Here is a 68,522-nt window from a genome sequence, read left to right on the forward strand (position 1 = left end):
GGCACACCTGTAATTCCCAGCACCTCAGGAGGCTGAGGCAGGAGGATTGTGAGTTCAAGGCCAGCCTCAGCAACTTAGTGAGGCCCTAAGCAACTCATTGAGACCCTGTTGCCAAATAAAATATGAAAAAGGGCTGGGGATGTGGTTCTGTGTTTGACGTTCAACTGACGATACCAAAGAGAGAGAGAAAAAATTATAGGTAAAGGTATAAAGGCTGGGGGGGCTGGGGTTGTGGCTCAGCAGTAGGGTGCTTGCCTAGCATATGTGAGGCGCTGGGTTCAATCCTCAGCACCACATAAAAATAAAAAAATGAAATAAAGGTATACACACATATATCAGAGCACTAATCTCAGGATATATAAAGAACTCAAAAAACTTAATACCAAAAAAACAAACAACCCAATCAATAAATGGGCTAAGGAACTAAACAGTCACTTCTCAGAAGAGGATATACAAGTGATCAACAAATGTATAAAAAAGTGTTCAACATCTTTAGTATTTAGAGAAATGCAAATCAAAACTACACTAAGATTTCATCTCACCCCAGTCAAGAATAGAAGCAATAATAGGTGTTGGAGAGGATGTGGAGAAAAAGGTACACTCATACATTGCTGGTAGGACTGCAAATTGGTGCAATCACTTTGGAAAGCAGTGTGGAGATTCTTCACAAAACTTGGAATAGAACCACCATTTGACCCAGCTATCCCGTCTATATCCAAAGGACTTAAAATTAGCATACTAGAGTGACACAATGTTTATAGCAGCTGAATTCACAATAGCTAAACTGTGGAACCAATCAAGATGCCCATAAACAGATGAATGGATAAAGAAACTGTGGTATATATACACAATGGAATATTATTCAGCATTAAAAGAGAATAAAATTATGGCATTCGCAGGTAAATGGATGGAGCTGGAGAATATTGTGCTAAACAAAGTAAGCCAATCTCCAAAAACTAAAGGCCAAATGTTTTCTCTGATTAGTGGGTGCTGATCTCTGATGGTGGGGGGCATGGGAAGAATGGATGAACTTTGGACTGGGAAAAGGGAGGCTGGGAGGGGCTATGGGGATAGGAAAGATGGTGGAATGAGATGGACATCGTTACCCTAGGTATAGGTATGATTGAGTGAATGATGAGTCTCTCTACCGTGTACAACCAGAGAATTGAAATGTTGTGCTCTATTTGTGTACAATGAATTGAAATGCATTCTGCTGTCATGTACAACTAAGTAGAACAAATAAATAAAGATATTAAAAAAAAATCCCCAAAGCTTAAAACAAAAAAAGACATAAGTGCTATGAGAATAAAAATAAAAAGCAGGACAATGCTTTATCGGTGAGTAATTTACACTTTTCTAGTCTTTACAGTTTGGGGTCCACAAAACAACCTTGTGGTTTGGAAGTTGTTTCCCTACTTTACAGGCAAAGCTGACTTTCTCCAAACCAAACAGTAAGTAACAGGCGGAGCTCAGAATGGACCAGGCAGCCTGGTTCAAGTCCAGGATGCGCTGCACTATCTTCTGCCACTTTGGCTGGACGCGTGGGAGGTGAGCCCTCGCCCGAGGCCGGGAGGAAGTCTGTGCAGAGGTGCCAAAGTGGAAAAGTGCTAAGAGTACAGTCTGACCTGGAGGAGAGCAGGCAGCCTCCAGAGGTGAGGCTGGAAAGTGTGGGCAGAGATAGGAGGGGAGAAGTGGGCGGCGGAGGTAGAGACCTGGTGCTGGCATGGTGTCTGAACAGAGGATTCTAGCTACTTGATAGAGATTCAGGGAAAAGGGAAGCATGAAGACCAGTGGAAACAGAGATGCACTGCCAGCAGGAATGCCACTTGCCTGGGTCCCAGCTACTCAGGAGGCTGAATCAGCAGGATTGCTTTAGAGTCAGGAAATTCTAGGCCAGCCTGGTAACACAGCAAGGCCACATCCAGCCTGCTATCCCAGCCTGTTATCCCAGGCTGAGGCAGGAGGATCCCAAGTTCGAAGCCCACCTGGGCAACTTAGTGAGATCCTCTCTCAAATAAAAAAAGGTTTTTGGAGCTGTAACTCAGTGGTACATCACCCTGGCTTCAACACTCAGTATCACAAAACAAACCCTCAGCCCAGCATGGTGGATCCTGCCTCTAATCCCAGCAATTTAGGAAGCTGAGAGAGGAGGATCACAAGTTCGAGGCCAGCCTCAGCAACCTTGCTGGCTCTGAGCAGCTTGGCCCTGACCCATTCATTGAGGCCCTGTCTCAAAATACAAAAAATAAAAAGGGCTGGGGAGGTAGCTCAGTGGTAAAGTGCCTCTGGGTTCAATCCCTATACCAAAGGCACTGACCTTGTCAAGAGACAAGCCAAACTGGGGTGAGGTGGGTTCAGCAGAAGAATGCAACCAGGAGGGAGGTATTCCAGAGGCACAGTAATAATGATTAATGTAGGAAATATTTATGGGATATGTACTATTATGAGGCACTAAGCATATGTATTATCTCTTTGAAGACATAAGATAGGTCTACAAGGTAGACACTATTATTAGCCCTATTTTACAGATGCAGAAACTGAAGCCCAGGGATGTTAATTTCTTCATGTGAGGCTGAGTTTCCTTGGCATTACAGACATTTCAGGACCAACAGTTCTTTGTTGGGGGAGAGTTTGTGTATAATACTAGATATTTTGTAGCCTTCCTGACTTCTACCCTCTAAATGCCATTAGCACCTCTGTCCCCAGTTACGACCATCAAAAACATCTTCAGATATTGCCAGATGTCCTCAGGGAATGTCAAAGTCACCCCTAGCTGAGAGAACCACTTATCTAAGGTCATAGATTATTAACAGAACTAGAATTTCAATACAGTTAGCCGGACCCCAAGGGCCCAGAGGTCACCATCAGGCTATGATACTGGACAGGTGGGTGTCAGAGTGAGGAGTCATCACATAGGATCCTAGCCATTGGGGAGGCAGATCTGTTTCCCTGGGGGGTGGGAAGGGGTGATTCTTTGCAGGAGGGTCTAAGGAGGTTGGGGTGATTTGGAGATACAAAGTCATGGCTAGGGAATCCCTTGACAAGTAAGTTATTTTTCTTTTTACTTATTTTTGGTTCTGAGGATTGAACCTAGGGATTTTTAAAATTTAGAATTCTTTAAATTTTTTTTTAATTTATATATGACAGCAGAATGCATTACAATTCATATTATACATATAGAGCACAATTTTTTTCATATCTCTGGTTGTATACAAAGTACATTCACACTAAATCACATCTTCATACATGTACTTTGTTCTTTTTGTTGTTTTTTTATTTATTTTTAAAGAGAGAGGGGAGAGAGAGAGAGAGAGAGAGAGAGAGAGAGAGAGAGAGAGAATTTTTAATATTTATTTTTTAGTTCTTGGCGGACACAACATCTTTGTTGGTATGTGGTGCTGAGGATCGAACCCGGGCCGCACGCATGCCAGGCGAGTGTGCTACCGCTTGAGCCACATCCCCAGCCCCATACATGTACTTTGAATCTAGGGGTATTTTACTACTGAGCTGCTTCCCACATCCCTAGTCCCTTTTTTTTTTTTTTTTTTTTTTTTTGAGACAGGGTCTCCCTAAGTTGCTTAGTTATGATCTCACTAAGTCACTGAGGTGGGCCTCAAACTTGTGATCTTCCTGCTTCAGCCTCCTGAGTCACTGGGGTTACAGGTGTGGTCACCAGGCCTGGCACAAGTGAGTTAGTTCTTGATGGACAGTGGTGCTTGACCTAGTCCTCTTTTGATCACAGGGTCTGGTATTAAACAATGTTGAAGTGCTGAGTCATTTGCGCACAGGTAATAGTTATAACTTTGATAGTGGAAGGCCTCACCCATTCTTTTAAGTGGCTGTCCATGTGCCAGGCAGTGAGGAGGTAGGTCCCATTTAATCTTCACATCCACCTAATAGGTAGGTATTATTATCTGTTCTTTATATGCCAGGAACCCAAAACTTTGAGAGGCTGAGTAATTAGACTGAAGTCACATAGCCTTCTTCCCACTCATACGCAGCAAAGAGGAAAGATACAGGCTCTTGCTGATTGGGGTTCTTGGAGGCCATTAGAAGGAGAAAGTGATTGAAAACTGTTTGTAAAGCCAGAGAACCCCTCATTCAAATGAAATTTCACCAAAACCAAAAACAGTAGCCTAAATGACAGGGGCGGAGTTTCCAACTGGAAGGTTGAGGGCCTCTCTCCCCCAGGAGGCCCCCAGGGATCTGAGAAATTAGTCCTTCTCTTTTTAGCGTCCTTCTAAGGCCAGAGGAGGGAAATTCGTCCAAGGTCACACAGCCAGGCAGGGCCAGATCCTCTAGGGCTCTGACCTGGTGCCCCGCTACTAAAGGGGACAGGGCAGCAGGGTGGACAATTTTTTTTTTTTTTTTTTTTTTTTTTGGTTACTGGGGCTTGAACCCTGGGTCCTTAACCACTGGACCACATTCTATTCCCAGTCCTTTTTTTATATTTTATTTTTAAATTTCTTTTTCGTTGTAGTGAAGCCAGATTTAAAGATAGGTAGTTAGTGTAGTTATGCAAATCAGGCCATGTTGAGAATAGAGTACCCGAAGGCAGAGCAGCACTTGGGGAAATTGAAATGTTAATGTCCCCAAAGCCCAGAGCCCATTCTAAAGAAATATAAACGGAGCAGCTCCCAGCCCACAGGGAGGGCTAATCAAAAGTCGCCCCAGGCCCTTCCTGCCCAGATTACTCCTCAGGCCCATCTGCCCCTCACCTTTTGGATCTCCCCACCTGCATTCTATCACTGCAAGATGACAGAACCAAGGACCTGAGCGCTGATAGGAATGTGGGAAAGCTGAAAGAAGACCTTAGCCAAAAAAGGGGAAGACATTGCCCTTCCACGGATTCCACCTCTTGGGTCCCCTTCTTCCTCCTGGGAGAAGTCTTTTCTGCTGTCCTATAATAAAGCTTCTACTTTCCACTCTACACTGACCTCGGCGTTATACTTCAGCATTGGCAAAGCAAGGACTCATCACCGGTAAACAACGGGGTAACAGTAGGTGGACACAATATTTTGTTTTACTTATTTATTTTATGTGGTGCTGAGGATGGAACCCAGTGCCTCCCTCACGCATGGGAGGCAAGCGCTCAACCACTAAGCTACAACCCCAGCCCCTTGTTTTTTTACTTTGAGACAGGATCTTGTTGAGTTGCTTAAGGCCTTGTTAGCTGGACAGATTTTAAGGAGCCAATCCACCCCAAGGCATGGGCATTGCTGCTCCTGTGATGTGGGAGGCGTCTGATGAGCTCACTGCTCCAGCCAGGCCGGAAGGGCCAGCTGGATGAAGAGCAGAGAACCAATCCCTCACACCTCTCACCTGTGCAGGTGTCTCCCAGGTGACAACTCTTTCACAAAGATTGCTACCTTTGCCTTTTCAAATCTCTTTAAGGAGCACTAGCAAATACCATTATCCCCATATTACAGATAAAGAGACCGAGACCTTGGACAAGTTAACTGATTTGCTCAAGGCCACATACCTGACAGGTGACAGAAGTAGGCCCCAGACCCCAGGTTTCTCTCTCTAGCCTAAACCGCAAGGAACCCAGTCTAATAGTAAGTCCCAGGGCCTGTCCAGGAACTCTGTTCCCAACTTCCAAATCACCTTCCCCACACTACTGGGCGGAGATGGCCACCCTACCCGCGCGCCTCCAGCTCCCTAAACTGGCACAACACTCACAATACACAAAACTGCCACAATGCACATCAGACTAGAGCAAACAGAGATCCGACCGCGGGCTGCCCGCCATCCAGCAGTGCCACCTTTTCCCGCATCCCGGCTTCGGCCCCTCACCACCTGCCCCGATTCGATTCGGGGTGGAAATGGGCGGGGCGACCGCGGCGTGGGCGGGGCCAGGTGGCCGATCCCTGCAGCTGGCTGTCTGGCTCCGCTCTGGCTCGGCTCCCAGCGGGTTCCACACCCCGGAGGCGGCGCTGAAGGCCGATGCTGACGCAGGCGGCTGCGTGTGGGCGGCCGCATGTGAGTCTGTGTGTATTTGTGTGTGTGGTTGCTGGGGCCTCCCCGGCCTCCTAAATGGGGGTTTCCTCTCCCTGTTGCCAAGGAAACAAACAGAAGCTCCACAACTCTAGGACTGGAGTTGGAGAAAAGAGTCCCCCTCCCCGCCGCCGTCCCCACGTTTGCAGTAAGGGAGACAGAAAAGGAATCCTTTTCTCGCTCTTTCCTGTCCAGGTGTGGACCAGATGTTTTGAGGGCATGAAAGTAGGATGGACATTTGTTTGGTCTGCTCAGGATAGGGACTTCCTAGGACATGGGACGTTTAATGCTAAAATCGGGATAACTGCTCATCCTACCTAAAGCACATACAGTTTTGAGGGGAGGCCCTCGAAGAATACAACCAAGGACCCGGCATGGTGGTGGTGGTGTACACCTGTAATCCCAGAAAATCGAGAGGCTGAGGCAGGGGAATCTCAAGTTTGAGGCCAGCCTAGGCAACTCAGCGACTCTGTCTCAAAATAAGGACTGGCCAGGTAGCTCAGCGGTAGAGTCCTCACCTAACTTTCAAGAGGACCTGGGTTCGATCCCCATGAACCAGGGAAGGATCTTCTGCGGATTTCGACATATGGCTCTAGAGAGTAGCCATATGGTCTTGGTGGCTCAGCAGCCCTGAAGCTTCACCTTCCTTAGCTCAGTGGCAAATCTACCCCTGTCTCCAGCTCCAGTAGCCCACAAGTTCCTGAGTCCGGGTAGAAACCTCTCTACCAGCAACTGGGAGTGCAAAGTTTCAGCAAGGAGGGATTGGAGGTTTCCTGATGGGTGGGATGGGATGGAGCAAGGGGCACTTTGTGGAGAAGCTGGGAAGAGGGGCTGCCAAAAGCAAAGGGATGAGCAGGTTCTCTGCGCCATCAGGAGCCCCCATGGGATGGGGAAGGGCCTGCTGAGTTTGGGCCAGCATTTCAACAGTCACTGCCTTGAAGACAGAACTTTAGCTGGGAGGAGTCAGAGCATTGCACAGCCCAACCCCCTTGGGTCTAGACCAGAATTAGTCTAACTCCCCAGATTCCCCTTCTGCTATTCCTAAGCCAGCCCACAGGCCCGCCCAAAGGGGCACCCCCTTAGCCCTTTTTGTCCATTGGGCAGTCAGAGTGTGCACCTCACTTTGGCCCTGACCCCTAAAGGGGCTCTTCATCGCAATGACAGGTAATGAGAAAACCACTAAAAGAAGAGAGGGGTGGCAGGGACCTGGTTACAAGGGGCAGGATGCAGGGCTGAAGCTGGCAGGCTCTCCAACCCTGTCCTGTCAGTGCCCAGGAAGGGGTAAGGGGGTATCTGTTTCCCTCTGGCCTTGGTCCCCTCAATCCTACCCCAGAGAAGGTAAAAATGGCGCTGACTTCCTGATGGGGAGGTTTCTGGCCTGAGGATGGAGAATGGCTTCCAGCAAAACATTACTCCCTTCCTCCCCCAGGCTTCATGGAGTAAAGCTAAGGTTTGGAGGTGGGAGGCATATTTCCTGTTGAAGGAAAGGGGTGAGGTCCTGGAGCTCAGTGAGCACCAACAGTGTACTAGGAGCCATAGCCAGGCTGGGCTCCCAGAGGGCTACGGTGGGGCAGAGGCAGAGGATCTGTCTGGCTTAGGGGTGGCCCTTGCTCAAGTTCCTAATGGGTCCAGAGAGGGTGGATGGTCCACAGTGAGTTGAGCACCCAGTGAGTGGGAATGAAGGGGAGGTGAGAGTGGGGAAAGGGGGGAGGCTGGGGAGGAAGCCTTCTGTGAGGGAGGGGCTGGAACCATATCTGGAGTCCAGACTGCGGGTCCCTGAAGTGGGGAGATGGGCAGAGAGAGGTCGAGGAATTGAGGAGAGGGGCAGCTACCCTGGCTGATGTCCCTGCTCCAGTGCCAGATCCTGATGGGGCAAATATTTACCCGGTGACAACGGTTGCTAAGCAAGGAGGAAGGAGGAGCAAGGCCGGTAGCTGGAGGCCCTTCCAGGCTCCTCCCATCCCTCACAAAAGACCTAGAGAGGGTGAGCCCTGGCACTGGCTCGGCCCTGCAACCCCGCCCTGCTAGCCCAGCCATACCCGTTCATGCACGCACATCTCGGGGTCTTCTCCCCTCCCAAGCCCGAGCTGGCAAGAGGCCAGAAGGCTGGGCTAGGGGCAATTTAGTCCCGTGCTGCCAGGCCTTCCCCCTACCCTGGGACAGCTCTAGAGACTTGGGCCTTGCAAAATGCCACCTTCCCAATCCACAGTTCAGAGGGGGATGGAAAGGGGTGGGGCCAAGAAGTCAGGATATGATGAGGGAGGGGGCAGTGAAGGACCCGGCCAAGATGTCCCAGGCATGGAGGCTGAGCAGGAGGAAGGGAAGGGGAGGCGAACAGGGCTGGTGGAGCCAGAGAGGGGTCCTGAGAGGCGCTCCCCATTCTGGCCCCTGGGCAGAGGAGGGGGAAGCACAAGGGAGGGGAGGGTGGGGTGTGCTCAAATGGAGCCAGATGTGGCCCATGTGATGTGGGTTGTCTCTGGCATGGGCACAGCAGGGCAGGATATGCCACTGCAGCTGGAAAGGATTAGTCAGAAACTGGGGGGGCATCCCCCCAGAGGGAGCAGGATAGAGGGACAGCTAGCCCAGGACCCCTTTACCCCGCCCAAAGGAAGCAGATGAAGGGATAATCCAAGGGCTCAGGGCCTGCGAGGAGGGGCTGGCTAGGGCCATGATCTGCCTTCCCATGCGTTTCTCAAGGGGACCACTATCTGCTCATCATCCTCAGGGCTCCCACTCATTTCTCTGGCTGATCCTGGGTTTCTATATGCAAAATGGGGATCCTGACGCCTCTTCCCAGGGCTGCAGGAGGTTGTACCTGACAGCAGATGTGCTAAGGGTGTGGCCCAGGGCCCAGAACACAAGAGGGACGGGCCATGCCATCATGCTCTTTTTCCTCTCCATGTGTTTTCTGCCTTGCCATCTCCTCGGGGTGAGGCCTCTCCTCTTAGAGCTTCTCCCTGGGCGTCCACAAGTTCCACCCTCAGCCATGGGCCCTCTGCAAATTGGAATGCAAAGACAAGAAGGACGTGGGGGCAGAGAAGAGGTTCCTAGAGCCCAGGGCTTCCTGGCACCATTGGAAGTTCTCAAGTGTTGGAGGCTTGGCCAGAATGACCACAGAGATAAAGTCCCCAGTCCTGCTGCAGTCCCCATGGGTCCACCTAGAAGCAGGGGTAGATGAAAAGAGAAGAGACTAAAGCTCTACCCCAGGAAGGTCCTCCCAGTAACCCTACAATAGCACAAGCCCAGAGGGAGAAGCGAGCTGAGGGGGAAACAGAACACAGGACTCTGTGCTGGGGAAGCAGGTCCAAGCTGGCAACCAAAGGACTGTTGTTTTCCAAACTTCCATTGGAAAGTTTGAAAAATACACATGGAAACGTGACTCACTGCCCCCTCCCCAAGGCCCCCCTTTCCTGGTTTCTGTGATTTTTCTCCCAAGAGTTAATTCAAGTCACATTTTCACAGAGAGGGAGGGCAAGGAAATGGCTGAAGGAGGCTGAAGCACTTGGGGAGGAGCTGGAAATGGAGATGTGTGCTGGGGCCGGTGGACAAGGGCACCATGACTTTCCCACTGCAGAACCGGTGGGGGAGAATTCTGCCTTCAAACACATTGACACTCAAGGGTGGAGGTATGAGACAGTCATGTGACCACCATCCAAACGGAACCATCTTTTTTTTTTTTTTTAATATTTATTTTTTATTTTTCAGCGGACACAACATCTTTGTTTGTATGTGGTGCTGAGGATCAAACCCGGACCGCACGCATGCCAGGCGAGCGCGCTACCGCTTGAGCCACATCCCCAGCCCAAACGGAACCATCTTGGAACCATCTTGAAGGTGCAGTGGTAAGACAAGATGAACCCTGTGGTGCTCATAGTCTCCCATCCAGAGGGGCTAAGATCAGGACTGAAAGGTGGGTGCTCTGCTTGCCTTGTCTACAGCTTGTCCATGGCACCCTGCTGTCCTGTGTGCTCCAGGCCCGGGGAGTTACTTCCTGATCCAAGTTACAACTAAGGCCAGAGACCTCAGAAGTTGGGAGTGGGAAACTCCCCTGAACTCACTCACCTCCAGTGCTCCTCCCAACATGTGTCACCAAGGAGCAGGCACACAGGTATGTGCCTCCCTGTGAGCTGGGGAAGATCCAGGAAAGCCTGCCCCAACAGGGTGACTCTGGGCCAGGAATTTTCAGTCTGTTCCAGAGAGACTGGGGAGAGGGAGGGCCTGGTACTGGGCTAAGGGTGAGCAGCCTTCCACTCTCGACAATTCTTTTTTATTTAAATTTTTTAATTTTTTAATATTTTATGTTGTAATTGTAGTTGGACACAATACCTATATTTTATTTATTTATTTTTATGTGGTGCTGAGGATTGAACCCAGGGCCTTGCACATGCTAGATGAGCGCTCTACCGCTGAGCCCCAGCCCCAGCCCTCTTGACAATTCTTAGAGGAGGACTCAGGCATTCCAAGTGGGTGTCAAGCTCTACCACTTGCCATCCCTTTTTGATGTCCCAGATGATATTTTTCCTTTTTTGGAGTGCCTCAGATTGCACATGCTAGGCAAGTGCTCCACCACTGAGCCCCAGCCCCAGCCCCAGATGGAATTCTTCATTCTTCCCAACACCATCCTGGCCCCATTCAGCTTCCTCAGACTTATCCACTCCGTCTCCCGCAGCCAAGGACCCCCAAGTTCTGTAGCTCTTCCTACAAAGTCTCTCTCCCTCTGAGCTCGCCTCCAGCTCCCTGTTCTGAGCACCTAGCCTCACCTGGGTGCCTGCAGGCACCTCCCACCTGGCAAGGGCCCCCACCCTTGCCTGGGTCTCATCCTACCCCCAGAGATGATCTTTCCAAAAGAAAAACCATGTCATGTTTCCACAAGACTTCAAATCAAAGTGGATCTCCGTTGTATCTGGGATACACTCCAAATCCTATGACCTGGCTTGTAAAGCCTGCAGTGCCAGCCCCATCCCTTGCTCTCTAAATGCCAGTAATTCTGACTTTTGCTTCTTCTAAGCCAACCTTCCTGGACTTAGCATATACCTTGCCCTTTGGCCAACTCCTATCCATTCTCCAGGGTCATTTAAAAGTGCCTGGATCAGGTGTCCCCACTGAGCCTCCAACATCCCTTGTCCCACAGTAGTGATGCTATGTATATATATGTCTTCTCCCATGAGGGGACCTCCTTGAGGGTTAATGTTTTGTGAATCTGGTGATCTTCTCTATTTCCAGCACCGACCACAGGCCCTGGTGCATATTGTTTTTTGGTACTGGCGATTGAACCCAGGGACACTTAACCACTGAACCATATCCCTAGCCCTTTTTTTATATTTTATTTAGAGACACGGTCTTGCTAAGTTGCTGAGGCTGGCTTTGAACTCTTGATCCTTCTGTCTCAGCCTCCCAAGCCGCTAGGATTACAGGCATGCACCACCGCGCCTGGCCCTATCAAAACACATTTAGCCCTGTGAATATATATCTTCCTTGTAGCTCCCTCATGAATTGGCCCCTTCAAGGGTCGCAATTTCTCCCTCTACTTCTCCTACACAATCCATTCTTCATCACCTACTTCTCCCCTCACTGCCTTCATTCACTTGAGCTCCATGTGTGCACTGCATCTAGGCCTCTCTGGGCTCGAAGCCTGGGGCATAGTCATAATAACAATAGTAATGAAGCTACCTATGTGTCAGGGCTTGTTCTAGGCTCTTCCCATCCATTTGATTCCAAGCAGGAGCTAAAAGAAAAAAAGAGATTGGCCCCAAAACTTGACTTATCTGATGGTTTGGGATGGATCTTTCCAGGAGCTGGTACTCTGTAGACAACTCTGGCTAAAGGAAATAGGTATATGCTAGGCCTTCAATAAATGTTTATCAAAGGAAGGAACAATATAATTGCTTACCTTTATAGCAGGTCCTATACCTAGTAAAACATAATCTCCAGGAAGCCCTGGGAGGTGAGCATGGCAAGGTCATTATTTTCATTTTATTGAGGATTCCAAATGGGTGAGAAGGAACTGCTTCCAGCTGCACAGGTGGTAATGGCCTCTGGTCCAAACTGCCACTCCTCTGAAGGATAGGCAGAGGGGTCTGGTGTGGCACAGGGCAGAGAAGAGCTGTGCCAGGCTGGGGGAATCTTTTGAGACCATCCATTCGGTGATTTCAAACCTCATTGGGCATCACAATTTCTTGAGAGAGAGGGCCTTCAAAACTGCCAATGTAAACTGGGCAAGGTGGCACATGCCCATAATCCCAGAGACTTGGGAGGCTGAGGCAGAAAGATCGCAAGTTCAAGGTCAGCCTCAGCAATTTAGTGAGACCCTGTCTCAAAATAAAGAACTGGGGCCGGGTGCAGTGATGGACGCTGGTAATTTCAGCAGCTCTAGAGGCTGAGGCAGGAGGATCAGGAGTTCAAAGCCAGCCTCAGCAACACCGAGGTACTAAGCAACTCAGTTAGACCCTGTCTATAAATAAAATACAAAAAAAAAAAAAAAAAATAGGGCTGGGGATGTAGCTCAGTGGTTGAGTGCCCCTGAGTTCAATCCCTATTACCCACCCTCCCCGCCCCCCCCCAAAAAAAAAAAACTGGAAATGTAGCTCAGAGGTAAAGTGCCCCTGGGTTGAATTTCCAGTACCAAACAAAACAAAGCCAAAAATAAAAATAAAAAAACTACCAAAGGAGGTGCTGCCTTCAGGGCAGAGGTGGCTCAGAGGTAAGCAAGGATGTGTGTCTCTTGGTACTGAGAATTGAATCCGCGGGTGCTTTTACCGCTGAGCCACAGCTCCAGTCATTTTACTTTTTTATTTTGAGACAGAGCCTCTCTTAATTGACCAGGCTGGACTCAAAGTTGAGATTATTCTGCCTCAGCCTCCTGAGTTGCTGGGATTATGGATGTGTGCCACTGTGTCCAACTTAGAGCGCATATTTAACATGCTCTGGGTCCTAGGTTCCATCCCCAGCACCACACATACTTTCACATACACAAAACCTGTCAATGACCAAAGTCTTGGATATTTTGATTCAGTGATTGTTCTGGGCTGAGATGGGAATTTCTCAATAAAAAACACTTTTAGGGCTGGGGTTGTGGCTCAGAGGTAGAACACTCGCCTAGCATGGGTGAGGCACATGCTAGATTCTCAGCACCACATAAAGTTGAAGACATGTGTCCACCTATAACTAAAAAATAAACTTAATAAAAACACTTTGACCTGTCACTTTATAAATGAAGACGCTGAGTTTGGAGAGGGAATTCTAAACCAGCTAATAGTTATTGAGTGTTTACAAAGCCAGCCACTGTTGTGAATAGCCAGCACAACGGGGACCATCATCAGTTCTTTGGCTCAGGTGAGAAAACAAAGCACTCCAGCATCTCACAACCAAGAATCGGAGGGCCTGGGATTCAAACTCTAGAGACCTGGCTTCAAAGCCTACATTCCCCACCTTGACCCCATGGCCGTCCACGCCAAAGTCACAAGGAAGCTAGTGGTGGAGCCAGACCCAGATCCCAGGTCTCACCTGGGCAGAAAAGTCAGAGAGCTTGTCAAAGGGGGTGAACTGAAGTCAGAGAAGCTGCAGTGCAGGAGAAGGCTGTGATGCTCCCCCATCACAGGGTGGAAGGGCCGTCCTGCTAGGAGGCCATCTTCCTCCACTTCCTCCCCCTCCCAAGGGGAGCCCTGACCAGTCCCAGCTGAGTTGTCACCCTCCCTGTGCTAATTGAAGCAACCTCTTAATTGCTGATCACTTGGAAGCAATTAAGCCCAATTAGGGAGCCAGCAGCTAATTAGTGCTCAGCTTCCCACAGCCTCTGGGCACCCCTGGGGTCTGCAGGAACCTGCTGCCCACCTCCCCACCCCCATCCCCAAGAAGGAGGATTACGAAAGTGTGGGGCAGGTTGAAAGTTCATGCTCTTCTTTGACTCTCCCAAAGATCAAAGGTTGAGCATCTCGGTTTACCCCCCACCTGTAGACCATATGGCAGCTCTCTCAGGTCCCACCAGACACGACTGGCCTTCCGTGACAACCGACAACATTCATATCACTCCATAGTTCACAAGTATTTGCCTCAGCCTCCCAAGTTGCTGGGATTACAGGCGTGTGCCACCGCACCTGGCTCACCTCCATGATTCCTGATGGAACATGGTTGACAGGTGGGACATGAACTGGGCACCTTCTTTTCACATGCTACACTGTGCCAGCTTGTTCCATTTAATCTGCTTTTTCTCTCTGTGCTCACCTGCCTGTTTCTGTTCCAGAGAACCCAGCACCAAATTCAAGAAGTTCCTTCTGGGATCAGAGCACTTGGAATCTGCAGGCAGGGAATCTAGTTCACTCTTCCATCACTTGCTCTGTGACTTCAAAAAAAAAAAAAGACTGCCTTTTTCGGGCCTCAGTTTCCACATCCACAGAGCAACAGGACCAGACTGAAAGGTCTCTCTACTCTTTTTAGTTCTTGTTTTCCTTCCAGTGCTGGGGATTGAACCCAGGGCCTTGCCCATGCCAGGCAAGCACTCTGTCACTGAGCCACATTCCCAATCCTTAGATTTCTAAGGCCCTTCCAACCTCCATCCATTTTGCTACAGGAGAAGAAAGAACAAGGGGTTGGGTTTCCCTCTTGCATGTCATGGAGGCCTAGGGTGTGATGGGGATACCCCGTTGGTACTGAAATTGTGGGGGCCCCACAGCTGAACAAGAATGAGATTATTCTGATAGGGACCAGAAGAAGCTGGGAACCCCCAGGTTCCATTAGGGGTTGGAGTTTGGGGGTAAGCAGATAGGACGATTACGAGAATATCACTCACTCACACACGCACACAGATTGACACGTACTCCTACACTCAGGACCAGGACAGAGAAAGTGAAAAGGGATGGATGTTCGGGCCTATTCTCTTGGTCTTGAAGGCAAATAGAAAGTAGGCTGGATACAGTTTCTTGCCTACATCAGAAAGGCCGTTTGCCAGCCTCCCTCCCTCTCAGTGTTGGGCTCACGCAGGACAGGCAGGCAAGCGAGGCTGGGGGAGATGGAAGGATCCTTTCTCCGTGTCCTCTGAGGCCTGAGCTATACCCTATGTTCCTCTTCGTCCTTTTCTGCTTTCTGGGTCTTCCCAAGAGTGCTGAGTCGGACTATCCTGTGTGCTAATCCTGGTTCTGCCATTCATATACTTACCTATGTCACCAAGACAATTTTCTTTAAAATAGGGGATGACAGTATTTCCACAAGCATGTTGTGAGCAATGAGAGAGACGTGCGTATGTGTGGAACACAGGGTGGACCCCGTGGGGGCTCAGTTCCTCCATCCTTCAGGTCCCCTCCCAGGCACAGCAGAAGCCCAGGGGCCAGGGTTGAGAGACTGCAGGAGCCACAGGGCATCCGGTCCCCAGCACCAGGGTCCCTCTGCAGCCTTCCCTTTCCTGTGATGAATCACTGCTCATGGGCCCTGGGGACCCAGGAGTCCCCAGCTTGCCACAAACACTATCGTTGTCATGGAAACCAGGCCTCCCCTTCCTCTTTGGCTGATTGATTTCACCGCATGGCCTCCCACACTGTGGTTCCTAGATCTCAGCTTTTGACTCTCGATTGACTTCACTGTCTCTCATTTCAGGTCCCCAGGAGAACACCAGTCTCACCGTCACTCTCATGGTCTGCACTCACAGTCCCTCTGGCGGGCCTCTTTCCTCCACGGTGGCCCCACTCCCTTTCCTTCCAAGTTCCTCTGGGAAACTCATAGGCAAACATCTTTCCAGAGGGGTGAGGAGGTGCCTGCCTGTCATCCCAGCGACTGGGGATTCTTAAACAGGAGGATTGCAAGGCCATCCTAGGCAATTCAGCCAGACCCTATCTCGAATTAAAAAAATTAAAACGGGCTGCAGGAGTAGCTCAGTGGTCGCGCACTCCTGGGTGCAATCCCCAGCACTGTAAAAGAAGACAGAAAGAAAACATCTCTCCGAGAGGGATGAGGGAGTCACCCCAGCTGCCTGGGGCCTGGACCCTTGCTCGGGCGTCAGGACCCCATCTGTCCAGCATCAGCTGGACCTCTCAACGTCGGTGGATGAGATCAGCCAGGGCAAGGGAGGTGGCCCCGGGAAGAGACCGACAGGCGCTGGCGCCACCTGCTGGAGGGGGCCCGCGGACAGCCCCACCTTCTTCCCGATGGGCGTGTCTAGCCCTGAGTAGCAGAAGGCCCTGGCCACGTGTCCTTTCAGGAGAGAAAGTAATCCATATCTTTTGCTCACTCATTCATTCACAAGTATTTACTCAGGGCCGTCTGTGTATCCTCGTGGAACAAGTGATGAAAGTTGCCAGGTGTGATGCACACACCTGTAATCCCAGCAACTAGGGAGGCTGAGTTCAAGGCCAGCTTCAGCAATTTAGTGAGGCCCTAAGCAGTTTAGTGAGACCCTGTCCCAAAAGAAAACATTAAAAAATAAAAACGAAATGGCTGGAGATGTGGCTCAGCATCCCTTGGATCCATTCCCACACTAAAAATAAATAACTAAAAATAAAATAGGGCTGGGGCTGTTTAGCTGGCAGTAGAGCCACGTTGTTTCAATCCCTAATTCCTGAAAACACACACACACACACACACACACACACACACAGAAACGTTTTAAAGTGGTGGAAGTTCTCAAAAGGGGAGGCTCAGGGTCAGGGACTGGATGCACCTGACCCAGCTTGCTGTTATGGAAGGGATGATTAAGCTGAATCCTGAATAATAACAACCAACATTTATTAAGCACTTTCTGTGTACTAGATGCTGCTATGTCAGTACTTTAAATGCTTTTCCCCACTAATTGTACAACAATCCCATGAGGTAATTGCTACCATTATCTTCATTTTATAGGTAGGGAAAACAGGTTCAGAGGTGCTAAGGAATCTGCAGGCGGTCACAGGTAGTAGGCAGGCTCCTTGTCCAACTACAGGCTCCTGCTTGAAAAGTCAGGTGAAGAAAGTTGTAGCCAGGGCTGGAATCGTTGGCTGTGTGGACAAAGGAGGAGAAATGGGTGAAGGGGACCAAAAAGGAACCCCCAGGCAGGCAGCAGAAAACCTAGGGAGGGACTAAATATTTCTTCTTTTTGCAGCACTGGGGATTGAACCCAGGGCCTTAGCACATGCTAGGCAAGTGCTCCACCACTAAGCTACATCCCCAGTAGAAGCAGAAGGAATTCTGAGAGGACAGAGGCACCAAAGGGTCAGAGGTCAGAAGTCAAATAAGATAAAAACTGAGACTGGACATAGCTCCTACTCACTGGGCGCTCCAGGCAATGTGGAAAGTTGGGGCACAGAAACATAGGGAGGCCAGAATAGGTAGTCTCTCTGCAAAGGTCTGAACATCAGGACGAGGTCAACCAGTAGGTCATGAGTAGTCTACCAAGAATGCCTGAGAGGGCAGTTAATCATCTGGAAAGGCATGCAAGTGCCTCGAGGACACTTGGGACTGGATAGAAGAAATAATTGGAGGTCTGGGGACGTAATGAAAGTGTAACAGCCTGACCTCTGACCCCCAGGCTCCTGAGGGAGCTGGGATAGGGACTAGTGCAAGAAGGTGCAGCTAGAAGAATACCTTGGGAGAGCCTGGTGCGGTGGTGCATACCTATATTCCAGCTGCTTGGGAGGCTGGTGCAGGAGGATTGCAAGTTCAAGGCCAGCCTCAGCAATTTATGGAGTCTGTCTCAAAATTAAAAAAAAAAAAACAAAAAAAAAACTTAAAAAGAGCTGAGGATAGAGCCCTGAGCAGAGCACTCCTGGGTTCAATCTCCAGTACTTTTTTTTTTTTTTTAAATAGTCCTTAACCACTGAACAACATGCCTCGTCCTTTTTGCATTTTATTTAGAGACAGGGTCTCACTGAGTTGCTTAGGGCCTCGCTAAGTTGCTGAGACTGGCTGTGAACTCGAAATCCTCCTGCCTCAACCTCCAGAGCCACTGGGATTACAGGCATGCATAGCACCTGGCTCACTCCCCAGTACTTAAAAAAAAAAAAAATGTGTCTGAGACCATCTTCACCTGCAGTGTCGAGCTGAGAGCAGCTGAACCTGCTAATATAAGCCGGTGTTCACATTGAAATCAGCCATGGTGAGAGAATTTACACCATAGAGGTTCATATTTGCCACAAATCACAGCTTTCCCCACTCCTCTTTATTAAACATTTACCAGCATAACAATTCTCCTGTGCCAACTTCACAGAAGAGGAAACTGAAACCCAAAGATAAGGAAGGACTTATCAGAATTACATATGGAATTTTCCCCTTTGATCCTTTCAATCAATCATTGACTCAACAAATTTGGAGCCAGGAGCAGTAGTGCACACTTACAACCCCAGGACTTGGGAGGTTGAGGCAGGAAGATCTCAAGTTTGAGGCCAGCCTCTGAAACCTAGTGATACCTGTCTCAAAATAGAAAATAAGGACTGGGGATGTAGTCCAGTGGTAGAGCACACGCCTAGCATGTGTGAGACCCTGGGTTCAAGTTCCAGTACTACCAAAAAGAAAAGAAAAAGGGCTGAGGATCTAGCTTAGTGCTAGAGTATCCCTGGCTTCAATTCCCAATACCGAAAAAAAAACACTAATAATAATAATTACTATTATCATATCACGTGCCGAGTGCCTCCTCTGTGTTAGGCTTTGGAAAGAAACATCCACTGTCCTGCTGGAAGCTCTTTCAGTCTGGTGTAGCACGCAGAACATAGAAATTGGCTTTGAACACTGAGGGCTAATTACCAGCACGGGCAAATACGGGTGCTGTAGCCTTGTGGGGGTGCACATCCATCGGCTTGGCAAGGAAGGCTCCTCAGAGGACATGACACAGGTCTGGAGGGTGCATTCAAGACAGAGGGAAAGCAAGTGAAAGGCCTAAGAGCCGAGGGCCTGGCAGAAGCCTGCGAGCCATGCATTCCTTGTGCAAGTCTCATTTTGCCAGCAGTGACCGGGAGGAGGGGTTTACAGTCTAGAGATACTTGCTGGTCCACCAGCCAAAAGCTACGTCAGTGAGTTAGCACAGTGATCACATTCCTGAGCCCCAGTCTAGGTGTGGAAATTGAGGAATCCAGTGACAGTATAGGCCAAGCCTCTTGCAGACAGCACCCCCTGGGGGCCAGATGGGGGAGCTGTGAGAGGTTAGGTGACAAAGGGAGGGAAGACATGGAGCAGGGTGTGGAATGAAATAGGGTAGAAAAGCAGAGCGAGAAGTTGAATATTGGGCAGCATATGTGGTGGGGAGGAAAGTATAGATGAACAGGCACAACTTCCAAAGAGCAAACATGTATTGAACATCTACTGTGTGCCAGGCACTGGAACACAGGAGTAGACTAGATCCAGTTCTTGTCCTCAACGGAGCTTCTGATGTATTGGAGTAATAAACATAAGCAGGACGGGTGCAGTGGTGCATGCCTGTAATCCCTGCAGCTCAGGAGACTTAGGCAGGAGGATTGCAAGTTCAAAGCCAGTCCCAGCAACTTGGTGAGGCCCTGTCACTCAGCGAGACCCTGTCTCTAATTAAAATACATTAAAGGGCGGGGGGGGGGGGAGCGCAGAGGATGTGGCTCAGTGGTTAAGCACCCCTCAGTTCAATCCCTGCTACCAAATAAATAGTTACAATGTAGTTCTCAGGAATGGTAAAAAAGACACACAAAAGTAATCAGGGGGAATTTCTGGGGGGAAAAATGACATTGAAATGGAAGATGAAGAAGCATTATCCTACCCAGGTGAAAGGTGGAGTAACAGGAGGGAGGTTTAGGGTCAGCTGGATAGGAGGACAAGGGCCAGATCATGAAGAACGTAACTACAGGAAGGAACCTGAATCTAAAGGCAAAGGAAAGCTAGTCCAGGGTTTCAAGCAGGAGGGTTTCATGAGTAGATTTTATTTATTTATTAGAATATACTGGGGATTGAACTCAGGGTCATTCGACCACTGAGCCACATCCCCAGCCATATTTTGTATTTTATTTAGAGACAGGGTCTCTCTGAGTTGCTTAGTGCCTCACCATAGCTGAGGCTGGCTTTGAACTCACCATCCTCCTGTCTCAGTCTCCGGAGCCACTGGGATTACAGGCGTGTACCACTACACCATGCTCCCAATCCTTTATATTTTGAGATAGGTTATAACTAACTTGCCCAGGCTAGTCTCAAACTTGGGATCCTCCTGCATCAATCTTTAGAATTACTGGGATTACAGACACAGGTCACCAAACCCAGTTAGATTTCTTCCATTTATTTATTTATTTATTTACTTGGATACTAAAAATTAATATTTTTGTGGTGCTGAGGATCAAACCCAGGGCCTCACGCGTGCGAGGCAAGCGCTCTACCACTGAGCCCCAGCCCCAGCCCTTTTTGGTTTTTTATTATTTATTTATTTAGAACTCAGGCATTTTGATTTTATTTTTGTTGTTGTTGTTTATTTTGAGACCAGGTCTCACTGCATTGGTGTGGGACTCTCTAGGTTGAGGAGGTTGGCCTTGAACTTGCAATCGTCCTGTCTCAGCCTCCCGAGTTATTACAGGCATGCACCCTCACACCCAGACAGCTAGATTTCTTTTAAATGATCTCTCTGACTGCTGTGTGGAGAGTGGACTGAAGCAGGCAGGGGCAAGGCAAGGACAGAGGCAGGGAGACCAGTTACAGGCAATTTCAGACATGGTGACGATGGCTCACATCGGGAGGGTAGCAGGAGCAGAGCGTAACAGGAAGTTAATGGACATGGGATTTTTATTTCTTCTTTTCTTTGGTACTCAGAATTGAACTCAGGGCCTTGCACATGCTAGACAACTGCTCTACCACTAAGCCACATCCCCAGTTCTTTTTTTTTATATACCTTTATTTTATTTATTCATTTTTATGTGGTGCTGAGGATGGAATCCAGTGCCTCACATGTGCTAGGCAAGTGCTCTGCCACTGAGCTACAGCCCCAGCCCCCAGGCCCAGTTCTTGGGAAATGTTATTGAGGTTTAGTAGAGAGAACTTGTTGCTAGACCGGATGGGAGGAAATTAGGTGAAAGAGAGGACTCTGAGAAGGCTCCAGATTTCTGGCTTGAGCAACCAGGTGGATGGTGATGTCATTTACCAGAAGCTGGCGGAGGAGCTAGTTCAGACTGGTGGAAACAAGAGCCAGAAATTGGGCTTGCAGTTCCCAAACCAGCACCTGTTTCCCTGCAGGGGTTGCTGGGAGGAGGCATGGAGAATTCAGGGCAGAGGAAAGGGAGTACAAGGAAGAAGAAGGGCAGAAAAAGGGAAGAATAGTAACAATACTAGCCTATGCCAGGCACTGTGCTACATGCTTTATATACGTTAGTGAAATTCTCACAACACGATCATCTTTCCCAAATTAGCTTTACCTCAAACCCTTCCACCTTCATATCCTGCTTTTTTTTTTTACTTAAAAAAAAATTATTTACTGGGCTGAGGATCTACCTCAGTTGGTAGAGTGCTTGCTTTGCATGCCCAAGGCCCTGGGTTCAATCCCCAGCACCACCACCACAACAAAAATTATTTATTTATTCAGTGGTATTAATGATTTATCCCAGGGGCCTCTACCACTGAGTTAGACCCCAGCCCTTTTTATTTTGAGACAGGGTCTCATTAATTTGCTGGGTTGGCTTTGAACTTGCAGTCCTCCTGCCTCAGCCTCCAGAATCACTGGGATGACAGGTGTGCACCACTGCTATACTGGGGATTGAACCCAGGGCCCTTTGCTTGTTAGGTGAGTGCTCTGCCATAAGCTAAGTTGCCAGCCCCATTTTATTTTTCTTTGTAGCAACTATCACTGCCAGAAAGGACATTGTCTATTTGTTTACCATTGCCTCCCCTCCCCCCATAGAATATCGGCTCCATGAGAGGAGGGATTTTATATGTCTTGTTCTCTGATATATCTCTGATGCCAAAGCAGTGCCCAACATAGCAGATGCTCACTATATATTGACTGACCGGTGAAAATCTTTAAATTCTTGTTAGGTAGGTTTTTTTGTTGTTGTTGTTGTTGTTATTGTTTGTTTTGATACCAGGGATTAAACCCAGGGGCACTTAACCACTGAGCCACATCCCCAGTCCTTTTTTTACTTAGAGGCAGGGTCTAGCTAAGTTGCTGAGGCTGGCTTTGAACTCGCAATCCTCCTACCTTAGCCTTCCGAGCCACTGGGATTACAGGCATGTGCCACTGTGCTGGGCATTAGGTAGATATCATTTCCCTTCAGACCCAAGTTGGTTGGACTTGGATGCCTGTTTCCTTAATTTTTCCCCTCAACAGTGACTCCCAGGGGGTTAGGAGGGAGCTAGACAATAAGCCAGTCTAAACAGCTGGAGGGGACTCAGGATGACCCAAGGAGTTGATCGGACCCACCAAGATGCCCACCACCTGGGTGTTCATTCTAAATCAGGAATAGACTGATAGCTTGATTGCCCCATCCATATTGGATGTCCATCAGAAGCCCGAGAGGGCCAAGTGGAAGCCTGAGATGATATCTGAGGAGTGTAGGGTAGAGCATGGAGCCCTAGCTCAGCAGGGGAAGAGCACTTGTGCCCTAGGGTCAGAACCCAGCCAGGGGCCCCCTCCTGGTAACTGGCCTGCAGTGCCATCTGGTGGCCAAGGCTCAAAAACATGTTTTTTGAACCTGTCCACTCCAGGGTCTACAAAAAGCTAGCCACCTACCTAACCAGCAAGACTCCTTGACCACCTCTGCCACCAAGCTCCAGATATCCCTCCAGTTCTCTCCCTTAGAATAAACCTCATCCATCCTTCAGAGGCGACATCGGATACTTCATCCAGGAAGCCTCTCCAATCTGCTCCAGCTCCACAGTGGATTCCTTCACAGCCTCCAAGCCCTCACTGGGTATCACTGTCTCTGGGATCCCAGGCTCTGACATCAGAAAACTCTGGCTTAGACCACTGAAGTCTTGACTTACCGGCTGTATGACCTGGGCAAGTCACTTGACCTCTCTGAGACTCAGGTCTCTCATGTTAAGCAGAGAGACAGCAACTTCAGCTTCAAGGATTTATGAAGATTAAAGCTATGAAGTCTGAAAAGACTAAGCAAAGATCCTGCACCAAACAGGCATCCAGGAAATAGCAAGTCCTTTCCCATCCTCTGTCTTCCTCTTCCCTTTCCTGAAAAGGAAGTATGATGGAACAGAAGGCAGAAAAGGAGTCACAGGACCTGAGTTCTCTAGGCCTTCATCTCTTCTGTAAAATGAGGCCATTAGATAATGAATGAACTATTCATTTACCCACTTCCTCACTCAACTTCTATCCCCACCACCCATATAGGGGATGGACCCCAAGGGGGTGCTGTACCACTAAGCTACATCCTCAGCCCTTCCAATTTTTTCTTTTTATATATATATATATATATATATATATATATATTTTTTTTTTTTTTTAAATGGAGCTTCAGAAAGATCAAAGAGCATTTTATTTTATTTTATTTTTTTAAAGAGAGAGTGAGAGGGGGGAGAGAGAGAGAGAGAGAGAGAGAGAGAGAGAGAGAGAGAACTTTAATATTTATTCTTTAATCATTGGCGGACACAACATCTTTGTTTTGTATGTGGTGCTGAGGATCGAACCCGGGCCGCACGCATGCAAGGTGAGCGCGCTACCGCTTGAGCCACATCCCCAGCCCCAATATATATTTTTTAAAATTTGTTTTTAATATTTATTTTTTAGTTTTCGGCGGACACACTTGTTTGTATGTGGTGCTGAGGATCGAACCCGGGCCACACGCATGCCAGGCGAGCGCACTGCTGCTTAAGCCACATCCCCAGCCCCCAATTTTTTCTTTTCTTTTCTTTTCTTTTCTTTTTTTTTAAATTTTGACACAGGATTTGCTAAATTGCTTAGGCTGGCCTCGAATTTGCAATCCTTCTCCTTCAGCCTCCTGAGTTGCTGGGATTACGGGCGTATGCCATCATGCCCAGAACTCATTCAATTTCTATCCCAGCTGGGCATTCTCTGCAGAATATCCTGTTCATATCCATCAATTCATCTGTGCCAGACTTTTTTTTTTTTTTTTTTTTTTTTGGTATCAGGGATTGAACTCAGGGGCACTCCACCACTGAGGCACATCCCACATCCCCAGCCCTATATTTTTGTATTTTATTTAGAGACAGGGTCTCTCTGAGTTGCTTAGTGCCTCGATGGTGCTGAGGCTGGCTTTGAAATTGCAGTCCTCCTGTCTCAGCCTTCAAACTGCTGGGATTATAGGTGTGCGATACCACACCAGGCTCAGACTGGGCTTTGTCCTTCAGAATCCCCTTCTAATATCTAGCACACAGTGCCTGGAACAGAGAGAGCGGGAAAAACTGCCCTCTACAACCCACCAAAGTCATGTTTACTGCCTATGTGCTCGCGCACACACACGCACACACACACACATGCACAGAGCAGCCAGGAGAGTACCCAGCCCTGTCTGGCTCCAGGTGTCCCTCCCCCTCCCTCTTCCCAGCCAGAAACCAGAGCTGGCGCCACTGGGTGAGGAATCTAGGGACCAACTGTCACAGGCTCCAGTATCACCTGCCTCCTGGACGCCTGAGTCCAGCCCTGAGTCCCACAGGGACCCTGTCAGCCAGCTGTCCTGGGGGGCCCAGGCTCTACCCCAGCCCCTTGGAGCAGCTCTCCCTGGGGAAATCAGACAGTGCAGGGGACCTGGGGGGAATGCTGGGATAGTCCCAGAGGAGGAGCAGACATGTTTGTCTGTCCAGGTCTAAACTGCAGGCTGGCCGACAAAGCTCTTGGAGATGAGATGAACCCTCCCTAGGACTAGGGAGGGACAAGTGTTAGGTGTAGGTCCCCAGCCCTTGGTACTTAGTGTGTAGACAGCAATAACAGGTGCTCAGAGGACAGAAGGGACAGGACTCCACAGACAAGCACGGCCCGGGTTTCCACTGCTCTCCTGTCCTCTAGCCTCCTACAAACCTCTCTTCACCGCACCACCTTTCCTGCCCTGCGGCCAGGCCTGTGTGTGTGTGTGTGTGTGTATGTGTGTGTGTGTGTGTGTGTGTATGAGAGAAAGAGATAAAGAGAGAAGAAAGAAAAGAGAGAAGAGAGTGGCAGACAGACAGAGTTCGCCTGCATGCCAGTGCATAATGGGAATTATTTTTGGAATTATCTGCTGTTTGGCTGGTCTCATTTTATTTCAGCAAGTTGACCTAGAACTAACTTCAAGTGACACATCATGGGTCAGACTCTTCTCCAGCACCTAGCACATCCTATAGGAGCTTTTTTTTTTTTGGGGGGGGGGGAATGGAAATCCCACAGGCAGATGGAGCCAGGCGGATGGAGCATGCCTGTAATCCCAGTGACTTGGGAGGCTGAGGCAGGAGGATCGCAAGTTCCAAGCCAGCCTCAGAAACTTAGCGAGGCCCCAAGCAACTCAGTGAGACCCTGTCTCTAATAAAATATTAAAAAGGGCTGGGGATGTGGTGAGGTGGTTAAGTGCCCCTGTGTTCAATCCTTAGTACTACAAAAAAAAAAAAAAAGTGACTGGCTAAATGAATGAATAAAAATTAACTAGTGAAGACCACAATCCATCTAAAGTCAACTGCAAGGACAGAATAAGAAAGGCCAGGAAACTGACACTGACTGAACACCTGAGAGGAGCCAGGTATTGGGCTAGGGACTTGGCATATGATTTTCATCTTAGAGGTGAGGAAATTGAGGCTCAGAGGTACAGGACTCCCCAAGGTGGCAGAACTAACTAACAAACAGCATGTTTGGCTCCAGAGCCCTGCCCCTTCCTCTTACACTTTGAAATTTTAAAAAGGCAGTTATACTTGGGGCTGGGGCTGGGGCTGAACAATAGAGCGCTCGCCTAGCATGCATGAGGCCCTGGGTTCAATCCTCAGCACCACATATAAATAAGTAAATAAAATAAAGGTATTGTGTCCAACTACAACTAAAAATAAATAAATAAAATATTGTGTCCACCTACAATTAAAAACTAAATTTTTTTTAAAATGCAGTTATGGGCTGGGGATGTGGCTCAAGCGGTAGCGCGCTCGCCTGGCATGCGTGCGGCCCGGGTTCGATCCTCAGCACCACATACCAACAAAGATGTTGTGTCCGCCGAGAACTAAAAAAAAAATAAATATTAAAAATTCTCTCTCTCTCTCTCTCTCTCTCCTCTCTCACTCTCTCTTTAAAAAAAAAAAAATAAAATAAAAAATGCAGTTATACTTAATGCATCCTTACTGCTAGGTGTGGTGGTGCATACCTGCACTCCCAGCAACACAGGAGGCCCTAAAGCAATTTAGCAAGACACTGTCTCCAATTAAAGAAAGGGGGCTGGGGCTGTAGTTCTTGATAAAGCACTTGCCTCCAATGTGTGAGGCACTGGGTTCGATCCTCAGAGTTCATCTATTTTCTTTTTTTTTTAAGAAATGCCACAATAATTTAGATACATACATACATACATACACATACACTTACTGAACCTCTGCTGTGGACAGGGTAGGTGCTCAGTGCTGGGGCACCCAGGGTAGGGGATACAATAATTAAGATGAAAAGGCTAGCTGGGCACTGTGGTACATGCCTATAATCCTAGCAACTAGGGAGGCTGAGCCAAGAAGATTGCAAGTTTGAGGCCAGCCTCAGCAACTTAGTGGGGCCCTACACAACTTAGTGAGACCCTGTCTCAAAATAAAAAATAAAAAGGGCTGGGGATGTAGCTCAGTGGTACAGTGCCCCTAAGTTCAGTCCTCGGTACAGTGTGTGGGTGTGAAGGTAAGAGGGCTTGGGGTGTAGTTTAGTGGCAGAGCACCCATCTAGCATGCTTAAGACTTCTGATCCCATCCCTAATACTAGGGAAGAAAAAAAAAAAGAGGAGAGAGAGTTTGGTCCTCCAAGTTCCTCAAGGAGAGAGACATGCCACCTATATACCTTTCTGTCATAAGGCAAAGAGTAGGGGTATTTTTAAAGTAAGGCCCTCTGCTCTCATTGCCATAACCTTAGATTGAGCAGGCAGGGGTGGGGGAGAAGAGCCCCTGGATAGCAAGGTGGCTTGGCTGTAGCCTGGCTGGCAGGACTGTCAGTGGAGGGGGAACTGAACAAAGGAGCCCATAGGCTTCAGGAACCAAACGAGAAGCTTGGAAAAAACCCACCCTGCTGGTAGTCTCGGCAGCTCTGGCGACTGAGGCAGGGGGATTGCAAGTTCAAAGCCAGCCTCAGCAACTTATTGAGGCCCTGAGCAACTCAGTGAGACCCTGTCTCTAAAAGAAAATATAAAAAAGGGACTGGGGGTGTGGCTTAGTTGTTAAGTGCCCCTGGGTTCAATCCCTGGTACAAAAAAAAAAAAAAAACAGGCAATAAAAAAACCCCACCCCAAACCTGCCTCCTCTAGGTGCCCACCCTCAGGTCCCTCTGTGTTAGGCACTCCCCCACATGACCTGGAGGCACATGCTACACACACTGCATACACCATGCCACACATCTAAGTATGCGTGCACGCCACCAGCATGTCCTGCCCTCCGGGTGCCAGGTTCACGCAGGCTCCTCTCCTGCCTTGGAGGATATTTGCCTGGAGTCGCAGTGTAAGCCCCAGGGTGGACGTTTACACACTCAAAGGGCTGATTTTTGCTTGTTGGATCAGTGATGTGGGCCCAGCAGGGACTTGCCTTGCCCACCTCGCCCTTAGGCCTGTCCCTTCCCCACTTAGTAGTCATGCCCACTCACACACACTTGTTTCTGCCCTTTGTTTTCCACCCTCCAAATCCCCATGGCTTCTTTGGTCATTAACCTCCTGCTTTAATTGGCTTATTGGGGAGGAAAGCAGAGGTAGGGCAAATTCAGGGTGGGTGTCTGGGGGGAATCTCATTTCAACGGGGACAGGAAAGCGCAAGCCATCTGGTAACCCTACAAAAACGCCTGACACACAATAAGTCCTATGCAACTATCTGCTCTTTCCACTAATGTGAAAAACGGTCACCTGGTCTTCAGTATAAACTTCCTCAGATGAGAGCCCTGTAGTCTCCAGTACCAAGGATCCTCCAATCCAGGTTTCTGGGGACAAGTGTCTGAAACAGTCCACTCTCCAGGGCCCTGTCTTTCCCATTCTTCCTCTTCTACTCCTGCTTGATGGCAATAGCACCCAACCCCACAATAAGATTTGTTGTCATCTTCTGTTAAACCCTCCATCCAGGGAACACCCTGCCCCAACTCTGGAGAATTCTGGGGTTCTGGGTCCAGGCTTCTCCTTCCTTGGATCTGCCCAGCAAAGGAGAAAGAGCCCTGCAGTGTGGCAACCCCTCAGCACCTCCAGGGATCCCACCCTTTCCTTGGTGTGCAAAGTCGGTGTTTCCAAGAATCAATTGAGGGAACTGAGTTTAAATTTGCTTAGCCTTTAGGGCCTCAAAGTGCATGGGTCTATGAGGTCATGTCACCCATTTCCCTGCCTCCAAGAAAACTAGTTCAGATTTCAGTTCCCAAGGCACTCTAGAAAAGGACACCTTATCACTGTGGCTCACCCACTCATTCTTTTCTTTTTTTAGTTATATATAACATTATGATACATTTTGACATAATCACAAAAGCGTGGAATATAATTAGCTCTAATTCAGTCTGCAGCATTTTACCCCCTCCCCTTTCTATCTGCCCCTGCTCCTGCTCCTCTCCCTCTACTGATCTTTCTGTAATTTATTTATTTATTTTTAAATCAGTGTATTGTGGATATATTTGTTGTTGTCACCCACCCATTCTTATAAAACTTTTGGAAAGTCTAATCTCAAGCCCTCAAGCTGCAGTGTCATTCATTCTCTTGGGAAAGACCCAGAGATAAAAAACGGTAACAAAAAAACAAAAACAACAAGAAAAAAAAGCCGAAGGCATGGGGTAAAAGGGAGAAGACAGTACTGCGTTGCACCTCAACTTCCCCCAAATGCCTCCTGAAGGTGTCCAATTGTCTGATTCAAGCCTTTCAAAACTTATTTTCAACTCTCACCAAATTCCCAGCTTCAGAGGGGCTAAACTAACGGGTGTTCAGCTGGACAGAGGCGAGCGAAGCAGAGTGGACTGAAGCTTGGTGTCCTGAAGCAGATCACCCCCAGACCGGGTTCCCAGCGCAGGCCTGAAGGAAGCCTGGGTTCCCGACAGACCCCGTCTTTGCTCCCTCCGTCGGCTACACCCGAAGTTCAAGGCCTCACCAGGACTTTGGCCGCCTCGCGGCCCTCGGGCCCCTTCTCCCTCGTCTTCCTCCCGCGTCACTCCAGCCTCCCCGCCCATTCCACGGCTCGGAAGGACGCGGACTAACTCACCTCCCAGCCGGCGCCTCTGAGATCTCCGGGACAGGGGGGCCGAGGGGGCGGGAGGGGACAGTCTGCTGCTTAAGGATGGGGAGCCCCATTCTCTGCCAAGGGCCCACGCCCAGCCCGCACCCCCTCCGGGCCCACGGAGCGCCGAGGCCGGTCCTCCCCCCATCGCGGCTGCGGGCTTTGTCTGCCGCGCCGAGAACCTCTCCCCGCGGCCCGGCCGACTCGACTCGGGCGGCGGGGAGGGGAGCGCGAGGGAGCGGGCGGGGAGGGGAGGAGGGGAGAGGGGAGCCGCAGTGACCGAGCGGGGACCGCTCCCGCCCCGGCCCCTTCATTACCATAAGAAAGAGGGTCCGGACGGGCCGGACCGGGAGGGAGCCACACGCGAGGGGGCGAGGAGCGACCGTCCTTTTCACACCCGTCTGTTTCTGTACACTGTCCCCTCTCCCCGTGTCCGCCCCCAGGAAAAATTAGGGACCTCGACTTCCACCCCACCCCTAGCTTTGCCTGGGAGCGGTGGGTAGAGAGCCAAAGGCACATCCCTACCCGCCTCGGGTCAAGGAATTCGTCCCCGCGCCCCGAGGGCGGGAAACTACAACTCCCGGCATGCCCCGGGCGCCCCCGGCGCGCCCCCCTCCCGTCAGTTCCATGCTGCTCCATCCAGTTCATTTAAAACAAAAGAGTTTGAGCGCTGGAAGGGGCTGGGCTCTACTGGGGGCCGCGGCGCGCAGCTCCAGGACTGGGGCTTGGTGCGGGAGCCTAAGGGGGGCGTCTGGACGGCGGAGACTAGAGACTCCCGGGTCCGAGGCGGGAGGGGTGGGGGCCGAGATCCCGCAGCCCCCCGCCCCCCGTCACCCCCGGAGAGGAGCGGAGATCGGCTTTCTTGGTTTTGCTTCTCTTTACCCCCACCCCCACCCCGGGGGCTGGGGCGAGGGGAGTCGGGTTACAGGGTGTTTGGGGAGGGGGGCTCAGGGGGAGGGGCTATCTTTCTATCTCGCTTTCTTCCCCCCTCCCCAGTTCTTTGTTCCCCCCTCCCCACACACCCCCTCCTCTCCTCTCCCCTCCCCTCCTCTCTCCTCTTTTCCCTTCCACCACCTCTCTCTCTCCCTCTCTCTCTCTCTCCCCCAGCTTTTGTTTCGCCATGCCTAGTCTAGTGGTATCTGGAATAATGGAAAGAAATGGGGGCTTTGGAGAACTAGGATGTTTCGGGGGAAGCGCTAAGGACCGAGGGCTGCTGGAAGACGAGCGCGCCCTTCAGCTGGCTCTTGATCAACTCTGCCTCCTGGGTTTGGGGGAGCCCCCCGCCCCCACGGCGGGCGAGGACGGGGGAGGTGGGGGGGGCGGCGCCCCCGCGCAGCCGGCCGCCCCCCCGCAGCCGGCCCCGCCGCCGCCGCCCGCGGCGCCCCCGGCCGCCCCGACAGCGGCCCCCGCGGCGCAGACGCCCCAGCCCCCCACCGCCCCCAAAGGGGCAAGCGACGCCAAGCTCTGCGCTCTCTACAAAGAGGCCGAGCTGCGCCTGAAGGGCAGTAGCAACACCACGGAGTGTGTACCCGTGCCCACCTCTGAGCACGTGGCCGAGATCGTGGGCAGACAAGGTAAGCGGGCACCGGGACCACGGAGTGGGCTGGAGTGGGGGGCACCCCATTCCCCGCGCGGAAAGTTCATTTCTTCCTCTCTTGCCCGCCCCTGCCCTGTCCCTTCCCCACAAAGGGGGACCCGCCCCCTACCCTGATTTCCAAGTGCCACAAAGTTCCCTGCTACCCATAGTCGGGACGGTTCTCCAGACCCTTCCTTCCCCAGGGCTCTGCCCTTAGACAAAGAAATATCCTCGAACTGGGAAGAGGGAAAGGGGAGGGGGACCGGCCTCCCAATCCAGGGAGGCTGTCCGGAGGGGGTGTCCGCTCCCAGCTAGAAAAACTGATGGAATGTGCAAAGAGTTGCGCAGGAGCCCCTAGTTCAGTATCTGCTTGTAGGTTGGGGAGGGGGCACTCCTGGGACCCCCAGCTGCCTGGAGTTAAGGACTTTGGGGGAGACCTGGCCCGGGAAGCCAGCCTGAGTATCTGTCTCTTTGTTGGGCTGAGTGTAGGAATGGAAGGGGGTGTGGCTCACCGAGGGTCCGGGTCTGGGGGAGAGGTGGAATGGGGGGCCGCTGGGAGGAGGGGTTCCTGTGGTTACCCACACATCAAAGTTGGAGGATCCTCGGTGTTTTGGAAGGGGTGTCTCCAAGGAAGTGCTAGTCCTGGTGTGGACCGCTGCTTCCTCTCTGGCTTTTGTTCTGGGCTGGCCACGGCCTGGGGCCAGAGGCCTGGAGAGGGGTCTCTGAGTGAGAAAGTGGGACAGGGCCGGAGGGGAAATGCCGGGGTAAGGGTGCGGAGCCTTCACCTGGAAATTTGGTGAGGGGTGTGTGTCTGGGTGTGTTGGCAGGGGGTGTAGTATTAATCCAGCGTAGAATGTCTGATACCGCACCCTCCTCAGCCCAGCATCCCTGGGCGGGTGGGTGGGTGGGGGTGTTGGTAAGGGTCCAAATTGAGCAGACGGGATCTTGGGGACCCTTCCCTCTCCCAGTTTCCCAAAGGGGGGGCGGGATTTGGAAATTGCGAAGGGGCTGGGCTGGGGAGGTGTGGGGTGGGGGAGGAGCGGGGGAGGAGCTGTCCCACAGTGGGGAACAATAGAGGAGCTGCATTCCGGCTGGGAGTGAGGGAGGAGGCCGGCTTCTGGCGGCGGAGGAGGGGAAGCAGGTCGGGGGGGCCCCCCCGACTCCACATCCCACCTCATCCACTGGGAGTCTGGGGGCTGGGGAATTTAGAGAGCAGAATGGAGGAGGGGAGGGTGCCACTCCCCTGCATGGCCCTGAACCCCTCTGGGGCTCCTGATCTCCTGAGATTTCTGATTTAGAAAGTTGGATTTCCTCTTCTTAGAAACTGGGGATCCTGATCCTAGAACTGGGTGGGGACACTAATATCTTTTCTTGGGTGTGGGGGTGGTCTTGGGAGGACCCGGAATTTAATGGAGTCATTCTTTACTCTTCTGCCTCTGCATCATAAAAGTAGGGGGATTTCTCCTATTCAGAGAAGATATGCCTCCCCCTCCCCTCATTCCTTAAGTACATGGAAGTCCTCCCTCTTGTCTGACCTCCCTCCTCCTGCTGCAGTGTTAATGCTCTCTATTTGACCTCTAGGAAGGTGAGGCCCAGTGGGTTTTTCCTTCAAGAGATACTTGTTCAGAACTGCAGAACCCAGGATGAGGCCCACCCCAGTTCTGTCCCTCCAGGCCTCTAGATTTTCTCCTTAGCCGTATACCCTGGCCTCCCCTCACTCCAGCCCCAACTCTGAAATATACCTAGCTCCCACTTAAGTTACTGACCCCAAACTTAGAGCCTGAACCCAGGTGCCCATCAGATGGCATGTTAGTAGGAGTGGCAGGAGAGGGGACTTTAAAGCTCCGCAACCCTCCAAGCCTCACAAATAGAACAATTATTTACTGATATTAAAGCAGCACAGATGTGGGCTTGACAACAGGTAGGACTTAACTGCCAAAGGCTGAGGAAGAAGCCATCTGGAGTGGAGGAAGGAGATTTAAAAAAAAAAAAAAAAGAAAGAAAGAAACAAAGAAAGAAAGAGCTCCCTTTGGCTTGTGGTTGGAGGGTTGGGGCAGTCAGAAAAGTGGACCACTTGGATTTGGATAGGTGGTGTGTTGGGAAGAGAGAAAGGGGAGAGTGAATTGTTGGTGGAGATGGGTGTGAGCACAGCTGTGTGTGAATGGGGCCAAAGTTATTTGTGTGCTCAGGAATGTGCAGTTTGTGTGCTGGCTGGGGAGGATGGGAATGGAAACACCAGGACCCCGTGTGCAAGTGAAAGGGGCATATGAAAGTGTATCTTGTGCTCACCCCAAAGGTATTGTTGAGATAAAGGCACTCCGAACCGCTGCTCTTAGTGCATGTGTGCAAACTCACAGGCATGTGCCATGTGTGCTTCGAGGAAGAGTGTGGTCCTCTGAGACTGGGGGCAGGCAGGGCATGTGGAGGAGGAGGAGAAGGCTTGTGGAGCCAGCCTGGAGGTCTCTAGCCTTTCCCCACCGGTGCTGCACCCCAGCCTCCCTCACTTTTCTCTCTCCCCTTCTCCCTCTTTGTCTCTTTGTCTTGTATTTCTTTTTTCTCTTCCTGCCTCTCCCTCCAGCCTCCCAGCTTTGACCCACTCCTCTTTCAAAGCAGAGGTATGGATCCAGAATACCCTTTTCCACCACCCTACTCAGCCCCTAGCCCATCTCAGCTCTCCCCCCACCCCCACCTAGGGACAAGGGGACAGGAGTGACATGGGTTGCATGCTGCTCCTCCACACACGGGGTTTTCTTTATCACCCTACTCCTCCATTCTCCCTTGAAATTCTGATTCTCAGACCTGCCCCAGGGTCCCCCTCTGCACCAGTTGCTGCAAATGCGTTATGATTTGGGGACCCTCAGAGAGAGACTACTGGGTAGAAGACATGGTGGGGGGGGAGGTCACAGAGCAGATGGAGGTCAGTGTTCCTGAGTCAGCTGCAGGACACTTGTGATGAATGGAGGCTAAGTGAGGGGTAGGTTGTGAGGTTACTGAATGCATTGGGGTTCAGTGTAAAGACTGGGGTTGGTGACAGAGGGGTGATAGTAAGTGATTTGGAAGTTGGTCAGTAGCCAGAAAAATTGAGGGGACAGCAAATGTTTGGGGAGGAGTTTTTGAATGGATATAGGGGAGCAGTTTGTCTGGGAGGGTGATTATTTGGGGGTATATTCGGAAGGTCCCGGATGGAACTTGAGTGGAAGTTGGTGCGTTTTGAAGTCTGTGGTTAACAGAGACACTGGGTAGATCTGAGATCCCGTGAGTGGATTGTTCAAGTTGGGTGGGCTGTGTGTGCGGTGGTGAAGTCTTCACTGGGCGGACTGAAGGGTTTGAGGAAGGTTGGGCATCTGGGAAGGAACCCTGAGCTATCTAGTCCTAGCAGGAACCTCCTTGTCCTGTAAGTTTATTTCTCTTCCCCTTCCCTACTGTATCCCAGGCTGCAAGATTAAGGCTTTGAGGGCCAAGACCAACACCTACATCAAGACACCGGTTCGGGGCGAGGAGCCCGTGTTCATGGTGACAGGGCGGCGAGAGGACGTGGCCACAGCCCGTCGGGAGATCATCTCAGCAGCTGAGCACTTCTCTATGATCCGCGCCTCCCGCAACAAGTCAGGCGCAGCCTTCGGTGTGGCCCCTGCCCTGCCGGGCCAGGTGACCATCCGTGTGCGAGTGCCCTACCGAGTAGTGGGCTTGGTGGTGGGCCCCAAGGGGGCAACCATCAAGCGCATCCAGCAGCAGACCAACACGTACATTATCACGCCGAGCCGGGACCGGGATCCGGTGTTCGAGATCACTGGTGCCCCCGGGAACGTGGAGCGTGCGCGCGAAGAGATCGAGACGCACATCGCAGTGCGCACGGGCAAGATCCTCGAGTACAACAATGAGAACGACTTCCTCGCCGGGAGCCCCGACGCCGCGCTCGACAGCCGCTACTCGGACGCCTGGCGGGTCCACCCACCAGGCTGCAAGCCGCTCTCCACCTTCAGGCAGAACAGTCTGGGCTGCATTGGCGAGTGTGGAGTGGACTCTGGCTTTGAGGCCCCGCGCCTGGGCGAGCAAGGCGGGGACTTTGGCTACGGCGGATACCTGTTTCCGGGCTACGGCGTGGGCAAGCAGGACGTGTACTACGGCGTGGCCGAGACTAGCCCCCCGCTGTGGGCGGGCCAGGAGAACGCCACGCCCACCTCAGTGCTCTTCTCCTCCGCCTCCTCCTCCTCCTCCTCTTCCGCCAAGGCCCGGGCTGGGCCGCCTGGCGCACACCGATCTCCTGCCACCTCTGCAGGACCCGAGCTGGCCGGACTCCCCAGGCGCCCGCCAGGAGAACCGCTCCAGGGCTTCTCTAAACTCGGGGGAGGCGGCCTGCGGAGCCCCGGTGGCGGGCGAGATTGCATGGTGTGCTTTGAGAGCGAAGTGACTGCCGCCCTCGTACCCTGCGGACACAACCTGTTCTGCATGGAGTGTGCAGTACGCATCTGCGAGAGGACGGACCCGGAGTGTCCCGTCTGCCACATCACAGCCACGCAAGCCATCCGAATATTCTCTTAAGTCCCCTGCCCCGTGTGTCCTAGGCCCACTCCCCAGGGGCCGGCCCTGGACCTCTTTTCCACTAGGGCCTTTTGGAAATCAATGAGTTTTGCAGGGCTAGGTGCTTACAGATATTCGCTCGCTGGGGAGGGGGGTGGAAGGGAGGCCATGGTGGCTGGAGGGTGGGCCACTTTCAGAGCCTCTGGTCACCCTGCCTTGGAAAGATTGGGAGGGGGGGCCAGACCGAAAATTTTACTAGAGTTACAACTCTGATACCTCAACACACCCTTAAATCTGGAAGCAGCTAAGAGAAACTTTTGTTTTGCCAGAGGTGGCCGCCAAGGCGTCCTGACCCCCTCTGCCCACCTCCCCAACTATGTGTTACTGCCCTATCCTCTGTGGAGGGGGTGGGGAAAGGGAGAGGGAGAATTACCATCTGTATCTAGAGGTGCTCTTTGCAGTTCTTGGCCCTCTCTGGTCCTGACCTCCGACCTCCTAACGTGACCCTTTAGCAACCCCCCCACCCCCACCCATATCCTGTTTGGGAAACTTGTTCCCAGACTTTCCTATAGTATAGGGGAACTGCCGCCCGGCAGAAGTCTGCAGAGATCTTCTGTGGGGCGGGTGGGATGGGGAGCAGCCTGTCAATCAATAAAGGGCTCAGAATTCATCGTCCTCGCAAGGCTGGGCTAGAGGAGTCTGGAGAGCGGTGCCCCTCTCCGCCCCTCCAGTTCTTCCCTGTCTTCCTTCCTTTGGTTCTTCTTTGCTTTTTCCTTTTTTCTAGCTCTTTTTCCTTCCCCTGGGCGGCTGTCACTCCCAGCCCTGACTGGCTCCTTCTCTTTCTCTTCTCCCTTCTCCCCTTTTGCTCCTGTTCCTTCCAGCCCAGCTTTGGGGACACCATCTGTCTGGGGAAAAGTGGGGGAAGAACCTTTTGATGAACCCTCAGTTCCTCTCCAGGCATTGGGAGGCCCTCTCCCCACTCCTCCAAAGAAACATCTCCAACCCTTGATGGAATGTATCCCCCGTTCTCAGTGACACTTTGAGAGGGGGACTAATACCGGGGTACATAAAGGGTCAAACACCCACCTTCTTCACCTATGGGCATTATATTTAGGGAGCAGTTCCCACGCTGGGTTTTCTGGCTGTGGGAAAGGGGAGCAGAAGCAGGAAAGGGCCCGGGTAGGAGAGATGTGGTGGGGTGACCCCCTCTCCTGCAGTGCTCCCTTCCCTGGTTCCTCTCTGGACCTGACTGAACCTTTAGTGAATCCTTATTAGTGTGCAAATCATGAAATGTCTGTCCTACCCACTGTGGTTGAGGAGAGAGGCCAGGTCTTAGGAGAGGGGGTCAGGCCTGGGCAAAGCAGGATGGAGGTGCTTCAGGGCCTGTTCCGAGAATCATGTATTGTGACAGTCCTGGCACCCCCTTTGCTGCCTCCCTACTGCTCACTTGGGGCTGCCACCAGCCTCCCACCCTCCTGGTTCCGCTGGCCGGGCCAGGAGAGGATGGGGATGGGAGCCCCAGAGGGCCCAGGAGATCTTGTATATAATGGGGTGGGACTGTTGTGCGTGATCTCTGAGCACTTAAAGCTCAGGAGTCCCATTCTTTCAGAATGGAGAAGGGGTGCAGGGACGGAGGCACAGAGGGAGTCCCCTCCTCTCCTTTCTCCTGTTGTGAATCAATTCACCTCTCCTCAGCCTTCCCCTCCAAACCACCAGCCTGGGAGGGGAGAGGAAGGAGGTCACAGCCCAGAAAACTGGCCTGTGGCAACTTCCCTCCTTCCCGCCAATGTGAGCCATCCTGAGATGTCTGTACAATAGAAACCAAACCAAATGGGCACCCTCGGTCACCGAGGGGCGGGCGGGAGGGGGGTGGGAAGAAGGGATGTCTGTCTGTGGATCCCCCTCCCCCTCTCCACTCCTTACCCACAAAGGCAAAAGACTGTTACACTAGGGGCTCAGCAATCCAATCCACCCTTACTGAGTGAGCCAGACCTAGGAACAAAACACACAGCAACAAACAGGAGAGAAAGAGAGAGTAGGAGAGGGAGCGAGATGGGCGACAACACAGGAGAGGAAACAAAAATAGCAAAAAAAAAAAAAAAAAAAAGCAGTTCTTTATAATTTAATATTCTATTTTAATAAAGGCGTTTATTACCGTATAAATGTAGCAAAGAACCTGGGCTAATATGAAAAAAAAAGACTTTTTATTAGGTAATTTATTATATGAAAAGGATATTTTATTTTATGATAAAGTGATCCTTAAAAAAATAAAAAAACTTTAGAAGGTTTAGAATATATGTAGGGAGAGAAGAAGAAAAAAATACATTTGTATTCAGAGTTAAATCTTAAAAAAAAAAAGTGTTTTTAATATATGTTCGGGTTTACGTTCCTTTTTTCCCCCACTTTTTTTTGGGGAGGAATGTCATTTGCTTTTCTTGGGGGAGCATCCTGGGATGGAGGGTGGAGAGAAGGACTGGGGGAACCTGGTCCCCTCTGGGGCCCTGCAAGTAGATTGGATTTCACTCGGTGGGCTCCCCCTCCCCTCTCCCCCTTCCCCCCCAGGGGAGCCGGCAGAGCCAAACAAAGAAAGGGATTAACTAGAAAGGAAGAAGCTGTGGGACTAAGGACTGAGGATCCTGGGGTGTCCCCCCCTTCCCCTGCCCTGTCCCAGGGGCTACTGCGAAGGGGAGATCCAGAACTGAGGCCTAGTAGGCCTACGGGAACCCTCAGAGAGGTGTGAGATTTAATAGAAATAGATTTTTTTTTTTTAACCAAAAAGAGAGAGAGAAGAAAAAAGAAAGAAACCGAGGGGTTTAAAAGAATACTACAAAATAATAATAATTCAAATTTATTTCATATAATCCTAGAGAAAGAAAGAAAGAATTACTAGTTACTTAGTAGACGATATTCAGATAGTTTAAAGTTTAGTAGCATCGTGGACCCCTGGGTCCAGTAGAATGTATAAAAGTCGTATCAAAAAGAATAGAGGAGGGAAATGGCTGAGTCCACCCTGGTCGCCCCATCTTCAGGAATCAGGGTTGGAGCAGGTTGCTAGTTAAGATTGGGAGCTTCCAGTCTGCTGGGGTTGATTCTGAGAATCCGTGGATTTTTTTAATTGTAGGACAGATAGATGAGGGGCTCCTTCCCAGGGTCTTTGAAAGGGTGCTCACTGACCACCTCAGCCAGGTGGGGGGCTGGGCTGGGGGCAGCAGAGGAGGCTGAGCACGTTGACCTACACACCCTGTACCTGGGGGCCTGGCCATCTCTATTGGGCAGCCCTTGCGGCAAAGTGGTCCATCCTCTCTGGGGACTCTCAGGGAGGATGGAGACTGCTTGCTTCAACTCTCCCAAGTCAGCTTCTCCCAGGCCTGAGGAAGTCCTTACTAAAGTATAACCTCAATTCACTTTACTACAGATAAGAGCCAGGTAAACCATCCCACAGACAAGTCAGTCGAACACACTTTCCACCATCCCAGGGCTTCAAGAGCCCTGAGGGGATCAGTCCCCCATCCCCGTTCCCTTTCAGCATTTAATGTTGCTTTTGACCTCTGAAAGTCGTGATCTCAATAATTATTCTCCTTTAAGTCTGTATGGTGCTTTATAGGTTTGCAAGTTATCTCATAAAAGCTAGATTTCAAGAAGGACTTTCTACCCAGTGAGGTGGAATGGAGACGACTATCCTCCAAGGCCTGGGAGAATAGTCCCCCCAACAATACAGAGACAGGTAGGGGCACAGGGGCTTTGGGTGACCCCAGCTCTTAACTCCTTCTACTCCAGCCCTCCTCTATCCATAGGGGTCATCCACTGTGCCCTGGCATAGGGGCACGTGGCCTTCCCCACAGAAAACCGGGAGGCTAGCTTTGCATGTGAGGAATCAACATTTAAGCACTTGCCTCCTACCAAACCCAGCAGTCGACCCGACCAGGCCCTTTCCTCCCATCCCAGAGGGTGGAGAAGCCCTTGGCTCTCCCTTTGGCATGAGGTGCCTGTTCCTTTACACCAGTGACTCTGCCATGCCGCTCCCTGACCCCAGCCCCCAACATCTCCCTCTCCCCAATTTACTCTTCTTGCCCCACCTAGGGACAGATTTCCCCCCTGCTCTTTTTGTCCTCGAACCCTCGCTAGTCTGGGATGGTAGTGTCTGGGATGGGGAGGGCCTGCTTCCCCTTCCCCGCTCGAGGGTGCGGGTGGGGTAGGGTGGGTGGGTGGAGACCGCCCTGGGGCAGAGAGGATGGTCTCTCCACTGTAGAAAGTAGAGTAGGATTGTGGTCAGACTTAATTTGAGGCATCTAGTGAAGACACATCCACCAAGGAAAAACAATTTCAAAAGCAAAATAAAAGCGGGAAATAAAACGGACCCATGAATAATCAAGTCAAAGTGATGTTGCACAAAATGCAGAGAAACCAAGAAGGGGGAGGGTTAATGTATTAAATGTGCTATTAAGAACTTAATTTTATTAAAAGTATTATTACTTAAGGCTTTGTCTTCCTCTGCATTTCACTCTGCATCGACCTGGGGTGAGAGCCAGGGACTGTGGTGGGGATGTCCATCCTGGGGGGTTCTCTCTGCTTTAGCTCTGGGTGCCCCTAACGCCCCTTGTGGGAAGTGGTGCCTCCGGGGTTCCCTGCCATTGGCTGCCCTCTCCGTTCTCCAAAGCTCTCAATCCCTGTCTCTTCCTTCCACGTTTATTCCCTTCTTTTCCTTGGAGATGTGTCCGCACCTCCTACCCTGCCCTGCAGAACTGGAGAAGTTGAAGCAAGGGGAAGAGCCCTTGCCTGGACTCCTCTCCCAGGCTCCATGAAGAAGATGCAGAGGGCTGAGCGACCCAGAGCCTCCCCTACTTACCCTGCTAGATTCAATCCATCCCTCTGGGGAGAGGCAGGAGACTGGATGGAGGACTCCAGCCTTCAACCTCCCAGCCTTAAAAGCCCCTTTCCAGCACACATCCAGGGCCAGCCCTGCCTCCCCTTCTCTCCTGTATCTCCCTCAGCCTCCTCCTCTTGCCCCTGGCATTGGCGTGACCTCAGTTCTTGGCACCAGGACCCTGGGCACCAGATGGTGCCCGCCGATGGTTTCCTTTGTCTCGCCTTCCAGATACCCCTCCCCTCCAGGCTGTCCTCCCTCCCCACCTGCCCTGGAGGTTGGCAGAGGGAAGGGCGGCACCTCCCTCTCCCTTGGCACTGTCCCCAGACCACAGAACTCCAGAGGCAGCTGGCCCTGGGGGACAGTCAGGATGGTGGGGAAGACTGGAGAAGGAGAAGGAGGAGAGGGGATCTGGGATTCAGAGGAGGGGCCAAAGTTGGGTAGGAGGCCCAGACAAGTGCAAGAGGAGGAACCATAGGAAGCAGCAAGATGGCCAGGCATTGATACAAAACAGCTTTATTTGAGGGTCCTAGCCTATGTGGGGGTAGATAGTTCATAAAGATACGCATGGAGGGGCATGAGGACCCCAGGGCTCTGGGGGGCTGTGAACAGGGAACCAAAGGGCAGAGAAAGTCCTGCAATGGGGGTGGGGTGGGGAGCTTCAGGAAGCATGGGGGTGGCGGAGGGTTGGTCATGGCCAAGGTCAGAGGCTGATGCAACAGGCCCTCTTCTGCCCAGGGCCAGGCTCCTGCCCAGCCTGGGCACTGCCCAGGGTGATGGCATTGGTCCGGGTGCTATTCTGCCTCTGCTTGGACACCTTGGCAAAGATCTCTGAGAGGATGGAGGGCAATGATCAGGCCCGAAAGTTTGGAGGTGCACACGCACACACCCACCTGCACGCACACACTCTGCGTGTCCATTCTGAGAACCAGGGGCTGGCCACACATGCAGTTCTGCCAGAAGGACATGGAGTTGGGGTACACGGGTCCCTTCTACTTACCTGAGTGGAAAAGGAACCGCTCACTTTCCCCTGGGAAGTGTGGCTTTATGATTCCTTCCCTCAGCTGCAGGCTGAGTGAGAGGCCCCGGGGTGGGGGGTGGCAGGGGCCCAGGGGCCTGTGCAGTGGTGCTACAGCTCTGGAGGGGGAGCCCACAGTGGGCTCAACGGAGTGTCTGCGTTTCTACCACTGCCCTTTGAAGCCCCAGGGATGGAAGGAGGGTGCCAAACGGAGGCAGGCTCTAACCTTTGAGGACAGTCTCAAAGGCCAGTTCGACATTGGTGGAGTCCAGGGCTGAGGTCTCCAGGAATAGCAGCCCATTGTTTTCTGCCAGGAATGGAAACACTCGATTAACTGTCGGATCAAAGGCAGTAATAACAATAATAGCAGCAACAACAACTTAATGTGTTATGTGCTAAATCCTTGGTATATAGTAACTCATTTAATCCTTCAAACAACCGCTGAGACAGGTAGTTATGAAACTGAATCAGAGAGAATGAAGGAACTTACATCCATGTCTCACATCTAGTAACAACAAGAGGAGATGGGAGGCTGGGCCACGGGGGCGGGGACCCTGAAGCACTATTTTGTGCTGCTGTTAAGCCTAGAAAAGCCCTGGGGAAAGGGTGACTGGAGATGACCAAGGGGAGCCCACCAGCATCTTTGAGCATTGCAGGGAAGGGCTGTCCTAAAATCAACTATGAATGATTGCTGAGGAAGACCATCTCAGGGCAAGTGGAGGGACATGATGGCAGACATGGGGGCCCAGAGGGAAGTACTGGGAGACACTGAGCAAGACTAGATGGAAGTCCGGCATGATGGCGCTGGGCTGGCCTGTAATCCCAGCAGTTGGGAGGCTGAGGCAGGAGGATTGCAAGTTCAAAGCCAGCCTCAGCAAAAGCAAGGTGCTAAGCAACTCAGTGAGACCCTGTCTCTCTAAATAAAATACAAAATAGCGCTGGGGATGGGGCTCAGTGGTTAAAAGACTGTGGGTTCAATCCTTGTACCAAAAAAAAAAAAAAAAAAAAAAAACCAACAGTGGATGAAGATAGAGAACCAGGGGCCCAGATGGAGGAAACCCACACTGGGGGCCCCGGGTGAGAGTGGGGACTAGAAAAGATGGAGCTGGTGGGGTGTGGGCAAACTGGAGGAGTCAGACTGGGTGGGGGTGGGCTCTCACCAGCGAACATGCGGGCCTCATCAGTGGGCACTTCCCGGGCCTGGCTGAGGTCACTTTTGTTCCCCACAAGCATGACAACAATAGTGGCCTCAGCATGGTCATAGAGCTCCTTCAGCCAGCGCTCCACGACAGCATAGGTCTGGTGCTTGGTCAGGTCGAACACCAGCAGGGCCCCCACTGCTCCACGATAGTACCTGGGTGGGAGTGGGAGGACAGACAGGAACAGGACAGACAGGGGTGTTGGGCCCAGCCTCAGAACAGACTCCGGAGCCAAAAGGCCTGAGAGCAGAATGCCAGATACTGAGAAACACAGAAACTGGGGTTCAGGGATCCAGACCCCAAGGGAGCAGCCATGTGCTCCAGGGATGCTGGTCTCGGGCTCTGGAGCTTCACCTCTGTGCTTCAGAACCTGCACTGGCCCCTCAAAGGCCCGCCACTCCTCGGGTCCTTTGTCCTGATTTTAGTCAGTACTCTGCACCAACGCACCTCCGGGCTCTGGCCAAGTGTGCCTCCTGGATGCCCCACTTCGGAGATCTTTGTCACAGGGCTCCTCGACCTACAGTGCCCTCTTCTCTCCGATGGCCATTTCTCAAAGACAGGTCCCTGACCTGGCCACTCAGGGCATCTCTGCCAGCGTCCAGCCTCCCACTGGAGCCGGAATAGCCATCTTCAGCCTCGGTTTGTATAATTTTTCTCTGTTTATTGATTAATCAACTAAGCTCACAAGATGTCAAGTGACCAAGAGTGATGAGTGTGTGTGACCATAACCCTCCCCGACAGCTGCTATCCCCCACCACACACTCCTGGAGCACCTTTTACACATTTGGGTCTGATACTGACTAAAAGACACTTTGAATGGGTGTCAGGAACCCTAACTTCCCGTTGTCCTCTGAGATGTTATAAATTACTCCAATTTAGCATTTGTGGTCAGATGAATGTGGCCAGATGGAGTGCTGACGTCAGGGGGCGCTGTTGATCCACGGAGCCTGCCGCATCCCTGCTCCACCCTGATTTCATTTCCCCTTGCCTGTATTTAAACCAGGATTAATTTTAGCACCTTTCTTCAGGGGTACTTGAAGGGTTACATAAAATGCCAAGTATAAATAAAGTTCTTTGAACTTTCCTGGGCACATGGCAAAGGCTTAGTAAATTGTGGCAAGGACTTTTTTTTCCCTTTCCTTTAGTACAGGGGATTGAACCCAGGGGCACTTGACCACTAAATCACAGCCCCAGCCCTTTCTATGTTTTATTTGGAAACAGGGTCTCCCTTAATTGCTGAGGCTAGCCTCGAACTTGTGATCCTCACACTGTTGCCCATCTCCTGTCATCTCCTCTGGGAGCACACTGCGGAGCCTCCTGAGCCTCCCCCTGCTCCTCCACTTCTCAGGGGTGTCCCTGACTTCCCCCAGGGCTCCAGCAAGCAACCCACCATCCCCCCAGGCCCCGGGCTCACGCCGAGGTGATGGCTCGGTATCGCTCCAGGCCAGCTGTGTCCCAGATCTGAGCCTTGACAGCTGCGGTGCCCAACATGACCGTGCGCGTGGAGAATTCCACCCCGATGGTGGTCCGGCTGTCGTGATTGAACTCATTGCGCGTGAATCGGGACAGCAGGTTGGTCTTCCCCACACCTGACTCGCCGATCAGCACCACTGGAAGAGCGGGGAAATAAGGGCTGAGCACCCAGCAGAGGGGCCCTGAGCGCACCTGAGCCGGGAGGGTCTGTCCAGCAGAAAGGCAGAACTGAGCTCCCCAAACTGAGGAGGGAGCCCGTTCTCCTGGCAAAGACTCCGGTCAGCAAGTCGCATAATGCATCTGTCGTGGAGGGCAGAGGGGTCAGAAGTTTAAATCAAACAAAGGTGCTGCGAGGGTTGCAGGCCTGCTCCCTAGAGCCCTGGCTGACGGTCAGCCTGCATTGCTGGGAGGAGTGAAGTCTGTGGACTCTCCTGGGTGACATGTGAAAAGGTTACTGAGGTGGGTAAATATGGACAGGGATGGGGCAGCACATATCTCTGGCTGGAAAGTACAAGAACGTTGGGCATGTCTCTGTGCATTAGCTGAGCAGACACTTGGGGAGGGAGGGTCAGTGTGGATTATTTGCATAGCCAACAAAGATATGAACAGAAGTATGTGTGAGGGGACAATTTAATAGGTGGCATATATGTGGGCAAGGGTAAGGTAGGGAGTTATGTGTGCCCATGACTGTGCATAAGAAGTCAGGGTGGTGCACCCCTGTAATCCCAGTGACTCAGGAGGCTGAGGCAGAAGGATTTCATATCCAAGGCCAGCTGCTGCAAATTAGCAAGACCCTGTCTTAAAGGGAAAAGCAAAAGGGCTGGGGATACAGTTCAGTGGTAGAGTGCTCGTGGGTTCAATCCCCAGTACATAATAAATAAATAAATAAATATAGAATTCAGTTGACCCTAAAGAGATCCTGCACTGTATGCTTAAAAGCAGGGAACTAATCTGGGCACAGTGACACATGCCTGTAATCCCAGTAGCTCGGGAGGCTGAGGTAGGAGGATCACAAGTTCAAAGCCAGCCTCAGCAAAAGCAAGGCACTAAGCAACTCAGTGAGACTCTGTCTCTAAATAAAATACAAAATAGGGCTGGGGATGTGGCTCAGGGGTCGAGTGTCCCTGAGATCAATCCCCAGTACCAAAAAAAAAAAAAAAAAAGCAAGGGAATGAGGACTGGGTGTTGGACTAGCTCTGTGTCCTTCAGGAAGCTATTTAACCTCTCTGAACCTTATTTTCATATGAAAAAGGGGGGGGTGAATAGCAATAGTATTTACTTTATGGGCTATTGGAAGAAGCAGATTAGATATTGCCCAGAATGTAGCAAATGTACAAAACTGCCAGGTGCGGTGGCACACAGCTGTAATCCCAGAGACAGGAGGATTTCGAGTTCAAAGCCAGCCTCAGCTGGCAACTTAGTGAGGCCCTAAGCAACTGAGTAAGACCCTGTCTCTAAATTAAATACAATAAAGGGCTGGGGATGTGGTTCAGTGGTTAAGTGCCCCTGAGTTCAATCCTGGTACCAAAATAACAACCAAACCCCCATGTACAAAACTACTGATATGTTTGGTTGTTGCTGACCTTCCAGTGCTTCTGCCTTGGGTTTTCAGGGAAAAGGACCACTAGAGGGGCCACAGAGACCTTTTTAGGTTGATGAGCAGCACAGGAGCTGCAGCAGGGTATGAGGGGCTGATGTAAGCACAGCCCACACATTGCATGTCACTGACCTGAGCCCCCAGCATTGGAGGAGGCCACCCAGGTGGTTCTGGAAAGGCAGCCTGGTACCCAACCACTGGGAGTCACATATCTTGAACTCTGGTCTCTGCTCAGGCTCCAAGGGGCTATGTGAACTTGAACAAATGGCTCTCCTGGGCCTCAGTTTCCTTGTTTATACACTTATAAAGGCCTCTTCCAGCATTAAAAAATCCTTATTTGTACAGGGCAAGAAAGAGCCTGGGCTCTTTCTTGGTATGTGTGGGTAAGAGGGGTGTGTGTGTGTGTTCCTATCTCTTCCTACTGGAAACCTCATCTCAATTTCATCCCTCCCAGTGGGTGGGTTTCAGACTCTGTCCTAAGATCCTAAAGTTGCTCAAGATGAGGGTTTCAGAGACAGACTTAGGTTTGAGTTCTACTGACTTTGTGAACTTTTTTCCCCATTATTTTTTATTGGTGCATTATAGTTATATATCATAGTAAGATTTGTTATCTTTGTGAACTTTTGTAAGTTACTTATTCTGTCTCTAAACCTCAGTTTCTGGGCTGGGGATGTGGCTCAAGCAGTAGCGCGCTCGCCTGGCATGCGTGCGACCCGGGTTCAATCCTCAGCACCACATACCAACAAAGATGTTGTGTCCGCCGAGAACCAAAAAATAAATATTAAAAATTCAAAAAAAAAAAAACCCAAAAAACCCCTCAGTTTCCTCATCTGCAAAATGAAGTTACTAGCCGGGCACGGTGGCACATGCCTGTAATCCCAGCAGCTTGGAAGGCTGAGGCAGGAGGATCACGAGTTTATTAAAGCCAGCCTCAGCAAAAAGCGAGGTGCTAAGCAACTCAGTAAGACCCTGACTCTAATAAAATACAAAATTAGCGCTGGGGATGTGGCTCAGTGGTAGAGTGCCCCTGAGTTCAATCCCTGGAACCCCACCCCCCAAAAAAAAGGTGTTACTAGTAGTTAACGTTTATTGAGTGCTTACTAAGTGTCAGGCACCAGCCTAAAAGCTTTACACATATTAACTTATTTAATCCTCAGATAACAATGCCCTGAGGTAAGTGCCATTATTATCATCCCCCACCTACCCCACCACAGGGAGTGCAGGCAGTGGACAGCCTCCAGCTGTCACCTTCATCAGAGGCTGACTCTGATGCGGACAGCAACCTCCCTGGAAGTCATATCTTTCCTTGACAGTCCCTTCTTGATGGGGGGCTGAGCAAGGTGAGGTCATCACAGAGCCCCGCAGACCTGGCTGCAGGGAGTTGTTGGTGTGGTTGACTTCTTCCTCTTCCCAAGCCTGTCTCCTCCCTCTTGCTCTCACAGGTGTCAGTCGGTCCCTGATCAACACGGGGCAGCCCCGACCTTAGAGTCAGCTTCTGGTGAGCCCTCCTACACTAACCTGTAAGTGGCAGGACCGAGACCTCACGCTGTGCTTCCTCTCAGAATGCAGGATAACTCTGGGGGCCGTTATGGTGATTAATGAGTTACTGGCTGGTCCCTAGTAAGGGCACCCGGACTCCTGTCAACCCTTACTCTGTTTCTCCTTCCTGGGAAGGACGCCAGAAGTACAGGTTCCCCAACCTGAACAAGGGTGGGGCTGCGGCCGGGGAAGGCAATGGGGTGAGGTGGGGTGGGGTGCTAGAAAGGGATCAGAGCTTTACCAGGCCACCCTGCCCTCGAGGAGGTATGGAGGCGGCTTTGGGGAATCACAGTGGGACCAAACACAGGGGCCAAGGTAAAGAAGGAAGGATATGTGCGTATTTCCAGAGACAGCCAAGTTGAATTCAGTGCCTAATATTCAGGTCCAGGAATCTGCCAAGGGAGAGTAGCTCAGGTCTCAGCGCCAGGAGTCCCCTGGATTTTATCAGACCCAGCTCCAAATTCATTATACTTCCTCAGTGTGTTTCCTGTATATTTACAGAGTAGCCCAATAAAGACAGATCTTGTCTTTCTCTCCTTTTCCATACATCTGCCCAGAAAAAAACGATTTTATTCCTGTCAAATGTTTGTTTCTCCCTCTATCCAGAAAGAAAGTCCTTTTTGAAGTCTGACCTGCATCTCTTGTGCTGCAACGTCTGACTATTCCCAGGGATCCGGGCTTCTATTAAGAACGAGGCCAAGAGGGCAGTCTAAAGGCATGATGAGCATCGTTATTTACAACAGTGGGGCGTACTTGGCAACTCCAGAACCTTTGCTCCCTGTCACCAGACCCTCCTTCACTTCCTGCACCTTCCTTTCTGAGCTGGGGGGAATCAGGAGATGTGGGGAGTCCTAGGAAGAGAAGCAAAGCAGGAGGGGGTCCCCTCTGACTCTATTCAATCATTCCTGGTCTTCTCAAGCTTCCTCTCTCTCCAAGGACCCCAACTTACCTTTGAAAACAAAGTTATAATCTTCCTCAGTCCCATTCCCCATCTCGGCTCCGCATGGAAGGTGCAGATGTCTTCGGTGGCAGAGGTCACAGTGTGTGCGTCAGCTCAGTGCCCTGAACGCTCAGCTCTCAAGAGACCTGGACCCACTTCTCTTCTCATTGGGGGCAGGATGGTTTCCACAGCCAAAGGGACTGAGGACCGACTCAAAGCCAGCCAGGTCCAGGAGGCTGGGTTCTGGCAGGTGGGGTGCTGGGTGGAAACCGAGAAGACGGAAGCTGAGAACAGGAAGAGCGGGCGCTGGAGACCTGGGGCCCAGGTGGGTGGAGAGAGGGTGACGTCAGACAGGTTGGACAGGTTGGGTGTCTGCCCTCAGCCTGGGCTCCCACAAGGGGAGACACAACTCTAAGGGGTAACAGTAGGGAAGCTGGGGACAGGGTCTTTGGACAGAGGCTGCTGAGAGCCGAGTGTGCGCTGCTTGGCTCCTGCCCCAGCCATGGGAGAGGTGGGGCAGCCATCAGTGGGAGAGAGACAGCTCCTTGGGAAGCAGAAATCCACTTGGTGGCCTACTTTTCCTTCAGAGGCCCTGGTAGGAGTCTGCTGGAGGACCAGAGAAGGGTTGTTGCAATAAAGGGGCAGGGGCTGGTGGCCTGCCAGCCACCTAGGTGCAGAGCCCAGCTGTGGGAGCTGCATCTTGGCCAGACTTCTGCCCCTCCCTCACAGCCAGGGCCTGGGATGGGCAGTATTTCTCACCCAGGGTGGAGCTGGACTCTATTTTTTTTTGGTACTGGGGATAGAACCCAGGGCATTTAACCCCTGAATGACATCCCCTGCCATTTAAAATATATATATTTTATTTAGAGACAGGTCTTGCTGAGTTGTTTAGGGCCTCCCTAAGTTGCTAAGGCTGCCTTTGAACTTGCGATCCTCCTGCCTCAGCCTCCCAAGCGGCTGGGATTACAGGTGTGCACCACGGCACCCAGCTGGGACTTTGAATTTTCTACTTGCCTGGTTCCTTCCTCTGGCACTGGGGCAAGGGACTCACCAGCACAGACCTGCTCTAAGGACACTGAGGAGGGAAGAGGTGAGGCAGAAAGAGCAGACGGGGTGAGTACGGAGGCAGGATCTGGAGATCAGAGCCTCTGGGCAGCCTTCTAGGATTCTACTCCTTGTCTGGGATCCGAGGTCTCACAACAAAGGCATTTTGTCTGCAAAGAGCTTCAAGATCTGGAAGGACCAGGCATGGTGTTGCACACCAGTAAATTCCAGTGACTTAGGAGGCTGAGATAGGAGAATCGCAAGTTTGAGACCAGCTTCAGCAACTTAGAGAGAACCTGTCTCAATTATATACATAAATTATACGGGTGTATGTGTGTGTGTGTGTGTGTGTGTGTGTGTGTGTGTATTTTCCTGGAAAGGGTCTGGGTGAGCCTTTGAACACCTGGGAGAAGAGGAAAGGAATGGCGCCCCCTTTTGGGCAGTCAGAGGGACCCTTTCATAACCTCAATCAAGGATACTAAACTCCCAGGGCCTTCCATGTATTCTTTTTCCAAACCTAACCAGTTCTTTGCTCATCTGAGCTCACTCCTAAGGTTTTGCCACTAGGTGGGTAAGATTCTGCTCTGAGCAGCAGAGGTTAGATAAGGTCACCACTGGATAGGCAAAGGAAGCTTGCACCAGCCAAGAACCATCAGGTTATGGGATGTCACAGTGAAGGAAGGATGGGTGGAAATCCACTCTTGTAGAACATGAGGAATCCTCTAGGCCATCCCTGATTCCTTCCATCCAAGAAAGTAGCCAAGAAACAAGTCAGGAGTTAACATTTATTCTGGAAAATACAAAAGCCCACCCTTCCCCCACAGTTCAGGAGGTTTGCCCAGGAGGCCTTGCCCCTCTGACTGGTCATCTCTCTTTTCTGACCCCAGCCTCCATCAACGCCCATTATGATGCCGCTACTTGGGTGAGGGGCTCCTCCAGGTATTGCACCAAGGCCTGAGCCTGCAAGAGGGTGAGCACACATCAGTCCACCCAGAGGGATCCCAACCCAGTCTGATCCCCAAGACATACTGAGCAACCACCTGCTCTTGGGAGTTCACCCACAGCAGACATGGACTAAGGAGACAGAACTCCAGAAAGGGAATGTGGATCGGAGTAGACCAGGCGACAGAGCACAAAGGCCAGGCCCAGAGCCGTGAAGAGATGGGCACAGACATACCTTGGCCTTCAGCATCCCAAAGCCCACTGTCTCCTTGGCATACATGCACAGCAGAAGGTTGGCCACACGGGTGATGGCTACACGGCCCTCCTGTGGGGATCATATGATGGGATGGGATGTTCTGCCTGGCACTTGGAGTCCCCCTTCCCCAACAGTTCCTCGGGTTCTAGAGACTGCATGCCCTAGCACAGCAAGAGGTTCAACTGACAAGCATTGGTCATAGTCCTGGATGTGAGGTTATTTACCCTAGGGAACAGTCTCCCAGAAACCTGACTTCTCTTTCTGAATCCCCAGTCAGCAGGGGCATTAATATATACATTAAAGATTTTTTTTCTTAGAGTCTTTTGGATTTTGTTTTTGTTTGTTAATTTTTTGGTACCAGAGATTGAACGCAGGGGCACTTAACCACTGATCCATATCCCCAGCCCTTTTTATTTTTTATTGTGAGACAATCTCAATAAGTTGCTTAGGGCCTCACTAAGTTGCTGAGACTGGCTTTGAACTTATGATTCTCCTGCCTTACTCTCTATAGCTCCTGGGATTACAGGCATGCACCACTGCACCTGGCTGATTAAAGAGTTTTACATTTTGTAACAATTATCCAACAGGTGATGGTATTGTTTGTCTGTCTGCTTGTTTTCTTTCTGTACTGGGGATGGGGATAGAACCCAGGCTGGTTTGATCAGCATTAAAAAAAAAAAAAAAGAAAGGGAAAAAAAAAAAAGCAGCAGCAGCAGCATCTGGGCAAGGTGGTGCACACCTGCAATCCCTCAGCTCTGGAGGCTGAGGCAGGAGGATGGTGAGTTTGAGACCAGCCTCAGCAATTTAGCAACACCCTAAGCAACTCAGTGAGATCTTGTCTTAAAACAAAAAAAATATAAAGGGCTGGGGATGTGGTTCAGTGGTTAAGCATCCCTAAGTTCAATCCTTGGTACTAAAAAAAGAAAAGAAAAGAAAAGAAAAGAAAAAACTCATGTAGTAAGGGAAGTACTGTTTCAAGAAACTTCCTTTTTAGTGGATGCATATATGTAGTAAGCTCTGATTTAAAATGCATTTCTTATGGCTAGGGTTATAGTCAAAATATTTGGAAGTCATTGCCAATAGCACCAACTCCACACTATGCAATAGTAGAAGTCATTTGTTAAACCAAAATGGCATTGGTTGGGCATGGGATGGGGAACAGTAGGTAGTAGAGATCCTTCCTGGGGAGTTCACCGTTAGGGCCTGTTCAGGTTGGTTCTGCACACCTTCCCTAGGTATTCCCCTGATGGGAACCAGGCACTGCACCCCTGCCTCTCCGGCTCCATCTACTACTCTCCCCCGTTCTCATGCCACTCCGGCCATACCAGCCTTGTTGAGCCTTGACCAGGCATCATTTTCCCCAGTCTTTGTACTTGCTGTTCTGATAGAATCTCACTGTTCTTCTTCCAGATAGCTAAACCGCCTGCCCTGAGCCCACTCCCCCTGCACCTTCCTTCAGATCTCAGATCTTTTCAGGTCTCTTATTCAGGCCTCTGATACACACCACCCTCACCCCATTTTCTCATTTTAGTTTTTTTTTCCTTCACTATATTTTCTTTATATAAATATATATATATATATATATATATATATATATATATATATATATAACCAGAGGTGCTTAGCCACTGAGCCATATCTCCTAGCCTCCCTGTCCCCACCCCCCTTTTTTAAAATTTTGAGATAGGTTCTTGCTAATTTGTTTAGGGCCTTACTAAGTTGCTGAGGCTGCTTTTGAACTTGCAATCCTTCTGCCTCAGCCTCCTCAGTTGCTGGAATTACAGGCATGCAACATGGTGCCCAGCCTAATGTGTTTTACTTATTTTGAAAATATAAGACTGTAAGCTTCATGAGGCTGGGGTTTTTCCTGTTCCATTTGCTAGTTTTTCACTAGTTCTAAGAACATTGCAGGAACCTGATGACTGAACAGATTCAGAGATGAACGAGATAGTTCCTGTTCTAAAGAAGTTCACATTTCCTCTTTTTGCACTTCATTTCCTTTCTTTGTAAACTGAAGGGGTCTAGAGACTCTGCTGTGGTTCTGTGAGTCAGAAGAAGCAGATGACAACACTTGGATCACACTCCGTTTAAATCTAACCATTCTTTCATTTGATTTTTCACAACACCTGGGGAAGTGGGGAGGGGCATAAGAAATTACTGTTCAGTCCTTATAGAGGAGGTAAGGAAGCTCATAGAGGTTAAGTGATTCACCCAAGGATCCTTAACTGACAAGTGATTGGCTGGGACCAAAACGCAAGACAGACCAGAGGTCTCGGGCTCCTTCCTTACCACCACTAGACTCCCAGAGTCCTACCTATTACAAATGCTGCTGCCGACCAAATCTTAGTAATAATCTTCCGGAGATCTCCCTACCCTTCCAACCATCCAGAATGGAATCCAGGTCTCCCTCTTGAGATCCCCTTAGGGAACAGAGTAAGTCTGACTCCCCTCTTCATACCATGCAGTCCATGAGGATGAATTTGAGATTGTCTTCATTAAATGCCTGGTTCCCATTCCGGTCGTAGGCGGCCCAGATGTTACTCGCGATGGCTGCGGTAACCCGGGCGTCCGTGTCCCCGTAGCCCGAGTAGGCCAGCAGGGATCCCTCGTTATTCAGGAGCCTGGCGAGGGGCGGGGAGGGACACAGACAAGCTCAGGGGAAGAAGCAAAACGCCTGGGTCCTAACCCTCCTCCCTTCTAGGAAGTCAGGGTCTGGGCCGAGTGTGTCTTGGACCGTGCACTGCACGCCGGGTACCCGTTCCCAAAGGGGCTCTCATGCTGGTTCCCGCAGCGACTGTCCGCCTCTGCCCCCCCTCCCTTCCTGGAGATCCTTCCCTAACCCTCCCGCAGCAGCCGCGCACGGCCCCGCTCCAGCACTCGCCGTCGGGTCCTCGAAGCGCACTCACAGGGTGCTCTGGACGCCTCCAGTGTTGGCTTGGCTTAGCACCTGAGTCAAAGCCTTGGGACGCAGCATGCCTGCAGCTCCTAACCCTGGGCTCCTGCACCCAAACCCCCAAGCTGCCCGCCGCTAACCTCTGCCTACCGCTTCCCGTACACCTAGGGCCCCGCTCCGCCTCTCCCTGGGACTTGTAGTCTCCCCGCCAGCCTAGCGCCCCTCGGACTGAACCCCGCCCCGCGCGGGGAACGCTGGGAATCGTAGTGCCTGTGGCCTCGCGAGGCACTCTGGGAAGTGTAGTTCGCTTTCCAGTCACACCACGTGGCTGTGGCGGGGGCGGTGAAGAGCGGGAGTAAGAGGACAGTGACACTTTTAACCCCTTCGGGGACAGGAAATCATGTCGGCTCGCCAACGCACGGTCCAATAGTCACTTAAAAACCTCGCACTCGTTAGGCACACCGGTGGTCACTTTTCAAAGCGTGGCGTTGTGTACGATTCCGGGAGAAGGGGCGAGCGGCGCAATAATCTCGGGGCCGCGGAGGCTGGGGAAGGCCACGTAGGCAAAATCCCGGTCTCCGAAAGCGCACTCAGTAGACCGCTGAGGCCCCGGGGAGCAGTGTCCGACCCAGGGAGGTCTTAAGTGGACGTCCAGCGGTGGGGGAAGTTAACCTCCGGGTCGGGAGAGGCCCCAGGCCTGGGAGAGCCTCGAGCTTCCCGAGAAAGACCAAGTTATCTCTGGGGACGGAGATACGGCGGCGACACAGAAAGTCCTTTGTCCCGGAGCGGGAGTTACCCGCCGAGGCGGGGGCGGCCTAGGCCGGGGCCGCGGTGCTCTTCCGGAAGGCTAGGCCGACCGGGTCTCCGGGCGGGAGCTCGCCCCCGGCCCTCGGCCGCTGAGGGCCCGCCGCGCGCCCACCCGAACGCCGCTGGGGCCACAGCGCGGCGCGGCCCGGTCCAGCGGCGCGACCCGGGGCTCGGCCTTGGGCGGACCCGCTGCAGTGGCCCCCCCAGTCCGCCCGGGGCGCTGTGGCGGCGGCTGGTCCGGAGGGGGCGGCGGAGCCGAGGGGAGGGGAGGGGAGGAGAGGAGGGGGTGTCGGAGGCGCCCGAGCCCAGCCGGGCCGGCGGGGCGGGCGGGGAGGAGGAGGAGCCGGACGGGCTGGCGGGCGGCCGGGTGGCGGCGGCGGCGGCGGCGGCGGCATGGCGGAGCCGAGCGGGGCCGAGACGAGGCCCCCGATTCGGGTCACCGTCAAGACCCCCAAGGACAAGGAGGAAATTGTGATCTGCGACCGAGCCTCGGTCAAGGAGGTAGTGCGGCCGAGTGGGGTGGGCGCTCGGAGGAGGGGTCCACAGGGGTGGGGGGCCCGAGTGACGGCCTGGAGTCCGGGACTGCCCCCGACAGCAGGGCCGGGGCCAGCGGGGACTCGGGCGCGCGGGACCGAGGGGCGGGTAGGGGGCGCCCTCCGAGGGCAGGTCGCGGGAGCGTGGCGCGTGTTGGGGGACGGGTTTGGCTTGTGGTGGCCAGGGCTGGGGGCGTGGTGGAGAGCGGGGAGGGGACACCGTCACCCGCACCGGGCCGGAGAGCCTGGGCTCTGGCGGGGTGCACGCCCGCGTTTCTGGTCGGGGTTCGAGTCGCCAGGCAGAGTGGGGCCCCTGCCGGGGGCTGAGCCAAAGGAAACCGGCGGGAGGCCGGCGGAGCGCCGGGCGCCTGCTGTGCGCCTCGGGGAGCGCCCAGTGTCCACTGAGCGCCAGGGCAGGGGGCTTTCCCGCGGCCCCAAGCCTTCGCACTCTCTCGAGTCGAGGCAGTTATTGGTTCTTGGCCCTTCTGGGATGCTCGGAGTGCAGTAGGTGCTCAATAAAATCGTGTTGAATGAGTGAGGAGGGACTGTTACCGTATTCTCCCCGGCTTGTGGCAGCCCCAGAATTTCACCTAGGCGGGGCTTAAGATCGGCCATCTGGTTGGGAGAGAGGGATCTGGAAGCTGCTTTTGCTCAGCAAGTGCACTGTTTTTACTTAGAATGTGTGTTGTGTTTTGTTTTGGAGGAGCTGATAGAATTTGGAGAGTCCTAACTCATACTGCTACCCCCCATATAAAATTGCTAAATACTATAATTTTAATAGTATTCTCTGTAAGACTGAATTTGAAAACAGCCCTGAGTGGGGAGTGTTTCTGGTCAAAAGCCCGGACTTTGATGTCCAGATCTGAGTTCCCATCTCCCCAGGAAAAGTTGACCTAACCTCTCAGATCCTCGGTTTTCTCTATTTTAAAAAAGGAGATAATAACTAATACATTAGACAGCTAACCAGTGAAGGGTTAGTGCCCAATAACTGGGGTCCCTTGGTTTTAGTTGTTATGAGAAAGCTGGAAATTAAGAGAGGAGAGAAGGATGAAGCAAGACAGATCCAAGGTTGGGGAAGGAGTTGGCATGGGGAGAGTGCCCATGCAGTACCCTCACTGAGAACCGGATGGAGGGGCTGAAGCTCCGTTCTTAGATATCAGCAAGGGCTTTCTAGGGTAGGAGACTCTGGCATGGAGTTGAGAAAAGTGCCTCTTGCTTATCCCTCTCCTTGATTCAAGGAGCTTGCAGCTGGAGGGATGGGGTTGAGACAGTAGAAAGAACTTCCCTTGAGTAGCAGTCAGAGTAGAAGCAGAGTCTCTGGTGGGCGAAGCCCATGCAGCCTCCATAATGATATTTGCCTCTTGATAACAGTTCAAAGAGGAAATCTCCCGGAGGTTTAAGGCTCAGCAGGATCAGCTGGTCCTGATCTTCGCAGGCAAGATCCTCAAGGATGGGGACACACTGAACCAGCATGGGATCAAGGATGGGCTCACTGTCCATTTGGTTATCAAGACCCCTCAGAAGTAAGTTGAGGAGAAGAGCAGACCTCGCTGTGGACTGGGACTCCCATCCCTATTTCCCTATCGTTTCCTCGACTGTACCTGGAGGACCCAGGCCAGGCAGGGGGTCTGGGCAAGGGGACCTGACTTAGCACCTAGAACGCCCTGAAATCATGATGCTAGTGACCTCCTCCCTCTCCCTGGCTTACCGACGCCCAGCGCCCCTCCCAGTCTGAGGTGGGGGTGATGGTGTTCAGAGGCGGCCTCGGCTTGCAGTGGCTGTGCGGCACACGGAGATCCCCACGTCACTGTGCTGCCTTCCCTCTTCTGTGCCCACTCCAACGGGGAGTCTCCTTTCTCTGTCCTCAGGGCCCAAGATCCAGCTGCTGTCACTGCTTCGTCCCCCTCCACTCCAGACCCTGCCTCAGCGCCCTCCACCACGCCCGCTTCACCTGCCACCCCTGCCCATCCCTCTACCTCTGGCAGTGCCACTTCGGATGCTGGCAGTGGAAGCCGGAGGAGCAGTGGTGGGGGCCCCTCACCAGGGGCAGGGGAGGGACCCCCCAGTGCTGCTGCATCTATTCTCTGTAAGCCCTTGGGGAGGAGAACACGGTCCTGGGTTGTGCTGGAGTGTGGGGAGCCAAGGAGGGAGAGACAGCCCTTGCTCTTAATGGGATGGGGAGGGGAGCCCTGGACACAGCGTTCCAGACCCTGGTGCTTGAGCCAAGCTGAGGAGGAAGCCAGTCTGTGAGGGCTTCCTGGAGGAGGGGAACATAGCTCAAGTGCTAGGAGGGAAGGGAGAGATGGAGATGGGGCCGTGGGGGCCCCTGAGTGAGGAGATTGGAAAAGATGGCTCCAACAGTAGGCTGATGGAGGACTTGATTTACTCATTGAGCGGTGCCCTGCTGGTGGACCGAAGTGCTCTCAGCCCTCCCTAGGCTGGCATCTCCCTGCCCAAAGCAGACCAGGGCGGGGACTGTGGAAGTCACCGAAGAGGGAGATGTGAGCAGCCCCCGGGCCCACCCATCCTGGAGACCCAATTCCAAGGCTGTGCTGGGAGGGGGAAGGGCTCCTGGGGTAAACTGTGACCCTACCCCCTCCTCACAGCTGGCTTTGGGGGCATCCTGGGCCTGGGCAGCCTGGGCCTGGGCTCTGCCAACTTCATGGAGCTGCAGCAGCAGATGCAGAGGCAGCTGATGTCCAACCCTGAGATGCTGTCGCAGATCATGGAGAACCCCCTGGTCCAGGACATGATGTCTAACCCTGACCTGATGCGCCACATGATCATGGCCAACCCCCAGATGCAGCAGTTGATGGAGCGGAACCCCGAGATCAGCCACATGCTCAACAACCCCGAGCTCATGCGGCAGGTGGGTAGGGCAGAAGGCTGGAGGGTGGAGAGGCACCTGGCACCAGCCTCTCCGACATCCATTTGTTCATTCACTCACTTAGCAGCCACGTTTTGGACGTTTGAGGTACAGGGATAAAAAGATTCATGCCTAGCTTTCTAGGAACTCCTGGTGTCCAAGGGAAGGGGACAAGTGAATGGGCAATTATAGAACAGTGTGGTCGTTGCTGTCCTAAGCGCAGTCACCAGTGTCCTAAGGATAATCACAGCATAAGAAAGGGCTTCTGACCCTATCCTGGGGCTTGGAGAAGGCCTGGTGGAGGAGGTGTCACCTAGCTGAGACCCAAAGGAAGAAGGTGGGTAAACCAGGGGAAGAAAGAAAAAAAAAAACTCAAGGTCAAGGGACAGTAAAGCAAAGCCCTGGAAATAAGAGACAGTAGGAAGTTGGAGAGCATTATTATGGCTGAGTAGGTCTGGGGAAGAGGCCCAGCAGAGGCTGTTTGAGTGTTGGTGTTTGGGGACTTCATCTCATGGTCCAGTCCACCAGGGGACGAGAGCAGATGGTCCTCCCAACGGAGTTGTGGACACCAGTGCAGGACTCACCAAAAGACAGCTTCTGCTAGGAGAGTTGTTCCTTGTCTAAAACTGTGCCTCTATGTAGTGGTCACTCAGTAAGTACTGATTGGGTATTTGGACTATGGGACAAGTGGGAGTTCTGTGAAGGCAGGTGTATAGTCTGGAAAGCAGTCTTAGAAGAGGCAGGTGTGGAACAGATGTTGGAACAATGAGAGGGAAGGTGTTCCAAGTTGGATGGGAATAAGAAGTAGCTTGCTCTTGTCATAAATCCCCTGGTGTGGATTCAGGCCATGGGCACCAGAACAGAAAGCCCCCATCTTCAGTGTGGCTTAAGGCTCAGTCAGGCCGAAGACTCGGGTGGTGGTCAGGGGGTGTGTGGAGCACTGTCCCAGTGGAGTCCTTCCCTGTCCAACTTGTAGTTGTTTACTAGGAACCACAGTGTGATCCTGACCAGACACACCAACCTGGCCCCAGCTGTCTCCCCCGCTAACTGGTTGTGTGTCCTGGTGCTGGAGACCATGACGTCTCTGAGCCTGTGTCCTCACCTGCCAGTGAGGGGCAGGCACACCCAGCCTGCAGGGTTATTGTGGGCCGCTTAGCCCAGCGCCTGTGTGCAGTAGGTAGAGCAGATGTTCCTGTTCTCTCTGCCTCCTCTCCTTTCTCATATCCCTTCTTACTCACTTTCCTTCTGCTTCCTAATACCCTTCCTTGCGCCCCTGAACCTGAGAGAGGGAAACTGCTGTCTCACCCCACCTGAGAGCCTTGTCTTCCATTAGAAGAAGCCACAGGGTGCTAGGCGGGGGCCAGATGACAATAGAGGTAGGCGTCTGCTCCTGCAGCTTTGGGCTGTGCACTTATGCATTCCTCAAGCAGAGCCCCTCCTCAGGGTGTGTGTGTGAGTGAGGATTGAACCCAGGAGTGCTCTACCAAGCTCCGTGCCCAGGTTTTTAATTTTGAGACATGGTCTCACTAAGTTGCCCAATCTGGCCTCAAAGTTGCGATGAAGTAGCTGGGGTTACAGGTGTGTGCCACCGCACCCAGCTTGGTGCTCCCCTGGTTCCAGGGCCCATGGCGTCTCTCTCCCTTCACCAGACAATGGAGCTTGCTCGGAATCCTGCAATGATGCAAGAGATGATGCGGAACCAGGACCGGGCCCTGAGTAACCTCGAGAGCATCCCTGGGGGTTACAATGCCCTGCGCCGCATGTACACCGACATCCAGGAGCCCATGTTCAGTGCTGCCCGGGAACAGGTGGGGCCAGGGGCTGGGCTAGGGGAGGGTCTGTCTGGTTTAGGATTCTCTGCCCCCTGCTGAGGCCAGCCTGGGCTGTTGCCTGCCCCTCCATCCTTCTGCAGTTCCCTGAAGGGTGGGCCTTGGCTAGGAGGCATTCTGCAGCAGTGCAAACCAGAAGAGTCCAGCTTGTCATGGGCTGAGGGTAGCACACAGCAGACATCCATAGAGAACTCGGTGAGGTGGTGTGTTTGAGGGACTTGACATTGTTTTGACAAACTTCTTGTATCAGGAGTTCAGAATTGTGGGGCAGACCTGGGTGGGGTCACGTCAGCCCTAGTACAGTGTGTCTCAAGTGTGGTCTGTGGCTTACCTGCATCAGCCTCACCTGGGGAGCTTGTTAATAATGAGATTCCTGCTCCCCAGCTCTGAGCAACATTTGCAATTAATCAACCTCCTACATCATGGCCTGGGATTATGCATTTTTTTTTTTTTTAAAGAGAGAGTGAGAGAGAGAGAGAGAGAATTTTTTTAATATTTATTTTTTAGTTCTCGGCGGACACAACATCTTTGTTGGTATGTGGTGCTGAGGATCGAACCCGGGTCATACGCATGCCAGGCGAGCGCGCTACCGCTTGAGCCACATCCCCAGCCCGGGATTATGCATTTTTAAAAATGCTTTATGAATTTATTCCAAATATACAAAAAGTATAGATAAAAATTTAGCATTCTCTTGTACCCAGGTTGCTGTATATATATATATATATATATTTTTTTTTTTAGTTGTAAATGGGTATAATACCTTTATTTGTTTATATGGTGCTGAGGATCAAACCCAATGCCTCATGCATGCGAGACAAGCACTCTACCACTGAGCCACAATGCCATCCTGCCACATATAATTTTAATTCCTTTCTTGGTTCTTTTTTTTTTTTTTTCTGGGATTGAACACGGGGCACTTTACCACTGAGCTGCAGTCCCAGGGCCCCCCTCCCCCTTTTTCTTTTGAGTCAGGTTCTCACTACATTGCTTAAGGTCTTGCTAAGTTGCTGAGGCTGGCCTCAAACTTGCCATCCTCCTGTCTCAGCCTCGAAACTTAATTTTATGTCAAACATATTATATATCTGTATGTTTCAAAATTCAGAAGTTACACAGGATAAAAAGTATTCAAAAAGTATGGAAAGTCATGCAGCCAAAAAAGGTATACAAAAGGGATCCTCTTGGGCTGGGGTTGGGGCTCAGTCAAATAAGTCGTTCTAGGTCGAGTCGTAGACTTCACTGGGATTCTCTGTCTCCTCAGCAGAAGGAGCTGCTCTCCCGAGGGCAGCGTTTATCATTGTATTCCTTTATTACTTTTGCACATATCCATGAACATCTCTAGTATCCTTTCCCATACCAAACCTTGCGGAAGTGGTATCAGCTGTTCCTGTCACTCTAACTTGCTCCTTTTGAAACGTTTTATTGAAGATTAAGAGAACTACAGAAGAGTGACATACCCTCAAGTGTACAGCTTGATGAATTTCACAATTAACTAACACCCTGCTGTGAGGGCGGAACCCACCTGATTTGTTCCTGTGGAAAGGAAAGGGTCCATGTCCTGGGCGGCCCTGCTTTCCCAGCAGATGAGCCCTTCTTGAAGTCTCTTCCCTCCACCAAGTCTCCAAGCCGAGTTTTCTTTTGCTGGCTCTTCTGTTCCCCTATCCTGTCCCTCTCTCCCTACAACCATCCCTAATTGTCTTAATCAGCCTTGGTATCTGGTAGAGTGAAATCCCCACCATATTCTTCAGGACCATCTTGGTTATTCTTGGCATCGCTCTTTCAGATTTTTTAAATTGCTTGAGGGATCAACTGTGAATCTATTTTTATTTTATTTATTTGGGTACTGGAGATTGAACCCAGGGGCGCTTAACCACTGAGCCACATCCCCAGCCCTTTTTTATTTTTTCTTTTGAGACAGGATCTCACTAAGTTGCTTAGGGCCTCACTAAATTGCTGAGGCTGGCCTCCAACTTGTGATCCTCCTGCCTCAGTGTGCACTACCATACTTGGCTAAAATAAATAACATTCTGTTGAAAAATAAGTGTTTTCCAAGGCAAATAAAACTTTACAGGAAAGTTGGCCTTGTTTCACATTTTTGCAGATCTCTTTAATGCCTGGCTTTCTATACAAAACAGTTGGCTTCTCAGATCTTACTTGTTCCACTGAATGTCACCTTACGAAGCCTCTGGAAAACTACACTATATCCTCATGAGACAATAAGAGTGAAAAAGGCAAATTAATATCTTAGAATCATAAAAATCATTTTAAACCTTGCAGGATTCTGGGACCACACTTTGAGAACTAGGGTATTTGAGGGATCTTTTGAGCATTAGAATAAATAGTAGGTGTTCAATAAATAGCAGCTGCTATCACTGTGGGTTGTTAGGAAGAGAGTCTGTCAGGTGTACCAGGAAGAACAAAGCAGAGCTGAGAACTAGGTAGAGTAAGGTGCTAGGCGGATTACCAGAACAGGAAATCTGAAGCAGGGACAAAGATTGAAATTATGGTATGTGAACCCTGGCCTGCAAGCCCTGTTATCTGAACAGGCATCTGGTAAGGAGAAGGAACCACTGCTCAGAGAGGAGCCCTTGATCATCTGTGTTCCCATGGCCACTTAGAATAACAGGAAAAGTGACTGTGTAGGAAACCCCACGGTAGAGAGGGGCTGGGGCTGCTCAGAATACTCCTGCTTCCTTGCTTCAGGACCACCCGGAGCTCAGAGAGGGACTGCTGAGCTCTGCGACCCTGAGGAAGGCTAAGCAGTGCAGAAGGGTGTGGAACACCCGCAGCAAGTACAGCCCTGGAGCTCTGTCCCTCTGTCAGGAGTGCTGAGAGGGCACTCCTGGTTCCCTGAGGTGCAGACGTGGGCCACCCTCGGGAACACAGTGGGGGCCCTGGTACTGAGGCATGAGAGGGATCAAGACCTATTGGGCTGAAGACCCAGAGTAGGAGGTTCCTTTTGGGGCTCCACAAAAGAGGGGAAGGAGAAAACCTAGAAGAGGGCATGCGCAGCTAGAGGTGTACTCCACTAGAGGGCACCACCGTGGTGGGCCTGAATGGACAGAGAATGCTTCTTAAGGACCTGGAGAGTCGGGGAGAAGGTTCTGGGATTTAGCATCAGACTAAGAGGGCTGGGAGAAGGAGAGCTGGGGGTAGGTCAAGGTTGAATGAGAGGGCCAGGTCTAAGAGCCGCTCCCATCAAGTCAGCAGTTTTATTGAGCACCTACTAATATGGAGTTGAAGCTACAAAGGTAAATCTTTGCCCCTTGAAAGCTACAGGAAAACAAATATCTTATTACACAGTGGGAAAGGTGTGTGTAAAGTGCTTCAGGTCACAAAGAGAGAGAGAGACCAACTTAGAGCCACCAGGAAAGGAGGGAAGTTTCCAGTTATCTAAGGGATCAGTTCTGTGGTCATTAGCATCAGCCAGCTCCCACCCCCAGGGCAAGGGTGGAGCTGTCGGTCATTGGGCAAACAGCTGGGACCTGGAGTCCAAGTTCTTGATCTCCCTCCCTTTTCTGGGGGAGGGGAGTCTATTAGGAGAAAGAAGAGAAAGGGCATAGCCCTTGTCCCTAACTTGTTTCAGTCCTTAACCCAAAACCTTTCCCTCCTCCCAGTTTGGCAACAATCCCTTCTCTTCCCTGGCCGGGAACTCCGACAGCTCATCCTCCCAACCTCTGCGGACTGAGAATCGAGAGCCCCTCCCTAACCCCTGGAGCCCCTCGCCCCCCGCCTCCCAGGCCCCCGGGTCCGGTGGGGAGGGCACCGGAGGATCGGGGACCAGCCAGGTGCACCCGACAGTCTCGAACCCTTTTGGGATCAATGCGGCTAGCCTGGGGTCAGGTATGTCCTAGGGTGGAAGTTTAGTGGGGTCACCAGGGCAGTCCCCTGCCCCCAGGACTAAGTGGGATTCACACTGTTCCAGGATATTGAAAATAGGTGGGATTGTGTTAAGGCTACTGAGGGGGCTTAGCAGCCTAGAGTAGTGGCCCCACTGTTCGAGGGTGAGAGTTTGATTTTGGCCATGTCCTGACATCCCTGGGAGTGACCTGAACAATGGCTCGTGAATAAACCAGGTCCCGTTTCCCAGGCTCCATGAGCACCTTTGGTTCCATCCAGTGTAAATGGGCCAGAGTGGGAGGCGAGAGTGGGTGGGGTAGGCAAGGGTGGAGGAGAATCAGGGCAGACTTGGGGACAGGCAGATGTGTAAGTGACGGAGGTAGATGTGCAGGGCTGCCCTACACAGGCGGACAAGTGATGCACTGTGCAACCCTACAGAATGCCCCATTTGTCTGGACTCTGGCTGTACACATGGCCCTGGGGATGTCTTTGGTGGATGCCCTGATTTCTCTGTTCACTGGGAGATATCTAGAAGGGGAAAGTCCTTTCCCCTCCTGTGCTTCAGTGACCTTATCTATAAAATAGGGACTGGAATTTGGTCCATGGTTTTCAAATTGTGTTCCTGAGTTCTGGGGAGTCGGGACCATCTCCAGGATGAGGAAGAACCAAATAGGAGAGGCTCTCTGCCTCCTGTCCCAGCTCCAACCAGACCACTGACATACGTGGTTTCTGAGTGAGATTTGGCTTGAGGAAAGGGTCTCTGCTACTAAGACAAGTTTGAAAAACACTGGTCTAGGTGACATTTAATCCTTTCCAACTCAGACATTATCTGAGCTTGTGGCAGGAACAGTCCAGAAAGGGCATGAATTAGACCCAGTTTCTAGCTGGCTTGTTCTTAGAAAAGTGGATGGAGAAGTCCAGGCCAGAGAAGGACAGACTTTCCTCAGGCTCGGAGGGCTGGAGCCTTGCCACAGTACTTGGGTGCCCTTGAGCATTGCCTTTCTGAGTTTCATGACCATTCAGTGTCCAGAGTAAGGTAGACTGAAGTGAAGCATGTGGTTCCCATCTGGACCCCTTCTCTCCTGTTTTATTTCACCTTCCTCGTCCTAGGGATGTTCAACAGCCCAGAAATGCAGGCGCTCCTCCAGCAGATCTCTGAGAACCCCCAGCTGATGCAGAATGTGATTTCAGCCCCCTACATGCGCAGCATGATGCAGACACTTGCCCAGAACCCTGACTTTGCTGCTCAGGTATCAAACTGCCTCAGGGGAGTGTTGCTGGGGAGGGCTCCTTGAGTGAGAGCAGTTTCTCTGGGTCTAAACACTCTGGTTCGCCGGGCGTGGTGGCGCACACTTGCTATCCCAGCAGCTCAGGGGGCTGAGACAGGAGGATCTGAAGGTCAAAGCCAGCCTCAGCAACTTAGTGAGACTCTAAGCAATTCAGTAAGACGTTAAGCAACTCAGCGAGACCCTGTCTCTGAATAAAATATAAAAAGGGCTGAGGATATGGCTCAGTGGTTAAGTGCTCCTGGGTTCAATCCACGGTACAAAAAAAATCAAAAGCAAACTCTTTAACAAAAAGCACTGGGGCTCAGTGGTAGAGCGCTTACTTCACACCCATGAGGCACTGGGTTTGATCCCCAGCACCACATAAAATAAATAAATAAATAAACAAAATAAAGGTATTGTGTCCATCTACAAGTAAAAATACCCCCCCCAAAAAAAACCAAAACACTGTTGTTCTGGGCACAGTGGCAAAAACCTGCTGTTCTAGGGACTCAGGAGGCTGAGGTAGGAGGATAGCAAGTTCAAGAGTAGCCTCAGCAACTTGGCGAAACCTTTTCTCAAAATGAAAACTAAGAGGCTGGGGATGTGGCTCAGTGGTAGAGCGCGTGTTGGGAAGTTGAGGCCCTGGGTTTAACCCCTGCACAATCAAACAAAACACTGGGACTGCCAGACTGCCTGAGTTCTGCCACATCTCAGCTTCGTGAGCTAACAGTTATTTAACCTCCCAGTTTCCTCATCTGCAAAATGATATTAGACTACTTCCTGCCTCACTAGGTTAAAGGATTAGAAAAGTTAACACATGTCAAGTGCTTAGAACATAGTGTGCCACAAAGTAAGCCCCGTGTACTTGGAAGTGTTAGCTGGTGTCACCACCATCTGACCAGACTGAGCAGCCTGACATCTGACTCTTCATTTCTCAGAGCATGGTTCCATCTCCTTGCTGTCCCACGTGGGCCTTTAGGATATCTGAGGTCCTTGGGAGCCCTGGCCAGATTTCCTATAGTGGTGGGGGTTGTGGGGGTGGCTGAGGCTGTGGGCAGTTCTCCGGGTGGGAAGTTCCAGGCCTCTCTTCTACCTTCACTCTGGCAGATGATGGTGAATGTGCCCCTCTTTGCCGGGAACCCCCAACTGCAGGAGCAGCTCCGGCTGCAGCTCCCCGTCTTCCTGCAGCAGGTGAGTACGGGGCCTAGAGGGGCAGAACTGGGCTCTGGACTTAGGCTGCCTGCTCTTCCCACCACTCCCGCTGCCTGTCTCTTTCCCAGATGCAGAATCCGGAGTCCCTGTCTATCCTCACCAATCCCCGGGCCATGCAGGCCTTGCTGCAGATCCAGCAGGGACTGCAGACCTTACAGACTGAGGCCCCCGGGCTGGTACCCAGGTGAGGGCCAGTGCCCCCTTCCTCCCCTCTCTGCCCTCTCTGGCAGCCTTTGTGTCCCCGAGGATCTGCTGTCCCATCTCCCCCCGGCTGTTTTTCCTTCTGGATCTCATATCCCCACCTCTCTTGAATGCCGGCTCCTACCCTTGGCCTTTCCTGCCTGCAGCCTTGGCTCTTTTGGGATGTCCCGGACCTCAGCGCCCTCAACGGGCAGCAGCTCTGGGTCTACGGCCGAGGGCCCCACGTCTTCGCCAGCCACGCCCGCCTCGACTCCTCCCACTGGGGCTTCCAGTGCCCAGCAGCAGCTCATGCAGCAGATGATCCAGCTTTTGGCTGGGAGTGGAAACTCACAGGTAGCAGGGGCAGCAGGGCTGGTATTGGGCTCACCACTTCCCCCTGGGCAGCGTTAAGGGTAGCAGTAGACCAGAGGCAGCAGGGCCGGCTTTGCAGTCGGCCAGAGCTGGCTGGCCTACTATTCACCAGGCGCCGGCAGGCTACCAGCCACCCCTCAGTTCAGTTCCTACAGCTGTAAGGTGGAGTTGAATAGTGATAGTTCCCTGGTGTGCTCGGTACTGCTCCAGATGCTCTGTATAAGAGTTCATTACCTCATTCTTTTTTTTTTAGATATTGATGGACCTTTATTTTATTCATTTGTCTATATTCGGTGCAGAGGATTGAACCCAGTGCCTCACACATGCTAGGCCCTAGCCCCAGCCCCATTACCTTATTCTTAGGAGAAAGTTATTGTTAGTATTATCTCTGTATTACAAATGGGGAAACTGAGGCCCAGAGAGGTTCAGTGGATTCCTCATTTTCATAGCTAGTAAGTAAGGGAGCCATGATTCAAACCCAGGCATTCTGGTTCCAGAATTTATGCTTTCCACCCTCACCACTGGGAATTGAACCAGGGGTGCTCAACCATTGAGCTACTGCCCCAGCCCTTTAATTAATTTATTTATTTCTAATACCTTTGTTTTATTTATTTATTTTTATGTGGTGCTGAGGATCAAAGCCAGTGCCTCACACGTGAGAGGCAAGTGTTCTACCACTGAGCCACAGCCCAGCCCTTATTTTTAATTTTGAAACAGGGTCTTGCTGTTCTGAGGCTGTGGCTCAGCTGGTAGAGTGCTTGGCTAGCATGTGTGAAGCACTGGGTTCAATTCTCAGCACTGCATATAAATAAATAAAGTAAAGATCCATTGACAACCAAAAATAAATAAATAAATAAGAAGAAAAAAAGAAACCCGGCCTTGCTAAGTTTCCCAGGCTGGCCTTGAACTTTCAATCCCCTTGCCTCAGCTTCCAAATTGCTGAGATTACAGGCATATGCTGTGCCCAGCCAGAAGTATACCTTTTATTTATTTATTTGTTTACTTTTTGTGGTGCTGGGGATTGAACCCAGGGTTTTGTGCATGTGAGGCAAGCACTCTACCTCTTTTTTTTTTTTTTTTAATTAGTTGTTGATGCATCTTTATTTATTTATGTGTGGTGCTGAGGATGGAACCCAGTGCCTCATACATGCTAGGCGAGTGCTCCACCACTGAGCCCCAGCCCCAGCCCCTGTTCATCCTCTTTTGGGGAGGGGAGGGTTAGAAATGAACCGTGGCCTTGCATAGCCTAAGCACACATTCGACAACTGAGCAACCTTCCCAGCCCCTCGGGTATTTGTTTGGTAATTAAAACAGCTTCCACCTCCGAGACTTTGTTTTTTTTTTTTTAAATAAATTTTTATTTATTTTTTAGTTGTAGTTGGACACAACATCTCCATTTCACTTGTTTATTTTTTTTTAATGTGGTGCTGAGGATTGAACCCAGGGTTTTGCACATGTGAGGCAAGCGTTCTACCGCTAGCCACAACTCCAGCCCCCACCTCGGAGACTTTGGAAGGAGGAATCTGGAAGGATTACAGAGTCCTGGGCCACAAAGTCAAGGCTAGGGCTTGGAGTAGGGGAAGAGATACAGATGCCCTGGATTGTCTCTGACCTCTGTGACCCACAGGGAAAAGCTGCTCAACAAAATGTGTGTGAAGCCAGTGGTGGTCGTGCACACGTGTAATCCCAGCAACCTCAGAGGCTGAGGCAGAAGGATCGCAAGTTCGAGGCTAGCCTCAGCAGCTTAGTGGGGCTGTTAGCATTCTTAGCAAGACCCTGTCTCAAAATTTAAAAATAAGGGCTGGGGGTATAGCTCAATAGTAAAGCACTTGCCTAGCATGTGCATGGCCCTGGGTTCAATCCTTAGTATTACAATAAGAAGAGACCCAGACAGGTAGGGCTGGAGATGTGCCTCAGTGAGTGGTTGAGCACCCCTGGATTCAGTCCCTGGCACTGAAAAAAAAAAAAAGTGTGAAGCTACTCAGCCCCCCAGGAGACTGAGGCAGAGTATAACAAGTTCAAGGCCAGCGTCAGCAACCCAGCAAGACCCTGTCTAAAATTAAAAAGGGCTGGGAATGTAGCTCACTGGTGCCCGTGTTCAGTCCCTCCTACAGCTTCATACATACAGACATTCGGGTTTTTCCTGGGACCCTTTCTCTGGCCTCTTAATGTGGCTGTGTGTGTGATGACCGTCAGGAAGGAGCATGTTTGGCCTGCCTTTTATTTGGCCACAGAGCATTTGGCTTTTGGAGCACTTGTTAATATCTCCAGAATATTTATGGGAAATAGGAATATAAGGTGACCCAGGCCTATCAGGCACTTTGAGATTTCAAGTAAGATCCCTGACTTTTTATCATAGTTCTTCAGTGACTTGGGAGCTCTTCCCGGTGGCCTTCCTGTGCAGCCCCCTCCTCCCCACCCCACTGACTGAGGACGTCAGGGACCTGTTGGTGTTGTAAGCCCTTCAGCTTCAGCTACTCCTCTGGGGTGGGTTCTGTGCCCACTTCATAAGGCCTGTCCCCTCCAGGTGCAG

At 51.5% G+C, this 68,522-nt stretch overlaps 4 protein-coding genes and 1 long non-coding RNA gene across 5 annotated transcripts in view; 3 read left to right on the plus strand and 2 right to left on the minus strand.

Moving 5' to 3' along the window:
• Window positions 1-9,711: 9,711 nt before the first annotated feature.
• Window positions 9,712-15,936, plus strand: LOC113194110 (uncharacterized). The gene is made up of 3 exons (XR_003302228.2): window positions 9,712-9,839; window positions 9,936-10,105; window positions 15,583-15,936. It is a non-coding gene; the product is annotated as an uncharacterized LOC113194110 (long non-coding RNA).
• Window positions 15,937-30,343: 14,407 nt separating this feature from the next.
• Mex3a (mex-3 RNA binding family member A) lies at window positions 30,344-35,341 on the plus strand. The gene is made up of 2 exons (XM_026404892.2): window positions 30,344-30,797; window positions 34,233-35,341. Exons 1-2 carry the CDS (start codon window positions 30,344-30,346, stop codon window positions 35,339-35,341), a joined length of 1,563 nt encoding a protein of 520 aa, XP_026260677.1.
• Window positions 35,342-40,887: 5,546 nt separating this feature from the next.
• Rab25 (RAB25, member RAS oncogene family) lies at window positions 40,888-48,225 on the minus strand. The gene is made up of 5 exons (XM_026405066.2): window positions 47,960-48,225; window positions 43,816-44,011; window positions 42,363-42,556; window positions 41,429-41,509; window positions 40,888-41,015 (listed from the first exon to the last, which is right to left on the minus strand). Exons 1-5 carry the CDS (start codon window positions 48,000-48,002, stop codon window positions 40,888-40,890), a joined length of 642 nt encoding a protein of 213 aa, XP_026260851.1. The 5' UTR covers window positions 48,003-48,225.
• A 1,540-nt stretch (window positions 48,226-49,765) lies between these two features.
• Lamtor2 (late endosomal/lysosomal adaptor, MAPK and MTOR activator 2) lies at window positions 49,766-53,308 on the minus strand. Its single transcript, XM_026405038.2, has 4 exons — window positions 53,099-53,308; window positions 52,651-52,813; window positions 50,172-50,261; window positions 49,766-49,954 (listed from the first exon to the last, which is right to left on the minus strand). The coding sequence occupies exons 1-4, from the start codon at window positions 53,164-53,166 to the stop codon at window positions 49,898-49,900; spliced, it is 378 nt and encodes a 125-aa protein (XP_026260823.1). The 5' UTR covers window positions 53,167-53,308; the 3' UTR covers window positions 49,766-49,897.
• Window positions 53,309-54,252: 944 nt separating this feature from the next.
• The window catches only part of Ubqln4 (ubiquilin 4), a 15,914-nt gene continuing 1,644 nt past the window's right edge, over window positions 54,253-68,522 (plus strand). The window contains exons 1-11 of the mRNA XM_077803696.1: window positions 54,253-54,393; window positions 55,797-55,948; window positions 56,294-56,511; window positions 57,032-57,294; window positions 58,941-59,099; window positions 62,735-62,960; window positions 64,068-64,207; window positions 65,333-65,416; window positions 65,506-65,621; window positions 65,785-65,971; window positions 68,517-68,522. The exon at window positions 68,517-68,522 is cut by the window's right edge and continues 1,644 nt beyond it. Coding sequence (XP_077659822.1) covers window positions 54,286-54,393; window positions 55,797-55,948; window positions 56,294-56,511; window positions 57,032-57,294; window positions 58,941-59,099; window positions 62,735-62,960; window positions 64,068-64,207; window positions 65,333-65,416; window positions 65,506-65,621; window positions 65,785-65,971; window positions 68,517-68,522 — 1,659 coding nt within the window. The 5' untranslated portion in view covers window positions 54,253-54,285. The remainder of the gene's footprint in view (window positions 54,394-55,796; window positions 55,949-56,293; window positions 56,512-57,031; window positions 57,295-58,940; window positions 59,100-62,734; window positions 62,961-64,067; window positions 64,208-65,332; window positions 65,417-65,505; window positions 65,622-65,784; window positions 65,972-68,516) is intronic.

This window comes from Urocitellus parryii, chromosome 11 (assembly GCF_045843805.1).
Source record: "Urocitellus parryii isolate mUroPar1 chromosome 11, mUroPar1.hap1, whole genome shotgun sequence".
NCBI lineage: Eukaryota > Metazoa > Chordata > Mammalia > Rodentia > Sciuridae > Urocitellus > Urocitellus parryii.

Excerpts from the sequence above, each read along its gene's own strand:
- Lamtor2 (XM_026405038.2), bottom strand. The coding sequence starts at position 53,166 with ATGCTGCGTCCCAAGGCTTTGACTCAGGTGCTAAGCCAAGCCAACACT. Across the intron at positions 50,262-52,650 it reads TCATCCTCATGGACTGCATG|GAGGGCCGTGTAGCCATCAC; the intron begins GTATGAAGAGGG and ends TGATCCCCACAG. Across the intron at positions 49,955-50,171 it reads TTGGGATGCTGAAGGCCAAG|GCTCAGGCCTTGGTGCAATA; the intron begins GTATGTCTGTGC and ends ACCCTCTTGCAG.
- Mex3a (XM_026404892.2), top strand. The coding sequence starts at position 30,344 with ATGCCTAGTCTAGTGGTATCTGGAATAATGGAAAGAAATGGGGGCTTT. Across the intron at positions 30,798-34,232 it reads CGAGATCGTGGGCAGACAAG|GCTGCAAGATTAAGGCTTTG; the intron begins GTAAGCGGGCAC and ends ACTGTATCCCAG.
- Rab25 (XM_026405066.2), bottom strand. The coding sequence starts at position 48,002 with ATGGGGAATGGGACTGAGGAAGATTATAACTTTGTTTTCAAAG. Across the intron at positions 41,510-42,362 it reads TGAGGCCCGCATGTTCGCTG|AAAACAATGGGCTGCTATTC; the intron begins GTGAGAGCCCAC and ends CATTCCTGGCAG. Across the intron at positions 41,016-41,428 it reads CTTTGAGACTGTCCTCAAAG|AGATCTTTGCCAAGGTGTCC; the intron begins GTTAGAGCCTGC and ends CCATCCTCTCAG.